Raw genomic sequence first — 64,822 nt, forward strand, 5'->3', positions numbered from 1 at the left:
GTGCTGCAGAAACGTCTTAAACGACGGCTGTCTCAGGCTTGTCACGTATTAAGCCGGTTGCTTCATTAGGAGGAAAACACTCGTGCTAAAAATATTCAACGCGCGTAGCGTAACAAGCGAAAGTTTTAAGCACTCTGTCTTTCTGTAGCTTACATGCAATGCATTAAAGAAGGCCGTTGACGCAAGCACAGATAGCCAGACGAGGTAGCCTCGGAGACCACACCAACTTTGTATCACGCCGCGGCATGCACTTTCTTGCATTATTCTCGGGATTTCCGCTTTGAGTGAGCCTCGAAAAACATTAGCGTTATCTTTAAACACAGATATGAGCGGCGTAGTTAACTACTGATCAAAATCCAGACTGTCGTCACGCGAGAAGGCACTACTTTCTCCCGCGCATGACGCCTAGTATGTGCATGTCTCTGACTGGGATTTGCCTGCATGCGGTTAAGGCTAATTCAAGCACCGACTTTGAGTGGGTTTCCCGCGGAAGCTTCGCGCGGCATCTCGTGAGAGTGTGTCCAGTGAGCACCCATTGCGTTAAGGGGGACCATTATACGTTTTTCGCGCCACCCCAGGAATATACTTTGGTATATAGCAACGCGTGCCGATTTACCTAAATTGGCTACGTCTTCTGCAATGGGCACCATCTTTCCAGCTATCGCACTGACACTAATAGGTGAGTGACAAGATATCGTTTTATTCTAAGTATGCGAAATGTGTCGTACTTGGCACTAAAGTGGGCTTTTGTTTGGGTACATTGATCGTAAAATATCTTCTTATTTTGCTTGTTCCTAAGCTATGCCTATTGAACTGAACAAGTAAAGAATACTGATAAGTTGTCGATGCTGGTGTATTTGAGTTGCTTCGCTGTACGAGAACTTGATTAAATTTTCGAAGCCACTCACGTTTTACAACACGCTTTCGGAACAGTTTTGGAATGTGCGTTTTCAGCAATTTCATTTTTTTTTCTTCCTATCACTCCTTAACCTGTCTCACATAATCACGTTTTCAGTATTGCCTTAGCAATACTTCTACTTCACTGCACTGCAAAATGCAATGATGTCATACCGGTCTCGATGAACAACTAAAGAGACAATGAGCTCGAAATATCATTGTGTGAAACATGTGCCTTATTAACATAAATGAAGGAAAGAAGCCAACAGTCGGCGAGGCCAAGGAAAGCATTGGGGATTGTACTTTATTTCCTTTTTTTTTTAATTTTTACCTTGGTATCCACCTTCATTGGTAAAAAAAATCTGTTTAGGGGAAAAGATAATTAAATACAAAGTAGATGAAAAACAACGTAATGATTTAATTTTATATTGTTCATTTATTTGTTTATTTAATAAATTATTTGTTATTGATTTATTTATCTCTACCTTCAAGGCCCGCAAGTAAGGCGGTTACAAACTTGCGTGTTAGAAATGACCGCAAATGTGCAAGCTCACTATAAAGGAGTTATCAAAATGTGAAGAATGCAATGCAAAATATAATGTTATTTACTATAAATGAACACAGATTGTTTCAGAGTCATAAAACCAACCTAAAATAAACACACCAACCAAGAATACAGGCTTCAAAATACGTCAGCAATTTTTTGTTGATTGATCCTCGGTTTGCAATAGAAGCAAACTTTCTGAAAGAGCATTGAATATTTGGCACAAAACTTCAATTTTATCGAAAAAAATTCAGAAGATCAGTATTACGAAGTCTCCTGGGCACATAAAGGTCTTTCGAGCGTCAACGGCTGTCGATTTCCCTTATGAGCATATTTATGAGAAACAGGGAAAAGGACTTCGGCGCGGAAGGTGCCTAAGTATTGAAATGAAATTTCTTACTTTATTTACATCATGTTAGAAGTTACTCTGTTTATTCGGCCAATAATCCGATTAAGAGCCCTGTCTCGAGTCACTTCTAACAAGCAAATCAGGAAATTTTGATATGATGATCATACAGATGAAGGGTATCCTCGCTGCGGTGACTGAGTGTTAAATAAAATAATTTACTGAGGCCAGTTCTTTAATGCCATAAGTTTCATTCTAAGTGAAGCAAATTTTCTGAAGACTTGCAAAATGGCTGAAATTATCTTTGAAAACAAGTAGGCGAAGTCAAATGGGCTATGCTTTCAGGTGAACATAATCAATAAACCAACGTACAGTTTGATGGCTTGCGTTTCAAACACCAAGCACAGCACTATTTCTGCATTTACATGAAGCACACCCTGATGTACAAAGCGGTGACCAGTGTTACTGATTTTGTGCTAGGAATTTCTATCATCATAAGGTAAGCTGAAATGTGACAAAGTGGAATGTGACGGAAATACAATATACACCTGGAAAAGTAGGGGTTCAAAAATACGCGATGAAGCATAAACTGATAATGAGTAATGTTGAGATTTGTGCGAGTTGGTATGCATTCAACATCGGTAAACAGCGCAAAGTCGATGGGCCATAGACACGCAAAGGCTGTCTTAATATTTAGTATCTATGCATCTTTGTCGTTGCGCTGTTCTGCAATGGATGAGGACTATGTTTTCCATTTTTCGATTAGCTTTATTGGCAGTTCATATCGTTCAAATGTCGTTTACAAATTTATGGGTGGAGTGTCTAACATATTCGTGACACTGATACAGAGTCAGACCGGAACAATATTATTTTAGTAATTAACCCATTGTACTTAGCACGGTTTAATGGTGGAAAAATCTTGAACTTCCAGTCTACGTAGAATATAATTCATATTAGTTTCCATGGAATTATTGAATTCAAAGAGCTGTGCGTTGCCACGGCAACTTCTTCCAGATTGCCAACGATTAAAAACAAATTCCTAGATTCAAGCTGTCGGTGGGCTTATTGTTCGATAGTATAGTTTGCAGCACATACGAATTAGAGAAATTGGTGTATTGTTGAAAAGCAACTGTTTATAAGTAGATTTAAATACCTTAACCACATTAGGAGGGGGGGGGGGGGGGGGGTGTTCTATTCAGCAGACATTTAGCCAATTGACAATGGTGGTTGGAAAGTAGCAAAATGTTTGCTAAGTTGGAATTCATGTTAATCTATATATCTGGAGAAGCTGACGTTTGAGGTCAGAGGTAAGCTCCTCTACAGAATCTGCAGGGATGATTTTTAGTTCTGCGAACTGTTAACCTATGTTAATCTATATATCTGGAGAAGCTGCCGTTTGAGGTCAGAGGTAAGCTCCTCTACAGAATCTGCAGGGATGATTTTTAGTTCTGCGAGCTGCTAACCTTGCTCTCTCACAATGGAAACGCTGGAATGATTATCTTGGAAGGAAACTGGCCGAAATAACGCACTAAAGGCAGGCGACCATTCTACGTTGTTAAGATGAAATTCGGGGTAGCAATACAATCGCAGCTGATTCGAGGCATATGACTTTGAAAAGTGACCAGCCTGAACGTCTTCGTGGTATATTTAAGAGTATAATGACCGTGCTCGAGGCATTTAGCTTCTACAACCCTCATTCGGTAACAGTCTTGAAATGCTTTGCTTGAAATGATGCTTTGCTGTTTTGTATAGCTGTTTATTTCTTTTCTGCGTATTGTATGAAGCAACTTTGTGCGCAATGGATCAGTACCATCTTATGGGCAGTCATTAGGAACGGGCATATCGACACGTTTCACCATCATGTGCATAAAGTGTAACTGTGGCGTTACGGTCTAGAAAACGTAACAAAATAATGACGAGAAAGTTTTAAGAAATTATCTGTTGAGTTCTGTTCTTATGGAGTTAAAAATTATCTCTATTATAATCGCTCCTTTATCATGGTAACGCTAAACGGCAAGAGAACGTAATGAGCAAATGTAGATGCTTGGGATCCCTCGAAACATCAACGCTAGAAATGGGGTCTGTAGTAGCAGGGACAAACTTTATTTAAAGTACTAAACTAGTAGGGACGTGTCGGAGGAGTTAGGATATACTAGCATTAAGTGGTCGACATTTATTAAAATCCTTACCCCGAAATAATGCATATTGTGAACGCTTTCCTGTCAAATGTTTACGCTACAAAAGAAGAGACATCTGGGCGAGTTGGTATGGTGACATGATAGAAAAACAGCGCAAAAGACGTGCACGGAGGTGAAGAACAGACAGGACGGGCGCTGACTCACAACTGAAGTTTATTGGAGAAAACACACAGATATATAACCCAGCCAAGCAACACCAAACCGCACATTAAACAAGTGAATCATGATAACCCCCCACACACACCACGTTCAAGAAACTCAACCTCATTATCTGTTAAAGCGATTGACGGTTCACTAACGCAATTTGCACCCAATCGAATGATATGCCTGGCCTCAATGATTTCCCGGTTAATCTGTGCCGGATGGGAATCCAAAATAACTGTCTGTGTTTACGCTACAGTGAGCATATTTTCTTTGCCTCCAAATAACATCAGTTTTGCAATTGCCGCTTTTACTCAATGCACTACGTCGCAACATAAGCATATTCTCAAATGTCAGCTTGCAAAGCTGATGCCCTGCTCTTGGTGCGGAATTTACCTGACTGTCATGTGCAGGTTGAATTGACGTTCCATGCATCAAACGCGCTTGCAGTCTGACAGTTGACTGCAAATGAAGTAATGTTTGTTGTTTACTGTTGCGTTTTTGCATTCACTTGGAGCGATTAAATTGCCTGCTACCCATGCTATGAACTACATTACGCGATTTTTTTTTTCAGCCTTCGTTTCACCTGGAAGCTCTGCAAACAGCACTGATCTATGCATGAAGGTAAATACCACCAGCATGCAATGAATTTGTACAATGTGCGGGAATTTTTATTGTCAAAGGGACAGAACACAGCACCTTAAGCGTTCATTTTTTTCAGCACAATTCAAAACGTTTTGTTTTGAGAGCGTGATTCAGCAGTGGTTTTGTTAGAAACGCTGTAGAAAAAAAATACGAGAATTTTTCGATCAGTGAATGCGTCCGATTTATGTAGACCGATGCAGGAAACCACCAGCAGCGACCGTGATGACGATTTGGCGTCGAGAAAGGTGCTGGACCAAAATCTCATATATTATCCACCAGAGGCGTAGACAAAAGTCATGGACTGAAAACGTATATAAATCTCCCCCGCCGGTTAGTAATTATAATTTTAGTGCACAATAGCGTTTATTTTAGCTCCCACACTGAAGATTGTTACGGCACACGAAAGTACTCCTCATCAACAAAAGTTTTAGTGCGGAGTAGTTTCTGCTGCATCCAATGAATTCAAAACACTGTGGCGCCATGTATAGTGACAAACGCTAAAAGGACATCATAGATGATGCGAAATGAGAGTTCTTTTTACTGAAGAGTGCACCGAAGAGACTACAAAGTATAATAAAACAAGTGAACAACTCTGCAGAGAATAAAGAACAAGCTTTAAAGTGCACCTAGTTGGTTGCTCAGCGTCCTTCGCGCTGTTTATTACATATAAAGAACACTTCGCAGTTAAGACAGCACATATTCCTAAAAGGTTGTCACGTAGGGTATCACAGTGATCATGACAGCGTTTCGTCGCAAGAAGTCATTTCAGACGTGTTTTTTGTTTTCTACTTTCAGTGCCAAATTAAAATTATAAATCCTCCTTTCTTGGATATTATAGTGCTCTATCTGTACTGTACAAGGGGAGATCTTTTCATCTTAATCATAATCTCATTACACGTTCGGTCAGTGTTCTGTCATTTTAAGATCGGAGCATGAATTTGAACAGTGCGAGTGAGGAGTCTCAATACAATGATGTGGTTCATGCGATTTAGAACAGCGACTGCTCTGGAGGTAGAGTGTGCGTCCCTCACCACAACTACACTTCAGGCTCCAGCTGTCAAACGCAAAGCTATTGTGAGTACCGGTCAATGTTTCTCGCCGCATTTCATTATTTTCGTGTAACGTACTTACTTGAATCTAGGCATGCCTTGATACTAAGGCGACACCAGCCAGTTGAAGGCCAGAAGAAAAGAACTATTCCCTCGCATGTAAGCCGACCGAAAAAAAAAATCGAAAATCCTTGAATAAGACATTCATTAGTAAAAGTTAGAGGTCCTGGTTGTTTGCCTCACATCAAATTGGCACGTCTTGGGCCGGCCTCATTCATTATTGTCTTCAGTGCTCGATCCTTCTTTATCACGCTCTTCATCCTACATAGCGCTGATCTAAGTGACAAACAGCGCATTTGAAAATATTTGCGGCGGATACTTGTTTCGTCCACCCGCTTTGTTTTCGCCATCGCATCACGAGGAGGTCCCAATTGGCGAGCCCGTTGAGCATCCAAACAAGCCGCTACCAGAAATGGTATTGTCATGCTGCTCGCAGGCCCATTGAACGCTGGTGCTAATCACCAAAATTATAGTAACATGACACATGCATTACGAAGGTGCTACGGGCGCTGCATGCGCACAGCATGAAAGCGCAATGGCAATTGCAAAGCCTCATCCTCGACTGTAACCGACACCTCGGCTCGCATTCGGAATTGCAGGGAAAATCATTTGTTTAGAATCTATCCGATTTATTAGAAGCGGTTCTGAATTAATCAAGCTCAATCTAACACCATCCATTCTAGAAATCTGAAACGGAAAACGCGAGCAAATTGAACTAAAAAAACGCCACAAATTTAATCGAATGTTCTACAGTCTGGGAGAAGTCTAAGAGTTAATGAAGGGCGGTGAGCTGTTGAGTAGGAATGGAGCACAAAGGGAAGGGCTAACGAAAACGCTTGAAATCAAGTTGAAGACTGCACAGTGGAGTGTGGAAAACTTGATTGGGGTAAGGTTTAAACACAGCGAGTGGGCAGAGTAGATCTGGGAACAAATGGGAGTTAATAATAAGCTAGCTCAGATCTTGAAGATGAAATGGCCTTAATCCGAGCATGTAAAACTCGAGAAGTCATGCAGATGACAAGAATGCGAAATTTACGGAGATAAATCTGCAGCAACTGGCGCGGTACGGTGTTAATTGCCAATTGGTGAGAGTAGTATTTGCCTTGAACAGCACATACTTGAGGAGAAGAACATTTATAACGTCTTCGATTGACTTCAAATTAATATTTGTGTGTGTGTGTGTGTGTGTGTGTGTGTGTGTGTGTGTGTGTGTGTGTGTGTGTGTGTGTGTGTGTGTGTGTGTGTGTGTGTGTGTGTGTGTGTGTGTGTGTGTGTGTGTGTGTGTGTGTGTGTGTGTGTGTGTGTGTGTGTGTGTGTGTGTGTGTGTGTGTGTGTGTGTGTGTGTGTGTGTGTGTGTGTGTGTGTGTGTGTGTGCGTGTGTGTGTGTGTGTGTGTGTGTGTGTGTGTGTGTGTGTGTGTGTGTGTGTGTGTGTGTGTGTGTGTGTGTGTGTGTGTGTGTGTGTGTGTGTGTGTGTGTGTGTGTGTGTGTGTGTGTGTGTGTGTGTGTGTGTGTGTGTGTGTGTGTGTGTGTGCGTGCGTGCGTGCGTGCGTGCGTGCGCGCTGATGATGAGGATATATGTCAAGAACTGCTTGACTGCAACTTTGCAGACTAATTTCATCTTAATGGGCCATCTTTTAGTCAATCTCAATTTCTATATCATTTAATCTCGCAAGACGTCCTGTATTTGTATTTCCCTTGTACGTTAAAAAATAAAGCGCGAAATCTTTCCAGAACGACAAACCTCTGCACAAGGTGGAGCTGTTTGGTTTATGTTGCTAGTTTGACTATAGGTCTTTGTCTTTCGAATACACCTGAAACAATCAGGCTGTTTAAGATGAAGCGATGGCTTAAAATCATACCTGCCTGCTTTCGTCTCTAAACACGTCTGGAATATAGGAATTCCTTCATTAAGCTGTCATTGCAACAGCTTAGACTAAATTCAGAAGATCACCGTTCCGCCGACTAGTAACTATTTTCACGAGATTTCTGCTCAACTACAACTTAGTAAAAATTGGAAGGAAGTCAGTCGATGCTGTTGACAGCAGAGCTTCCTTGCAGGGTATCTGCCGCCTTTTACTTGAGTTATATCCGACTATAGCTATCACCATAATCAGCAGAGTGATACTAATATAACTTCCATTCCACTTACATTCACAGGTATCAACGTCGGTGGTCAGACCTGCTCGGTACGTGTTTGAAACACTTTTATCACCCCTTGTTTAACAATACCTGAGACATATGTGGTCCACGTTGTCAACTTTCGAGAGTACCCGCCAAGAAAATGGAATAGGAATAACAATAATTTGCCGTTCATACTGAAGCAGTCTCTGATTGAGTAACTGAACCGGGCAGATATGTCCAGCGCTCTTGCTACTTTCCGTTACGCATCCTTTAATGGCATCGAATTTGTTGCTCATATCGTCTCCGTCTAAGAGTTGCGACGTTCAAAATATGGTCCTCGACTTAGTGCAGAGTGGTTAACACAATATTTTTCTCTTTTCCAGTGCCGAGATGGTTACACCTGTCGCCAGAAAGACTGCCCGAAATCTCCTTTCGAGTGTAAGAAAATGTTATTCGGTGCTTTTTTTTTACATTACCATCCTTCTATAACAAAGTACGACGCCACCAAAATTTTCTGAGCTACTCTAAGATGGCAGCACTGACTACAGTTGCCAGTAGTATCTACAGTTAATTTTTGTAGCGTAAAGCTACACTATGCGTGTCAGAGCAGATTTTCGCGTGAGTGTGCGCCGCCCGTTATGCGCATGCGCGAAAGCAGTCCCACTTCGTCATCCCTTCCTTGTCCTTTCCGCGAGGCAAGGGAAGGAAACACTTCGTCGTCGTCTTCTCATAATAGTATTAACGCCCCTTTATCAAAAATGTCTGCGCCCGGATGTCCCGTTTTATAGCGTAAACCCCCACAACTCAGTTCAGAGTCGAGTTTCGCCTGAGTGTACGCATGCGCAACATTCGCGTGAAGTTATATTGTCTACGAACGTTTGCGTTCTGCCCGTGTTTTTATTTATCCGTTTCTGTTAGTTGCTATTATGAATTGATCATTGTCACCCGAACCAATGAACCATCCCTTCCCTATTTCTCTTATGGCTTATTATCTCGCGCTCCAAGTATAAGGTAACCGATTGAATTGTCCTTCTGGTATCCTACCTGCCTTTCCTCTACCCCACCCCTGTTCTCAGTAATTTACATGATGTCATTTGTTTTGTTTTCCTACTTCAGGCATCATCCTAGAAAACCACGACACAAGATGCGGCGGTGAACGAGTGAGTACCTCTCGTCTGCAAGCCCATGAAATTTATGTTTTCCGGTTCTGCCGTCTCAACAGTGCGCAGAAAATAGTAGGAGAACAAATTCAGTCAGTAAATGTGCTTTGAAACTAGTACGAATTAGTACAAATAATTCTGAGCTAGTACAAAAAAGGCTTTCCTAAGTTTTGCAGGATATATGCCGAGGGAACCGATAGAACATGCAAACGTTTATTGAGTGTCATCATTTCACAGTGCGATATTTATTGCGCAACGCACTGTAGTATACGTTCGAGCCTCTGCTAAAGAATAAAAAACAAACTTCTTCACCTATGTAATAAACTTCAGCTGGGTTTATTACAAAGGTGCGTCGCATTTATACAGTCATCACAACCACACAGTAACCTAGCATACATCCATCAAAGAACACTGGCACGCCGGCCTGATAGGGACAGCATTCTTTGAAAATATAAAAACTCTTTACCGGGTAAGCTGACAGAGATGTTGCTGACACAAGAGCCAGATTCCTTCTTTATACAGTAGGCTTCGTACACTTCGCTACTTAGTTAAGACTGTAGTTTCCCTGAACCGAGGCGTGCAATAATGGCAGCAGTGACAATGCTCGAGCACATCCCACCGCACGTCCACGTGCCTACTCCTTCATGAAGCTCCTGACGTCTGACGTTTATGCAACACCCAGCTTGTCCAATGAAGCTTTTTCCACAAGGCAGGGGTATCCAGTAACGGCCACACGCTTGCACAGGACGGGGCTGTCTACGTACTTGACACTGGATTAAGAAAGCGCCTTCCTGGCACCTTATTGCGCAGGCCAGCCAGCGTTCCTCTTTATGTTGCAGGAGGGAGGGGGGGGGGGGGGGGGTGCAATAAAGTCCACCGGAACGTCACCTTTCTGAGCAACCTTTTTAGGCGATGCAAGGTTTGATAGGAATGTGTCCGGCACCTTGCGCTTCTGTACCCCCCTAGCTTCCTTCGCAAGGGTCTCCAACACAGAGGGGATCACCTCAGAGGAAAAGCCTGCGATGGTCTTTGCAGCTGGACACCCACGCGATGTAGCATTTCATGAGCTGTTGTAAGATGCACTCTAATACTAATCCCAAACTAAGCCACCTTTCTCTGCTATATGGCTCCAATAGCCAGTTGGGAACTCGGCAGATGAATTAATTCGCTCATACGTCACCTAATGAGCGAGTGCTGTCCTTAGCCCCGGACGTATATATGCGAAGCTATACTCCGTCTCATAAGCTGTTTCCATCCCTACAAAAAGCAGCGATGGCTCGGCCCAATCAGGATGACGCGTAGTACATAAGTGTGTTCCAATACGTCTGTCGCACTACTCACTTTTAGATTGTCGTGGCCGCTGCTTGGAAACACGATTATGTAGTGCGCATTGTTGTGATTGGCACAGGCTGCCATTACCATTTGTAGTGCTGCAAACGGCTTGTGAGAAGAAGTAGTAATGCCTCGGAGGGGTTGACGAGCTTGTGGAATCTATAAGTCTGTGCATCTAACGCTCAATCCTTGGGTGATATGTGTCGCAACTGTGCACAGTAGGACGTGATGTGTTCGGTGTAACCTCCCTCACCTCGCCATATTATGTCTTCTGTGCCGCACGAAGCTAATGTTGACTGAGCAAAGCCCCTCCCCGCCCTCCTCCCGCCCCCTCTACATGTTAAAAGGATATCTGTCACTGCTTTTTTTTTCTCCGGAGAGAGTGTTCAGATATTTTAGAGCCCCGTTTAATACGAAGGTGCATCATCAAGTAGTAGCAAATTCTATACTAAAGCCTGTAACTGAGCGGCTTGTTTCCCATTAGATGATATATGTTTTGAAAGAGCCTTACGATGTATCAAAACAGAATACAGGCTCAATATTTTATCAAGACGGTACAAGGCTCGTCATGTGCATCCCTCCCGTTCGTCCACATCTTTCGAGCTGTTTTCACAATCGGTGCAACGACACAATATGTCTACGAAACTTTCGTTAGGGGTAGTGCACTAAGCAGCAGTATTTGTCTTGAAATTCATGTATTTAACCGGGTTTCAGATAAAGAAATGTCTTCAAATAATTTGAGTGCAGCCTTTAGTAGGCAACGGGACGGAGCTTTAGCCACCTCTAAAGTTTTTTTTTTATTATTGCATTAGCACAAACAAGCGCACCACAGAAAAAAAAAAGAATTATCGCGGTTCAAAATTTTTTGCCTCTAGCTAAAAAATGACAGCGTTGTTTTGAAGCATATCCTACCTGTCCAAAAAGCGATGTCGCGATTCTGAAGCTTTTGTCACTCGGAAGGTAAGAAGAGTGACCTGCCACATAACACGATTGGTACGCGGTAGGGTCACGTGCCACATGAAGAGAAGAAAATTTCTCCATTCTTTTTGCAAGGGGAGAGGCGTTAGTTGCGAGAGACCTGTACTGATAAACTTTATCACCCCTTAAATTCAATAACACGGAAAAGAAGGTTTATAGTGCTATGATGAATAGACACATTTTATGATCGCAAATTTCTTCCGCAGTCAGTCATCGCATTTTGTACAAACACCATGGCTATAACGCTTGCGTCATCGTATGAATTTGTACTCATCCCCTACGACTTTTTTTCCCACAGGCTCCCGTCTGCAAAGAAGGCGAGGTGTGCGTCTACGTCTTCCAGAATATATACTGCTACGAATGCCCCTGCTACCACACCCACGAAGTATCATGTTCGTCCTCGTCTTCCTCTATCCTTAATATTTCTTTAAATTAATAATTCCTGCAATTGAAAAATCTAAACAAAACGTTACATTTTGATTCACTACACGTGGCTGCTCTGGTAGAAGTGAAACCTTTGCATGTTTGATCTATATCAGTCTGAGTGCAGTTTTAACAAAAGCCACGGGCGACGGCGTGAAAATTGTTGCATTATATGGAAAAGGTCACTATCACGAGGACGGTGAAGTTCAAATAATTGGCTTTTGGATAATGATCCCCCTCGTGGGTACGTGCGATACAACAGAGGTAGAAACACAACACTGGAGTAGCCGTGACAAGAGGTCAATGCATTTCTCAAACTTTGGTTTCTTTCTGGCAAATTCCTAGGCTTCAAAGCTAGTAACAAGCGTTCATATTTTTGTTGGCTAAAAAATTCTAATAAAATATACCGGACACTTCAAATAAAAAAAGCCTTTGTGCAGGTACAAAAGTTAGCATACGCTCTCAGCAGCACATGGCAACCCGGGTCAATGAAGCCGTACCAAAAACACTTCTTAAGTCATAAGAGAGTATTCAACACCAGTTTGTTTTATTCGTGATGTTTATGTTCATGCCGTTCCATTCTGCGCAGGTGTCAAGATAACTAAGCAGCATCGAGCATGCGGTCCCAATGCCATCGCTGAAATGGGTGCCCATAGAAAGTATAGCTGCGATGGCTGCAGATCTGCCACCGCTGTTCTGACACCACCGACTTTCAGCCCCGGACCTTGAAGTACCACATCTTTCGCACTTTTTGTTATATACACCATATTTAGAAAAGGCAGCAAACGATGAAAGCGCTAAACATGCAGAAACAAATAAATATATTCCAATGAAAATGCGAGCGGAGGTTTTCTTTCATGCACATAGGTGCTGACGAGCAAGCCAAGAAGTTATTGCTAGAAATTTTTGACGCAAACATTTACAGTAGCAAAATGTTTTTAATGTCGCTGCCATAAAAAGAGGAACAAAAGGCTTAAGGAAAGCCTCCTTCTCTGACCATAAGTCCCAACAGCGATCGTCTTAGTCTTGGTGTATGCAGACGAACCTTCTAGTCGAAACGCTGATCAGCAGAATAAAGCTTTGCTTCATCCCCTTGTTCAAGTCCGTGCTGTCATGAATTTTATCATCTCTGATTTCTACCCACTGGGAATCAACATAGTTCCAGTACAATGTATATCTTCCACATAAAATTCGCCAAATAATTAGTTATTGCTACCGCTATCAAAACACGGAAAGGATTTTTTTTTTTTCAAATGTAGATTTCAAAAGCGTTGAAAAACGAATCCACAAGTGTTCGGTGCATGCAAGAACTTCGTGAATGCAAAAAAGAAACGCACCAATATTCTACGCCGGTTCCTTAAGGAAAACACGTGTGTTCCTTCGCTAGAGATTCTGTGAAAAGAAACACGACATCGGCACGCCACTGTGCAACACGAGCACGTTGGCGTGGCTAGCGATGTCTGCGGCCGCTCAGTTTCTACTGGTTCCCAAAGCATCGCGCGTCGTTGTTGGTGACAGAGATGCTACGTTAAATGTAATCAACACACACCCATCCGTAGCACACCTCTAATATGGCGTCTCTCCTACGCGGGTCAGAGCAGTTAACAGCAGCGAGCACTACAGCGCGGGCCGGAGAGGGCAAAATCACGTGGCAGATATGTCAAAAAGTGACGTGCGGTGACTGACATCGCTTCGTAGCGCGCACTTGTCAAAAAGGGAGCACTGGAAGAACTTCATTGTTGCGTTTAACCACAGCGCCGAGGGGAATCGAGTCTCTGAAACTATAAAAATATAAAAAAACGATATGGCTAATATTAACGGCCGCCTACCTTAAGGACTTATCGCATTCAAGTAAGCAAGTGGTAAACTATCAGAATTATTAACCGGCTTACTAGTTAACACGATTCATTAATTTTATGATGCAAGCCAAAATTTGTACCTCGACATCAAAAGACCGATAAACCATCTGGATATCCAAAAAAGCTATCTTTAGAGCGTAAAACTGCATTCATTCGATAGTTTCGCGTTATTCCGTGTTATTCCTGCCCCTAGTAAGTCATGAGTTCATATATGACACCACGTAGTGATACGCTGCATACGGTTATCGTTGTAGTGTTCAGGAATGATACCACGATAGGGACAATAGGGCAAATCCTCCCCGGCAAAACTGCCCCGCTCTAGATGAAGGGGATTTGCCCGGCTATTCAAAGGCAAAGAGAATCGAAGAAGCGAGAATGTGGGGTGAAACATAGAGACCCATTTGTTGGATGCAAGACTGGTGTTGTGTACAGGCTTCCACTCTGTTGTGGAGCATATTAAATAGGCCAGACAGGACACTGTATAAACAAGAGACCACTGGAACACCGGAACAACTTGGAAAGTGGCAAGGACAAAACATTTCTAGTCTCACATTGCCATTCATGTGAAACAGTGAAGAAGGAGAAGAAGAAGTGTACTCCTAGGTTTGACCAGGTTAGGATTTTGTATCGCCACAAAGAATAGTTTACGAGAGAGATAGTTGAATCATATTTTATTTCAATGGACAATAAGTGTGTCAGCAAGACTTCTTCGCTCTTTCAAGCAAAGAGATGTCTTTTTTTGTGTGACTTTTGTACAGCAGGTGAACCCAGGGGTCGTTTCACGTGATTGTTTCGTTTTCGTCATATTTCTTTTTATCTAGGCCTTAGAGTAAAGGCTTAGGCATAGTTGTGAGTCGGCGCTTGTACTGTGGCTTCCTTTTATCTTGTCCTTTGTCTTCTTGTTCGCGCTGTTTGAATTAATAATGAATGTGTACCAACTCGCTCAACAAAGTATCTTGGTAAAACACAGAAGGCAAAAAAACGAAGCATCTGTCCTTTGTCTTTTGGCTACTTTATTTTTCAATAATGTGTACAAACTGAACCAGATTTAAATTCTGGTCCTTCTTCCTTCTGCACTGAGATTGTTGCCTTCCAAGACGCGCTTCTCCCTGTAGCCGACGTTATCTTGCTGCCTGCAGCCAAAACAGCCATCCGCACCGACGCCCTTCAAGCAACAGGCCTACTGTTACGCGTAGCCCGCAGCCCACGAGTCTGCCAGTACAAAGACTGGTGGCTCGCATGCTGCAAATCATTGGAATTGTATGGGTACCACGTGACTTTCTCAGTTCATAAAGCTATATGCAGATCCTGCAATCCGCGTGGCGACGCTACCATCATCAATATGCTTCTGTATCGGCATGGATAATGATACCCTCCTTCTCACAAGAGGGGAATATCTCACAAGTCACACACGGGCTATCTTCTCTCGGAGTGCGGTAACCCTCCTTGCGGTTTTACCTATGCAGAGGAGGTTAAGCACTGGAGGTCCCGGATAAGGGCTGCTCTCACTCCTATCTTCACTTGGGAGTGGCCTCATCCCTACATTTATATCCGCATCCTGGCTGTCCTGTCTGAAACGCTCAGAACACTGAAGCAGATATTGACCTCTTGTGGATTTGCCCGACGCTGAAACCAATAAGAACTCGTCATCTGGCAGCAGCGAGTGTCCCTTCGAACAATGCGTTCGCATATTGCGTTGGCGTAGGAGCCCACTGCTACCTACTGGGCTTCATAAGAACAGCCAACCTTTTTATTCTTTTAATATTATCCTTCTTTTTCCTGAACATATTTCTTATTCCCAGCGGCAATAGAGAACTTTATGAAAAATAAGGCATCCCCTTGCCCAAATTATATTCAAGGCGGCGTCTTACAACCGCGCCAGCTCGTGTAGGGAAGCTTAGTAAAACCATGCTTCTTAGCGAGGGCAGAAATTGAATATTTAAACGTGGCGTAATTTTTCCAATAGCACCCTGACCATTTTCATCAGCGGCTAGAGAGCTATTAAAGTCCAGCGACGTTAATCGTGCCACAGTTTATTTCAATTGGAAAAAGGAGTTTTCATTATGAAAACAAATGAAGCTATAAAGAACTGTTTAGAATAGCGTCATACTTTCCAAGTAGCAGCAAAGTTTTTATGCTTCTCATTACTAAGCTTTTCAGTACGTTTATTCCGGGAACCACATAAACCACATCCATCCGGTAACCCTGTATCCTGTTGTATCAATCGAGCACAGAATTTTTGCTTCCTTCAATATTGCAGCGTGAACCAGCAATCAATGCTTTACTTTTAAAGTAGAGTCACTTCACTTGCAATGTGAAGGCACGTGTGCAAAATTTTACGCTGCCTTCAAAAATATGGCCGGCTACAACTTACAACAACGGCAAAGAAGAAACGCGTGCACACATAAAATGTTTGAAAATATTACACATAAAAGCATATATATAAAAAATGCTATTGGAAATCAAAAGCACACATCTACTGATAGGCAAGGACTATACACGTGTGCCCAGGTTATCAACTACAGCATCATGAGATTCAAAGAAAAGCATTAGCACACCCTTGCCACGTGTCAGTTTGTTTTCTTCTTACTCAAGTAGCGATTGACCTATTGCCAGCGCTGCAGCAACTAAATATCCTGAGCGCGCACGGACGTACAGTTGTATATTTAAACCCGACCGCCCTGCTTCCAGCAGTTGCTTCCCCAACAGCGGCAGTGGTTCAGTTTGCTTTTTGCTTCGAGAGAGCCTCTTGTTCCCCGTGTCGCCATGGCTTTGAATTTCTCTGCCTGTACCACGACCTGCCTTACCGCCGCTTTGGGTATGTCATCAACACGTATTTCTGCTTTTATGATGCCGAACGTATTTGTGTTTTGCTGGGCGCGTATGTAAATACGGTGCAATACAATACTCTCAAGATATCCCCCGCAGATGTGGTTATACAGGCACCTATCCTTAAGAAAAAAATTGCCGTTAATGAGCACACGCCCACCAAGATCGTTACTACCAAAGTAAATATGCTCGGAGCTTTCAGATGCACGTTTAGTTTTTTCAAGTAGCCCAGTTGGCTTATATATTGTCGTTTCTAAATGCCATGCACTTAGATATTTATTAGACGGACACTCTAGAAGCACTGCTCGGCGGAATCTTTTAGGGCCTGCACGTAGATCTTTTTGTTGTTGTTTTCCAGTTATCTTTCACTAGCACACAAAGCTTAGGTATAAAGAAAGTCGGTGAGCAAAGTTACGGCAGAAATCATTGGCGTAACGTACTTATCTATATGGCGTTCACGTCGCACACGCCATGGCACAGGTTACTGCAAAATGTTTCGGAGTGGTAATGCCGATTTTCTGGGCCGTCTTTGCACTGTGCATTTTACTTCCATTCCAAAATTTATAGAGGCGACGTTACAACGCAACTCTGCTTGTGCATGTCGGCTTGGGTCCATTCTGCCCTTGTTGCCTCCTATGCTGGAACTTCGTTTTATCAGCCACGTAACTGCGGCATATTCTATGGCGAAACATGTCAGGTAGTTCAGTTAAGGCAAAGCAGCAGTCTTTGATAGTAGGTTGTGTGTTTTATACATTTAAATCATGCTGCTTTAGGAGTCATGTCAACTGTGCTTTTTTTAGTCATGTCAACTGGCATGTCAACTGTGCTTTGTACAGGAAATGTGGTACAGTAAACAGTTCGTAAACAGAGTGCTATGGAACTAAAAATGGTAGGGCCGGGTAACATTAAGAGATGGGAAGCGTGCAGAGTGGGTCAGAGAAATAACTCGTTACTGACCTTCTAGTGGAAATTAAGAATAAATGGGCATGGGCAGGACCTATAGTGCAAAGAGAGGATAACCGATGGTCGCTTAGAACAAACTGGATTTTAAGGGAAGGAAAGCGTAACTGGGGGCGGCAGAAAGTTAGGTGGGCGGATGAGGTTAAGATGTTCACAGGTATCAAGTAGATGCAGCTAGCACAGGACCAGGTTAATTAAAGGAATATGGGAGAGGCCTTCGCCCTGCAGCGGGTATAGTCAGGCTGATGATGAAACAGTTTATGCGTATTTAGCTTAAGGGACCACAGCAGTAATGTGCACAAAACCACTAAGCATGGAAACGTATAGCCTACCATTGCGCACATTACAAAGCCGCATCTCGCTTTGAAGAAGCTTTGTTCGAAATCGTGCGTGAAACATAAGGTGAATAGAATTGAAGGTTTTCAGAAATCAAAGGCTGATGAAGACAATCGCATAAGCACCGTCTTCGTCATGCGAACAGTTAGGAAATAAAAGCAATAAAGAAGCGACGATAGCGCATGGATGTGACACAGCTGGCGTTAAAGGGTTTTCTTAAATAATTAGATCTAAGTATGCGAATGAACTCTTCATTCTGCACCATTTTTGTGTGCACTATATGCAGATTTCAGTCCGCCTTTGTCCTACGTACTCTGTATTGTCTCTCATAATTTCCTGCGAGGCACGTTAAATCCCTCGTAGTTCAGCTGCACACTCTGTGCCGAGAAAAAACAACAGCACACTCACGCCGTGTCGCGTTGATAATTTAACGAAGCTAAGAAAATATTTGGCCTGATTATTTTAACAGCGCACCTTGAACGTTTCATTTGGAATAACTTTGCTTGTAACGTTTCGCAACAATTTGTGGGCTCTTAATTCAGTGTGGCAATCTGCCTGTTTCGCCTCTGTTTCATGTATCACCGCTAATATAGCTAGCTGCGGATAAAAATATCGCTACATTTATCTTCGATGCAAACAGGCTGGACATAATAGCAGTCATACAAACGTCCAGCACTACCCAGCTAGGCAATCTTGTCAGTGGTATATCTTGAAAGAATTCAAAAATGAACCGGTAGATTCCGCTTAAACGAGGCTGCCAACCCGATGGCTTAAATTGATTTCATTACTTCGCGTTTAAGGTGCTGCTGGTAATCCCCGTCGAGTAACCTGAATAAAGGTTAACCTAGCGTGTCTTTGGATTAGCTGACAACAGGTCGACGCCACTGGCAACTTTTGAGAAAAATATATCCTTCTTCATTGTATTCGTCTATAGTATCTTCGTATGCCTTGATACACACATTAGCATTCTTTTCTGGCCAGCTTGAGCAGTTTACCATTTTTTCCTGTTGACATTTACAGAGCTTGTGTTCTATGAGGCAAGGAGGTGTAAACGTTAGTTAGATGATTGCACACTGGTTAACAAAATGCGATTTCTTATTTTGACCCCCACTCATTTCTGCCCACATTTGGTGTTTTCAGTGGCACTGCTGCACTGCTGTGCTGCCAGTGGCAACCCAACTCTCCAAACCTGCACTTCAGTGAGTAGCTTTATTTCCAAACCCTAACACTCTTACGCTCGCCATTCGAGCAGTTCCTTGATACTCTCTTTCCGAGTCAGTCCAGCGCTCCTCCTCTTTTCGTCCTCTAAGTAATGAGCATTTTAAGCTGAGATGACCAGGATGTGAAATGGCAAGATAACGCGTGCTACTTGCCGTGACGATGCGGGAATTTTCGCCCCCAGGACTCTGACTGTTCCGGAGGCCAGCGATGTGTCATGCACTACAACTTCTCGATAATTTCCAACTGCGAGACCTACAACTACTGTAAGCACGTGTTAATTATTGTTACTTACTTACTGGCGCCGCCATATGGTCGAGCTCGGGGGTCTGGCACGCACGCGCTCGTCTTCTAGGCTCGGAGAGCCCGCTCGCTAGTCTGTCAGCCACTTTTGCCTTCTTTCGCTGGTGCTTGTGTTTTGGTGCATGTAAACCTGCCTACATAGTTCTACCGGCTTCAGTTAAATTTTCAGTGGAGGTTTGGGATGGAGGTGCACCATGAGGTCGACCGCGTGCCAGTCTCCCGAGCTCGACCGCATGGTGACGCCAGTATTTAAAATTGCGGCAATATGAACCTTCGTTCCGTGTTCTCGATTGCATAGAATCTATAGCGACGTCGATCATGATTCCAAGCCTTCTGTTGAGAGAGCAGATCTGGAGCAAGCGATTCCTATTCGAAATTTAGTCATTTGTAAATAACTCTACGGTTAATTGTCTTAGTACCAAGATTGGCCAATAAAGGTGCATCCAAGTAAAACGCCTGATACGAAAGTAAATGCAGATATATTTATGGCGATTCTCACCTTGTTTCACCACAAAAATCCAAAACAGACAGTCTCTTGCAGCTGTTTTCTTAATAGTATGTGGTTGTTTTATTATATATCTAAAAGGAAGGAAAATATGTTTGCCAACTCCGGTATCGTCTTATCTCTACATCTTTGTTCCCTCCAATTATCTTGAATCCAGTATGGTTGAAAACTGAGTTGATCCACTAAAATGCCAACTTGGGCATATTATTGTGAAAAAAGGTGATGCACTACATTGATTAGGTTCAGTTATCGCACAGCTTGCGATTTGATCAGTTTTTCAGAAAGTATGAAAGCTGCTAAAGACTGGGCAAACGTATTCGTTTCTGAAACGTTTCAATTGTTTCAGGTTTCTGAGACTGAGGTTCTTCTGACTTTTGAGCGCAACCACTATAAGAAGACTCTGCACATTACGATGATCACAAAGCGCGACTATTTTACTAATGCGCACGTATTTGTTTTTTTTTTTATTTTTTAGGCATCGACGTTTCTGAGACTTCCTGCTCTGTAAGTAACCCACTCAGTTCATTTTCTTCTCCACGACGTTCCACCTCTTTAGTGCGCGCATAGTAATACGCGCATACAAAAATAAATGAGCGCTTCTGTTGAATTATTGCTGGCAGACTTGCGATATTGCAATTCGAGGCAGTTCTTGTTCCGAAGTTGGTTGCACGGCTACCACAGCCGCGGCACATGCCACTTGTGTTCGCTTCAGTATTAAGTGTAAGCTGGCGGCATTCAATGGAACGGGAGGTAGAGGTCAATAGTATTGAGATAGAAAAGGAGGTTCAGAAAAGTTCGTAGCCTTTTAATTTTAATTTGTGCCCTATTCTCTTACGCTTATCATTCTCTCCCAGTCTTATTATTGAGTGAGATGATCATTGACATTTTGCTTGTCTTTTTGCGCAGTGCTCGTCTGGCTACACCTGCCGTCTCAAGGACTGCCCAAGCTCTCCCTATGAGTGTGAGTATGCCATACGCTGTCCATTTTGTCGTGTTTTCGGTAAAATATGAGGTGTGATTCCCAACGGGAAACAATTTCCATCATCTAAAGGTTCGTTGTACTTTTTTGCAATAGTTAAATAGGTAAATATTTTGCTACTTCTCAGAAATCGAGTTACGTTAATTACATCTGGTTTGGAGAGGGTGACAAACTTCCACTCTGTTAATAATAATAAATCTTGTGAAAGACAAATCCTTAGATTTCACTTTAAGAACAGAACTGACCTTTGATCTTATCCTTTCTTCCCCGGTTTTTAAGCGAGCTCAGCAACTCCAAGACTGCCGAGAATAAGTCAGTATCGCGCTCGAAGTTTGACGAGTGCTGCTCGTGACTGTTGCATTGATAGTTTCTTCTCAGTTCGCACCCTTACACTGATTGTTGTAAACGTTTATTTCCACCTGCTTTTTCTCTGCCCTCAAAATCTAAAACAGCATATTTTTTGTTGTCCCGCAGGTCTCATCGTTGAAGACACCAAACACAGATGTGGGGCAGTAAACGTAAGTATATAGTCCTGTGATCTTTCTTTTAATAGACCACGCTGCATATCTGCAAGGGTGCTTATTAGTAAATGCGACAGTTGTTGCTTTCCACTTAGGATAATGTACTAGGTTCCAAAACTTCGCTCTAGGGTGGGGTGGTGGGGTACAGCAGAGAGACAGCAATCGTGCGTGGGTAGAAGCAGTTGTGGTGTTACAGTTAACTTAAAAATTCACGTATGATACAATAAACGTTACCACGGGCATTAGGATAAAGATTTTTGTGCATTAACTGATCTGAACGCCCATTGCTCAGTTTACCATAACCCCTTTCTTCCGCTCCTGGTTAAACTTATACCCTTTACCGCAGGCTCCTGTGTGTGCGGCGGACGAGACCTGCACGTACGTCTTCCACAACCTCTACTGCTACAAGTGTCCCTGCTACGGGCAGTTCAACGTTATGTGTAAGAGCATTTTCACTTCTATGTTTCCATATAACCATAAAATGATTCCTGCGGTCAACGTACAGGATCTTATAGCGCCAAATAAATACGTGCTTAAGCATCCTCCCCTTCTTGGTGAACAATATATTCCCCTTGCGACCTAAAATTCTAAACGATTACATTTTCCAGGTCTCAAGAGTGACCAGTATCCCACGTGCGGAGCCAACAGCATCGCCTTCATCTTCAAAGGCAAGTACAGCTGCGATGGCTGCGTATCCGGGAGCGCTGTTCTTACGACACACAACTGATTTCCGGGCCTGCAGAAGAGGCCTTCATTGTGACCCACTGACAAGCTCTACCTACATCCAAAGCACATTAAATATGGGGTGCCAACAATCTGTTTCATATGTCGCGCACTTTCAATAAAAGAGGTAGCTTGAGCAAGAGTGGTCATTATGTACTGTGGTTTTGTCTTTGTATGAACCGGCTCGCGTAGCCCTTCACTCGTTGAAGACAAAGACAATCGAGATATGATTAGAAGACAGTGAGCTGACTTCGCACTTGTCGACAACCAAAATTAATTGGTTTGGTTTGGTTTAAATGTCTTTGTGGAGTTTAAGGTTTCGAAGCGACTCTGGCTAAAAGGAGAACGGTGACAGAGGGCTGTAGAAACTTCGACCACTTGAGGTTTTATAACGTGCACTGATGTCTCACAGTACATGAATGCCTTGCTTTCCACCCACCGAGAAGCGGCCGCCACAGCCTGGATTTAACCCCACTTGCTTGAGTTCAGCAGTTGAACGCCCTAAACACTGAGCGACCACGGTCAAGCACAACAAAAGGGGTAGAGAAAATACGTTAGGGCATTCTTGTGTATCATAAAATATTCCTCGACAGTCCCTGTCTTGAGAAAGGGACAAGCAAAACGTTGCCGCAACTGCAATTGCCAAGACTATATCTGATGGGGTTGAAATCTACGTCTACGAAGTCACTGATGGATTGTATCGATTGATGAGACCGGGACGCCTGCTTCCCCAATTCAACTGGGCAGAGATAGCAAGTCCAAGCTGCACCAAGCGGCAGGCAACAGCGACCCAAATACTGGGTAATAATGTGACCTTAAAAAATAACCTTAACTGGCGTCAATGAACGAATTATCGCACTTTAAATACAACACAGTTACGTACGCTGACAATACGCCTTTCACAAGCTTTTAAAGAGAATGGGAGGAAAGGCAGGCATTCTCAACAACTGCCATTATTTCAGGCTCACTGCATCGATGTTCAGACCGTTTATTTGCTGACATCTATTCTTATTTGCGGAGCCTAGTCTTCAGTATCATCCGCTGCCAAATGGTAACCACAGAGCGCCTTTCGGTACTGACGTCCCTACTTTGTAATAATGCTATAGCATTAAAGGTCTTGTTCTGCCAAAATTCCTGCATTGTCGGCATTGGGAACGAAACATCATTGGCGTGGCTCTGGCCGGTGGTATTTTGCACGTGACAATAAGGCTGAGCACAGATTCTGTAACGGGTTGCATTGCGTAATGTGATATCACAATGTTTGGAAGAATTGCTTAGTTCAGTTGCTCATTTGAGATGAGGAAGATGAAATAGAAGGCAGCTTTCAAAGGCGTTTGCATGCCAAGTCATGCACGCTGCCCCTAAGCCACGCAGGCACATTTGTAATGCTTGGTTACAACCGGAACATTTGTATTCATACCAGGTGGTCACTTACGGCCGGTAGTTTAACAAAGTGAGAGCTCAGGACTGTACGCTGTGTGTGAGGTATTAGAAGCATTAATTAAATGGTTGGTAATTAAGCGAGTAGATCCATACTGCATGCGCGCAAACGAGGAACTGCAAATGAGTCCACAGACGGGAACCTCTACCGCGTTATAGATCGCGTTATAGACTTACAGGCGTAGTTTAAGTGTCCACCATAACTTTTCGGTAGCACGAAATGTTCCATCGTTAAATAATAATCTCGAAGCAATAAATACATTCTTCTCCTGGCGAAAAACCATCACCTTAGTCCAAAAATCAAATGAGCCCAAAGAACACTTTGTGGCTGGATATCTGTCCTTGCCCCTTGTGGCAGTGTCCCTTTGGCAAGCTTGATGGTGTAAACCATCGCATGTCAAGGATTCGGAATGACCACCTAACTCATAGCGATGAATTCTGCAGGGCTGTAATGAGCAAATGGAAACGTAGGTTTTATAGAAACTGGGGCTAGTCAGCCGGACACCTTCCCTAGTGCAATTTCCTCAATCGAGATTAAGGGATTTGAAGGTAATCTTAAGGGCTCTCTTCTCATGCATTTAGATACGTGGATGATCATCTGGTGTTTGTGGACAGGCTGCTGTCATGTTTCTTGCCGAGTAAGGCAATTTATAAACGCCTACGAAGACCTCCGGCGCTGTATGGTTATACACGAAAAAACAATACGCACACAAGAGAATTGAACCAGGACGTTAACACAGATGAAGCGCCGGAGGTCTTCGGAGTCGTATAGCCAACTAGACCGCTCGCAAGTACTACTGAATAAACGCCTACCTGCCCGCTAAAGTGCTTGGCGAAGCTTCGCCTACGTTCCACAGGCAGCAAACCTTATTTATTGGACTGCTTTCCAAGGTCTGGCTATCTTGAACGTCATCTTTAATTGTGAAGCAACTATGACATAATGTAAGAACATGCATGCATAAAGATGTAGGTGGTTGCAATTCGTACCAAACTCTTTCGCTTAAAATGTTTGTGCAGTCGAACTCTGGAAGTAAGGCTGTCTCAGAAAGCCAGTTGGGCTCGTTCCGACACTATATAGCACAAACATTCAACAATTCTGAGAACAACTGTGCGGATATATTAGCTGCTACACTGCAGTCTTATGATACGCCAAACAAAATAGCGTTCAAAAATCGCATTCCTTTAAAACAATGTGCTTTCCTAGAATTTCTGGACGTGAGACAGAAAACTGCTATTCAGTAGCTTTTACTTTCGAATCTATATGTTTTGAGAAAATATAAACAGCGGTATTGTACCTGCTTGTGAACTCCGCGCGTTCTTTTATGCCCTTTCCTGGTATAAATCACAAAACTCTCAAAAGGACACTCGTTATCCACAGTAGGAACACCACAAAATGATAGGCACCATAATATATTTATTTTCTGTACAAAGATCACAGCTTTTTACATGGCCTTAGGTTTTTGCACGGCTGGCTAACTCATAAGGCATCAGCCTGACGGCAATCATCGCATTTCACTATTCGCTTATGCACAGGGCGTGGAAGGAAACTTGAAACGCATGGCAAGGCACGCTCATTGTCTGCGGCACAGAACAATAAGGCGAATACCTCGACTATGAAAGTTGAATCACCGATAGATTGGACAGCGGCCATAATGTGGAGACTAAGCATTGTGAAAAAACATTAAGCACAGTTTGTGATATGTGATAATCACAATGTCAACGTCAACAATAAAAGACGTTCTACCGTAGATATCTTGTCATTCTGATCAACGGGCCGTCCCATTTCCTGCCGTCCCATGCACTCAAAACAATCCTAGCTCTAGCCGACATTCACACATCAACAGTGCCTTTCGCGTTCATCAGCCAAGGGCGGCGGCAACCGTGATAAGGGGCGTCAAGACGGCGCGAATGTTCTTGTCACCGGGCTGAGAGTCGAAAACGATGCTCTTGCACTTTTCGCCCGAACGGTAGGTGGTGCATACTGTGCCCAGCAGCTCGCCAGCGTACTTATCGAGCAGGCCTTTGGTGAACTCAACCGCTTCGTTACTGCATTTTTCTTCGACGGCCCTGAGCACGCAAGCCTCGAACACATTGAACTTGCTGCGAGAAGGACAAAAAAGAAAGAAAGCAATTTAGGCTTGTACAATAATCTAGAAAGAGAGAGAGAAGTGAATGCACAAATAAATAATGCAACTAGACGAAGAAATGAGGCGAGAAGTACGAATAGATCATATTATGGTGAAAACAAAGACAGACTTTTCTAGGGCACCTTTTAACTGTGAGGCGATCGTGGGAAATTTTAGGATACTTATATACCACATGTCGATTGGAGTGGTCCTACCTTCCGATACATAGGATTTTTTTTTTTTTAATTTTGCCTTGCACTCGTAACGAGTAATTAAGACCGACATCGAAAACCAAAGGAGTCGGTCCTCTTTGAAAATAAATAGCAAAACCTATAAGCCTGTTAACAAAACCTCGGCGGATATAATATATATATATATATATATATATATATATATATATATATATATAGAATATGTGAAAAACAATTAAACACTGCTTTCCAGAATCCGTCTAAAATTGTGGTTATGAGAAGCGAAATAAAAATATCATTATCGGGAAAATTTTAAAACTTGAAAAATAATTGCAGACAAAAAGAAATCAAAATAAAAAGTCGCTGCTGTAGGAAGTAGACTCCCAAAGAAATTTTGCTTCAGTTCTAAGTCGTCTGCAACGTTGACTGTATAACATGTTCATACTGTCTTCCAGATATTATTTATGCACTTAACGGTCCATTGTAAATATTGATGTAGCAGCAATTTCCTACAAAAGACGTCCGTTTTTCTCGTTCAACTACGGCAGAGAAATCTGAAAAAAAAAAAAAGTTTCTAATTCTCACTAAGAATCGTTTAAGGCTGACCCATCCTTCTTTGCTACAAACGCAATTAGGTTAACATAATATATGTATATCCTTATCTCAGAATGCTGAGATCTGGACTGCACGCTTACCAGCAAGCTCCTCCGATCCTCTGCTTTGTGGGCAGCCTGGAGGCCACGTCCATATCAGTGTTCACGTTTTGGAAACATCTGTGGACGGAAGCCCCAGCCTTGTTCAGACAGGGGGCGTGCTTGAAAAAGTCTGCAAATAGGGAACAATACGTCACCTCGTTAGCGGATTCTTCGGCCTCAGTTGCGATGGCATGCCTACCACGGCCGGTGATTACCTCTACAAATAAAAAACAGTAAAACATATTCTTAAGGTCTCCTCTAATCAGGGCTCCTTCCAAATAAGTGGACTATAAAACAATATTTTTACAAATCAGTGCCTAGTAGATTGACTACTGCAACGTTAACATTTCCAAACATATTTGCTTCCCCGTCGTTATCGGTGCCTCAATTCAGCTAAGTACGACTCAAAAGTAACAGTGCAAATTTGACCCTAAGAAGGAAATATTGCAACCTCAAATGCGAGCTGAGATTCCCTTTTCTTTAAGGGTGAAGCAACGATAAATATTCCTTTTATAGAAGTCTAGCATTGTGCATGGATGTTGAGAACTATCAAAGGCACCCAGTTCGGTCTCACCGTTCTGGTAGGTAGAACCCTTGCTGCATCGTTCCTCGATCTCGGCCTTGACATCGTCGAGAAATATGCTGGCGATGCCCTGGACGACGCTGTCCGTGCAGCGCTTCACGTAGTCCCGGGCGCACGCTTCGGATTTCAGCTGTTTGCTGCGCATATTCGGGTGAAAGAGTTGAAAATTGCAAAACACTATACAGAGGAGTGGAAAGGTATACTGAGGAGCTCAATGGTAAAATGTAGACAATGATCCAAGCAAATCTAGGGATAGTGGAGCTGTATATTCGGAAGGTTCAAAAGTAGGCGGCATACAAGTAAGGATGTGATCACGGAAATCAAAGAGGCACCCTAAATAATCAAACTGCAGTATCCACTTGATTGTGACCAGTGACTTTATATAGATGCGCACAAAAATTCACAATGTCTACTTTCGCGTTCTGCCAGTGTGACGTTGTATTGCCGACATTGATGCAACATAGGGCGCCAACAGGTTTGTTAGATTGGCAATCTTGCCTTAAACAAGACATGCAGTGTAAAGAAAGAAGAAAAAAATGGCGTCTGAACCTCTGCTTGATGCAACCATTTGCACATTTTAAGTACTTATGATGACTCCCTGATCAATTTATGAGTAATAGAAGGGCGTATGATATACCTAAGAAAAATCAATGAACATCTTGCAAGCAATAACAGGATCTGGGTTCAAACCAAAATAATCGAAAGTATACTGAAATTTCTTTTAATGAAGAATTAAACCAGTTCCATTTTATTCCTGTTTCTATTTTTTCATTTCTATTATTCGATTCCCTTATTTTTCTCATGACACTTGTGGGAAGAGAAAACGAAATTCCTTTTCTTTTTCATTTATCGTGGACATTGGTTGCCACCATCATCGAACAATATTTGAACCTGACCTCAGAACAAAACAACATTGCGTTCCCTGTAACAACCCATGGCTTGCCTCGGCGTCTCGTTGGCAGACTCAGACCGCGTGAAAGTTTTCAACCGTATCCACTGCGGTTATCGCTGATTTCTTTAAAAGACACTGCGGTAGCCATGCCTAAGGATGACAAAGGAGAGCAGAACTGTCATACTCACGCGCAATACGGCTTATGCTCGGCAGCGGTGGTGGGGACCTTATTCGCGGTTGCGAACACGAAAATGTCAGCTGCACAGGCATCGAGCTTCTTGATGTCGCAATCACCCTTGGGGGCGGCACAAGCAAAGCCGAAGAAGCCTAAAGAGAGCAAATATGCGAGATGCACTTCAATTGTTCAGGCCGAAAAAAAAATTAAATCAGCGAAATTTACAAGGTCAAAGGTTGTAATCATATTTGTTCCTAAAACAACCTTACCATGGTGTCAAGGTTAATTTTCTGCAATATCTACCGTAAAGATAAGACTGGAAGTTTTTGCACAATTACAAGAAAACTCAGTGCTCATATAAATTCTGCGATGCGTAATTTTATCGGTGAATAAGACTTGACGTGCCAAAGAGGCCGGCACTGTGCTACCTTTTAATGCCGGGCTCTAGATTAATTTCGATCATCTGGGGTTCTTTAAGTGTACTGACACCACACTTGACCAGGGCGCTTCGCATTTTGTCTTCATCAAGAAGGGCCCACTGCACGCCTAGCTGCTTGCGACTGCAGCTCGGCAATGTTTTGATGAATTCGAAGCCTTCTTAAAATAAACACAGGCCGATTGAGTGGATACCAAGCATGCCTTCCTCAAGCTAAGTGACAACTGAAGGGAACGTGGCATGTAATCCTCGAAGGGAATTCATTTTTCAGCGCGGTGCTAATGTATATCATCTCGCGATGCATGTCTTATCTGGAAAGAGCGACAGTCCTCATCTAATAAATCTCAATCGAATAACCCCCTGGTCTCATGCTTTATAGTACGTGTTAAAAGTCATGTAGCGATGGCCCGCCGGGTAACATGTAAACAGGAAATCAAGCAGATTGATCCATCTGTAATTTCGCGTAATTCATATATTCCCATTTTCTATCACTTTCAGTTTTTCACACTGACTGAGTGGTAAAAAGTCCAAATTACGCTTCATCGTTTCTCATTGATGAAAGCATAAAACCGCAATATTTACGCTGCTGCCACAGCGTTTCTTGTTTTTAATACCCGATAGCTCATTGCGAACATATTTTCGTGTTTAACAAACTATACATCCTACGATGGCATTTGAACAAGCGGACATGGCAACAAAAAGCACCGTTCAAAAGAAGGAATATCACAGGGTGCAACTCTGTACAATATACTTGAACGAAATGGCTGCAGTGAAAATTCTATTCACTTAACACGACGAAACACTTAGAACTGCAGCCAGCCCATTTAATACCGTGACGTAGAAGTACTTTAAAAAGTAATATATTTTGGAGAACGAACCCACATTGCGCAGCTCCAGGACATTCGAGCCCTCATGAAATACAGTACAACACCATACATTTCAATACTAAACCATACCGCGCTACTGACCTTGGCGGATTATTTTCTGGTCAGAAGAGGATACGCAGCCGAAGAGGAGCACTTATTTCATGTTTTCAGTTACATTTATCACCCCAACTTCTAATTTTGCGATTTCGGTAAGATCGTGAAACATATTATTGCGAGAAGGCGCTCGCATGGGATCGCCGAATGTTATACCGAGCGCTGTACATCAAAACGAAACTTATAGTTGTGCGTAAAAGAATACGTAAACAAAATGCATTGCAAGGCTGAGCTGTCAGCTCCGAGTCAATGGCTTCTCACTTCATAAATTAACAAATTCTGCACTCCGTTGAACCACTGAGGGCAACCGTCAACGCTCTTAGTGCTGACATGTCGAGCTTCGGATCCCTAAACTACAGTAAAAGGTTCGCACTGAAAACTCGGCAGGTGTTTTCGCTCGCGTGGCGCACCATACTAACAAGAATTACTTGAATCGCTGATTGAAACAAAAACTAATTAACTTCTTCACGGGATCGAGTCAGGGGCTTTTTTTCCTGAATTTATCATATTGGCCTGAGGCAGCGCTCAAGTACATAGGTCTGAAGCGTGATTCTTGTCTTTATTGCGCAACAAGCACATCACAAACGACCTACTTATGCCTAAAGTGGTACTTAAGCGCGTCTCTATAAAACTGAGCTGCGCGAGACGCGGAATCGTGGTCAAGAGAAATTTGGGCATTCGTAAGAAACTCTCAGCCTTATGTGTTGAAACAATTTATCGCGCTCTTTTGTATTACCCCAGCGATAAAGATGACGAAATTTGCTGCCTCTCTTTGAGACACCCCTGAGCACTTTTGACTAGAACGGACGCCTGAGATCAGCATACCTGTCTCACTAATAGAAAGGCTGAAGTTATAAAATCAGGTCATTGTGATAACTTGTGGTTTCTAAGGTGATGCATAAGAAGATATGATACAGTGTGCAGCGGTTGCGTGCGCATATGAAAATAAGCTTGCCTGATTCGTCAGACTTTTCTTTCATAGCGCGGACTCAAGGCATGCAGGGTTTCTACTCTTGCATAAACACTTCCGCAATAAGAGAATACGAAAACCTATTAATAACAACTTTCTAACTCACTCCTGATAATTACGTATGAATAACTTTTCATATCCGACCTGTTTTACATGGTTCCACCTAACCATCATGTGTTGCCACTGGAATTCTCAAGATACGCACCAATAATCAGGAGAAAAAAGCCACTCCTAGTCATGGCTGTCCAATGGGCCCAAGCTGCGCTCTAAAGACGACGTGAAAGTGCCCAAAGTTGATATGAGATTCCAAGATCTCAATCGACTTCGGTTCCTTTTATACCCCCGCACGAGCAAGAGGAAAGGGCACCTCCACACTAGAGACTCTGCAGAGGAGGGCGGAGTCGAAGCGCGCGGACTCTGAGAGAGGAAGAGAGAGATCGACGATGAAAGCCATTGACACCTAAATATGTCCGCTCGCAGAGTAAATACCATTGCGTGCGCAGCCCACGCGAATAGATATGCCTCTCTCTCTGTCCTTTCGCGGCCGACAGAGTAAAAAAATGTTTGAGTTTCCTGCCCAAGAAATATACCCGAGATAAAACAGAAAGAAACTCTCGACCAAACAGTTTTCCCCGTAGCCTAATCATTCGCATTCATGACGAATATCTCTGCAATTACAGAGCATTATCGATGAGGCCAGTGGGCAACGCAAGGAACGCCAGTAAGAACGCATGTGGAGTGCTGGCGTAGCAGCTCTGGCGTCGGGCTGCTACGCCCAAGGTCATGGCATTGTATGGTGTATGTCTGGGATAGTTGGTAAAACATAGCGAAAAAAAGTGCTGAAGGTGAATTTTATTGTTGCCATTGCGATTTAAAAGGGGGGGGGGGGGGGGGGGGACGTGCTTCAGAGTTTGACAATGTTGTAGATGTGACAATGTGATGATGTTGCCCTGCCAAACCACGCTGCAAGGATAATTGCTTGAACAAGCTAGTTATTAGTATGCTTGCTCTACCTGGCAATAAATTATTGTTATTATTATTTATTATTATAATGCACCTCAGTGCAAGCAGCCTATTTCCTTCAATGTTGGAAAAAGTTGATGGCACGCTCTAATAAAGCATAACGACTGCTTTGTTTAATTTTAGCCTATTCGCCAAACAGCTGGAGCTTTTTTACATGTTTTTTTTTAATATTTGATTTTTTTTTTGGGGGGGGGAACCTGTGTAACTTACGCAAGAAAAAAATGGCTTCTATTAGTGATTAATTTTTCATTTCATTTTTTCATTTCATTTATTCATACTGTCAGCCCTGAGCGGGCTATTACAGGAGTGGATATCAAACTTGAAACAGAAAAAGAACAAATGAAACAAACACTGAGATCAACACTAAATTTCATACATAATTGCGTTTGCCACTTGAACAAAACAAAAATATTGTCATAGAAATCAAGCAGAACATAAAACATTGTGCAGTTTATCTAAAAATTCGCTAAGTGATTGTGACGTGACAACGGAGTTTGGTAACATATTCCATTCCTTAATGGCTCTCGGGAAAAAACTAAATTTAAAGCAATCATTTCTTACAGGCGGCATTGGGATGTACAAACTGTGACGATGGCGTGATGTTTCCCCTGTTTTAATTTCAAAGTATTTTGTTTGGTCGATTTTCAAGTAGTGGTTAGCGATCTGGCCTAGTGGTTAGAGCGCCCGTCTCGGCTGCGGGAGGTGGTTAGTTCGAAACCCACCTCCGGACACCCACCGGTAAAAATGGGTACAAGCGTCCCCCGGCCTGGCGCTCGGCTTCTCTAGGGGTGTGCGTTTGGGAGAAGCTCCGTAAACCCCGCTGCGCGCCCCTCCTCCGCAGTGGGCCCAAATCCAGTTTCGAACATCGCAGCCTGTAAAGGTGGTTCAGTTTGTCTTGCAAAGGTACTTCCTTTGAGCGTCACCTGAAGTGCTCCCTTTGAGCCTCAGCTGCAGCAGTCCTACAAAAAAAAAAAAAAAAGGCCAAATAATGGGGCGGACTTATTGTTGTCCGATGGCGGAACGAATCACTGCCACATCAGCGCAACTATTTGGGCCGTGACCCCTTTTCCCCAGCATTTCTCCCCAGAGGAGCCGAGCACCAGGCTGGGGGAAAGCTTGTACCCATTTAAAAACCGGTGGGTAACCGGCGACACCAGGGATCGAATCCGGTACCTCCCGAATGCGAGGCGGATGCTCTACCACATTATGTCCATTATGTGACCCTTTTCCCAAGCATTTCACCCCTGAAGAGCCAAGCACCAGGCCGGAGGAAAGCTTGTACCCATTGAAAAACCGGTGGGTAACCGGCGGCACCCACCGGTTGTTTCTTTATTCCTCAGTTATTAGAATGGGGACATGGGGAAGAAAAGAGTTATTGCTGTGAGCATAATATGAAGGATGCTTCTTACATAGTCTATATAGCAAAAGGCTGCACTTAAACAGAATCGAGATTGGTAATTAAATAATGAACGAGTAAAGTAACGCATGCAGATACAAAGAACACAAGGAAATGCTCTAAACGAATAACAGAGGCTTGCAGACACCCGTAAACACCGCGCCCTAAACAGGAAGGCTTTCACCAGTGTCCCCTCTTACTCACGGTAGCATGGAAGGGCCGTTCAGCAGAAAACTGGGCGTCGGCATCGACATAACCGTTGGCGCTCCTGTGTAGCGGAAATCAGGAATAGTCGGTAGGTCCATAACGTAACAGCTACGTGACCTTTCGCGGAAATTTTAAGTAACCTACAACGCTCACGTGAGACGTGGCCTTACGCGGGGAGTGAAAGCCTCTGAAACGGCATGGTAATGAGAAATAAATGTTGCCGCACGTCTCAAGTGATACACCTTAATAAATAATTGAGTTAGCAAAAGAAAACCTGTTTTCCTTAGTATGTATGTTTTAGGCAGGATTCCAACACACGACTCGGGGGTTGCGAGCCAAACACGCTATCAACTAGGCCGCGCAAAGCACGCTTCAACGTCTTCCCATCCAGCCGGTATTTATATTCACATTATGTGGTCCTTCCTGCGAAGTCTTAACTGGCCGCATGCTAAAGAGCATGTGAGTAATCACAGAAAGTAGCGCAGACTGCTCTCGCAGCATACCTACAAAATGCTACTTAAGAGTAACCGTACCTTCGGTCATAATTCGTCTCATCGTCTTCGGGGAAAATACACGGGCCGGTTAATTCACTCTTTAGTTTCGCTCCTTGTCATAAATAAATAAGATTGCAGGATATTTTCCCTAAATAAATCTGAGCAGGGGTCGTATTTATTGTAATGTTGACAAGCCATGTCTTGTTAACATTACATTACATTACATGCTCTCAAAGAAATAGAGTACACTGTTCCTGTCCGAAATGTTCCCCGCCAGTTGCTGATGTGGATATTAGCCACCGGCTGTTGATGCATCCAAAAACAAAATCCTCAACAGGCATAAGATTACAACTCTTGGCCTTCAAGGGAAGGACCTCTTCCAGCGGCTCAGAAATAACGAAAAGAGCTGGTACCTGTTTATGAGATAAAGAGCAAGACGCAAATCCGAGAACACCTCAGAAAGGTGTTCTGGTTGTATTCTGGATTAGAATAGCCTCTACGCATTTCTATAGCATATAGACAGCCTCGTAGCACTTATCAAGTCTCCTAAAGAAAAACGAAAGACTTGGATGTCTTTAATTCACCGATATCGACGATCATTATGCCTCGTCAAGGTGAGTGCTCTGTGCTGATCTGCATGGGTGGTTTCTCTCAATACTTTCGCTTCTTTGTTGGGATTGCGTGAAATCCTCCTTCGTCGTATTTTCGGCAAACTACGGGAACGATTCACCTTATACTGCGGAAACTGAGGCCGGACATCAAAGCAACTCTTTACAAAACAATTCGTCATTTTCCGTCCTAAATGTACCAGCCAGACAACAAAAAAACACTGTCTTCTGCACCACCCTCAAAACATATTCTACAGATCAAAACTATTTGCAAAGCAAATAGCTTTGATCTATAGAATATATATAGAATCTATAGATCTGTAGAATATAGAATATATATAGAAAATAGTATAATGAAATGTATAATATGTTTGGAAGATAACAAGTCAAAACAATTTACAAAGCAAATAAGTTTGAACGCCCTAAATAGAGAAACGCCCTAAACACTGAGCGACCACGGCAAGGCACAACAAAAGGAGTAGCGACAAATACGCAAAGGCATCCTTGTCAACGATAATTTTTAAAAATTCTTGTACATTTTTTTTCTTGGGAAGAAGAGGACAAGTGAAAAGGAGACAAGAAACGCTACCGCAACTGCACAATCTGCATCAAGTATGCTCAATCACTGACAATTGTTTCGAATGGTGAGACCGGGACTCCTGCCTGCCCAGTTTAACTGGGCAGAGCTAGCAGTGCAAGCGGCACCAACCGGCAGGCAACAGCGACCCAAAGACTTTGCGTATTAAAGTGACCCTAAAAGAAGCTTAACTGACGTCAATCAATGAATATACAACACAAATGCTTTCGCTGAAAATAGACCTGTCACAAACTTTAAAAGAGCATGAAAGAAAAGGCAGGCATTACCAACCAACTGCCGTTCTATCACGCTTACTGCATCGAAGTTCAGACCGTTTATTTGCAGAAATCTGTCCTTATTTGCGGAACCTAGGCTCCACTGTCGTCCGCTGCCGAATGGTGACCGCAGAGTGCCTTTCAGTACTCACCTCGCTAGTTTGTAATAATGCGATAGCATTAAGCGCCTTTTGCCAAAACTCCGGCGTTGTCGGCATTGGGTTGTATTGCGCGACGTGATATCACAAAGTCTGGAAGAACTGTTGAGTTGAGTTGCTAATATGAGGCGGGGAAGAAGGGATGGAAAGCAGCCTTCGAAGGCGGTTGCGTGCCAAGTCGTGCACGCTGCCCCTAAGTCACTCAGGCACTATTGTACAGCTTGGTTATAAGCGGGACACTGTATCCATACCAGGTGGTCGCTTACGACTGTTAGTTTGGCAAAGCGATAGCTTAGGACTGTACGGCTTTGGTTTGGTTTGTGGAGCTTGATGTCCCAAATCGACTCAGGCTATTAGAGATGAAGTAGTGGGGGGCTCCGGAAATTTCGACCCCCTGGGGATCTTTAACGTGCACTGACATCGCACAGCACACGGGCGTCTTGCTTTTCGCCTTCATCGAAAAGAGACCGCCGAGGTCGGGATTCGATACTGCATCCTTGGGAATAGTAGTTGAGCACCTCAACCCCTGCGCCACCCCGGCGGAGTCATATGACTATGCGCTCTGTGTGAAATATTAGGCGCACAAATTAAATTACTGATAATTAAGTGAGGAGATCCATACTGCATGTGCGCAAACGAGGAGCCGCAAAGGAATCCACAGGTGGGAATTGCTAACGCTCTCGCATTATATACTTAAAGACGGAGTTTAAGTGCCCCTCATAATTTTTTCAATGACACGAAATATTTCGTCTCTTAATAATATGTTCGAAGTAACAAATACGTTTTTTTTGGCGGAAAACCATCAACGTAGTCCAAAAATCAAAAGAGCCTAAAGAGCACTAGGTGGCTGGATATGCGTCTTTGCATGTATGGCAGTGTCCCTTCGGCAGGCTTGATGGTGCAAGCCATCGCATATGTGGGATCCGGAAGGACTGCCTAACTCGTAGCGATAAATTCTGCATTGCTGCAATGCGCCATTTAAAAAACAGGTTTTATAAAAGCTGGGCTAGTCGGCCGGACATCTTCCCCAGCGCAAGATCTTCCAGCGAGAATACCTGACGTGAGGATGAGCTTAACGGCCTCTCTTCTTGCGTATTTAGGTATGTGGGTGACTACCTGGTGTTTGCGAACACGCTGCAGTCATGTTGCTTGCCGAGTAAGTCGATACACACTTGTCTGCTTGCTCGCGTACTTAGCGAAGTCCGCCTACGTCCCACGAGCAACAAACATTCTTTTTTGGCCTGCTTTGCAAGGTCTGGCTATCTTGGGCATCACCTTAAGTTGTGAAGCAAATAAGGTATACTGTAAGAGAATGCTGTGAGCATAAAGACGCGGGAGGTTTCAATGCGTGCCAAAACTTCCTCTTAAAATGTTTCGTGTGATATAACTTTAGAAGTAAGTCTGTCTCAGAGGGCCAGTGGCGCTCGTTTTCGACACCATATAGCACAAAAATGCCAGCGTTGTGAAGAAACATGTGCGGATATATTGGCTGTTATTCTGCATTCTTATTATATGCGAAACAAGATAGTTAAAAAATATGCATTCCTTTACAAAATATGATTTTCTTCAATCTCCGGACATGAGAGAAAAAACTGATATTCAGCATCTTTTACTTTCACCTCTACATATAGGTATATATATGTATATATATATATATATATATATATATATATATATATATATATATATATATATATATATATATATATATATATATATATATATATAGAGAGAGAGAGAGAGAGAGAGAGAGAGAGAGATAGAGAGAAAATATCAAATCAGCTCTATTGTACCTATTTCAGGCTTGTTGAACTCCGCGCGTTCTTTTACGTCATTTCCTTGCCCATGTCACACTAATCTCTTACGCACACACGTATCTTCTGTAGGAACACCAGAAAATGATACGTAACATAAAATATTTATTTCCTGTACAAAGATCACAGTTCTTTACACGGCCTTAGGTCCTTGCATAGCCGACTTTCTCATCCGGTCTCTGCTTCACGACACTCATCACGTTTCACTATGCGCTTATGCACAGGGCATGAAAGGAGCGTGCACGCTCATTGCCTGCGGCACAGAACGATAGGGCGAAGATCTAGACTATAAAATTGAATCACTGATAGTTCGGACCGCGGCCGTAATGTGAAGGCTAAACACTGTGGGAAAAAAATGAAGCTCAGTTTATGATATGTAACAATCATATTGTCAACGTCAATAATTCAAGAGGTAATATTGTAGATAACTTGTCATTCTGATCAACGTGCCGTCACCTTTCTTGCCGTCCCTTGCACTCAAAACGACGATAGCTCTAGTCGGCATTCACACATCAACAATGAATGCATTTCGCGGTTCATCAGCCAAGGGCGGCGGCAACCTTGATGAGAGGCGTCAAGACTGAGTGAATGTTCTTGTCACCGGGCTGCGAGTCGAAAACGATGCTCTTGCACTTTTCGCCCGACCGGTATGTGGTGCATACTGTTCCCAGCAACTCGCCGGCGTACTTCTTGATCAGGCCTTTGGCGAACTCGACCGCTTCGTTATTGCATCTGTCTTCGGCGGCCCTGAGCACGCAAGCCTCGAACTCGTTGAACTTGCTGCGAGAAGGACAAAGAAAAAAGGAGTGAAGGCACAAATATTTGTGAAAATAAACGAGGAAAGAAGGCGAACAGTGAGAATGGAACATAATACGGTGGGAGCAAAGCGTTTCACCTTTCTAGGGCAACTTTTGATTCTGAGGCGACTGTGTGAAACCATAACACACTTTTATGCCACACGTCGATTGGAGTGGCCCAACCTTCCGACATGTGAGAAGAATTTGTTAATTTCGTCCTGCGCTCATAACGAGTACTAAAGACTGACACAGAAAACAAAAGGGGTCCTCTTTGAAAAGAAATAGCAAAACCTGCAAGCCTGTTAACGAAAAATCAGTAGGGTAGATATACAATATGCGAAAAAATTACTTATATATACTCTTTTCTAGAATACAAATCAAGATAAACAATTACTATTGTAGGAAGTACATATCCTAAAGAGTTCCGCTTCAGTTGTAAACCATTTGCAACGTTCACTGAATGAAGATGTTCATACTGTTGCCATTTAATATTTATGCACTTAAGGGCCTATTGCTGACATTAAAGTGGCAATGACTCACTAAAAAAGTTCCCTATATTTCTTGTTCAACTACAGCAATGAAATCTGTTCGTGATCCTTCAACGTGACTGGACGAATAAGTTTATCCAGGCAAACAAAAATTATGCTTCTTTCTTTGCCTCAGGATGCCGCTCACAATAATTTTCTGTCCCCTCTATCTCTCCAAACTTTGTGCAACTAGAAACTGCACTACACTATTTCGCGAGAAAAAAAAGTTTCTAATTTTAGCCAAGAATCGTTTAAAGCTACCCATTCTTCTTCGCTACAAATGCAATTAGGTCAACATAATTATTGTATATCCTTATCTCACATTGATGAGACACGAAGTGCGCGCTTACCAGCAAGCTCCTCCGATCCTCTGCTTGATGGGCAGCCTGGAGGCCACGTCCATACCAGCGTTCACGTTTTGGAAACATTTGTGAATAGAAGCTCCAGCCTTGTTCAGACAGGGGGCGTGCTTTAAGAAGTCTGTAAAAAAGGGAACAATCCGATACCCCGTTAGCGGATGTTTCCGCGTCAGTTGCAGTGGCACGCCTACCTCGGCCGCTGATTACCGCTACAAATACAGAGCAATAGAACAATGTTCATAAGCTCGCCTGTAATCACGGCTCCTTCCAAACAAATGCCCCATGATATTGTCACGTCTCGATTGAACGCCAAGGAGGACCCAAAGATAGGACGGGTTTAATAAATCAACCTGGACGAGTCTTGCGCTCCAACTTCCTTCTCTTCCAGGCTCGCGCTTGTGGGGCCCAGTCATCATCTTTGGCGTCGTCTTCTATGCGGCATTTGCCCCCCTCCTCAGGAAGCATCGTCCCGATGAGCATAAAAGGGAGTAGGGGGTCAAGGTCAGTCCGAGTTGTACGGCTTCATGCGTACAACGTGGACGACGTCGGCTTGTTGCTGGCGTCGCTTCGAGGTCGACACTCCGTCTGGCACCACCTCATAAGTGACGTCGGTTAAACGTCGCTGAACAACATATGGCCCGAAATATCGCCGCAATAGTTTTTCGGAGAGTCCACGGCGGCGAATAGGCGTCCAGACCCACACTTTGTCGCCAGGTTCGTACATGACATGTCGGCGTCTATGATTGTAGCGTCGTGCATCATGCTCTTGCTGATTCTTGATCCGCACACGCGCTAGTTGGCGGGCTTCCTCTGCACGCTGAGCGATTTCCTCGGCGTCCTGATCGAGATCGTCGGTGTCGGCATTCGGGAGCAACATTGCATCCAGCATAGTTGTTACTGGTCGCCCGTGAAGGAGGCTGAATGGTGTCATACGAGTGGTGTCTTGGCGTGCCGTATTGTAGGCGAACGTGACGTAGGGAAGAATTTCGTCCCAATTCTTGTGGTTCACGTCAACGTACATGCAAAGCATGTCTGCAATGGTTTTATTGAGGCGTTCCGTCAACCCATTGGTTTGGGGGTGATAGGCTGTAGTTTTACGGTGACTGGTACCACTGAGGCGGAGAACGGTCTCCAAAAGTTCGGCCGTAAATGCAGTTCCTCGGTCAGTTATAATGAGCGCCGGAGCGCCATGCCTCAGGACAATGTTCTCCACGAAGAACCGAGCTGCTTCGGCGGCGGTACCCCTTGGCAGAGCCTTGGTCTCCGCGTAGCGGGTTAGATAATCGGTGGCGACAATTATCCATTTATTTCCGGCTGTCGACGTCGGAAATGGTCCCAGGAGGTCCATGCCGATTTGCTTAAAAGGTGTTGTTGGCACTTGAAGAGGATGGAGTAGGCCAGCTGGTTTTACAGGGGGTGACTTACGGCGCTGGCAGTCTATGCACGTACGTACATAGTGTTTCACTGTCGCAGGCAGTTTTGGCCAGTAGTATCCGTGCTGGACTCTAGCCAACGTGCGGGTGTAGCCTAGGTGACCGGCGGTTGGCTCGTCGTGACACGCTTGCAGAACTTCACTGCGGAGAACAGATGGGACGACGAGTAGATGACTGTTTCCCCCAGGGCGGAAGTTCTTCTTGTAAAGCACGTTGTTGCGAATAAAGAATGAAGAGATTACTCGGGTGAAAATCTTAGGCACAACGGTAGTTCGTTTTTCCAAGAAATCAATAAGAGGGAGCAATTCCTGGTCTTCTCGCTGCTGTTGGGAAAGCGTTGCGTCATCTATGACACCTAAAAATGCAGTGTCTTCATCGGTCATAGTGAAAGGTTCGACCGGCGCTCGCGAAAGGCAGTCAGCATCCGCGTGCTTTTTTCCAGATTTGTAAATAACTGCCATGTCGAATTCTTGTAATCGAAGGCTCCAACGCGCGAGTCTCCCTGAAGGGTCCTTTAGATTCGTCAGCCAACAGAGCGAGTGATGGTCGCTAACGACTTGAAAGGGGCGAGCGTACAAATAAGGGCGGAACTTCATAACCGCCCATACCACTGCAAGGCATTCTTTTTCGGTTGCCGAGTAGTTCGCTTCTGCTTTAGATAGGGTCCTGCTGGCGTAAGCAATTACTTTTTCCACACCACCCTGGCGCTGCACCAGCACAGCACCTAAGCCCACGTTGCTGGCATCCGTATGAAGAAGTGTAGGGGCGTCGTCATCAAAGTGCGCCAGGACAGGTGGTGTCTGTAAACGTCTCCGCAGCTCATTAAACGCTTGTTCCTGTTCTTCACCCCAGTGAAAGACAGCATTGTCACGCATCAGCGAAGTTAATGGCCAGGCAATTCGTGAGAAACCAGCAATAAACCGGCGGTAATAGGCGCAAAGACCCAGGAAACGCCGCAATGTCTTTTTGTCCGTAGGTGTCGGGAACTTGGCGACTGCGGAGAGCTTTTCAGGATCAGGCCGGACACTTTCTTGGCTAACGACGTGACCTAAGAATTGCAGCTCCTCGTACCCGAAGTGGCACTTCTCGGGTTTTAGTGTGAGGCCCGCAGATCGTATGGCCTGAAATACAGCTAGCAGACGGCGTAGATGCTCTTCAAATGTGGCCGAAAACACAATCACGTCGTCAAGATACACCAGGCATGTTTGCCACTTAAGTCCCGAGAGCACAGTATCCATCAACCTCTGAAATGTTGCTGGTGCTGAGCATAAACCGAACGGAAGGACCTTAAACTCGTACAATCCATCGGGAGTGACGAATGCTGTCTTCTCCCGATCTCTCTCGTCTACTTCTATCTGCCAATATCCACTTTTCAAGTCCATTGATGAGAAGTAACGTGCATTTCGTAGGCGATCAAGGGAATCGTCGATGCGAGGAAGAGGGTACACGTCTTTTTTAGTTACTTGGTTGAGCTTGCGGTAATCTATGCAAAATCGTAAGCTGCCGTCCTTCTTTTTAACAAGTACCACGGGGGAAGCCCAGGGGCTCTGCGACGGCTGGATAACGTCGTCTCTAAGCATTTCGGCCACCTGGCGCTGAATGGCTGCACGTTCTTTCGGAGCTACACGGTAAGGATTTTGTCGAATCGGGCGAATCGAGTCATCCGTGATGATTCGATGTTTTGTCAAAGGCGTTTGGCCGATCCGCGATTCGGAAGCAAAGCAGTCTCGAAATTGATCTATGAGATCCAAAAGACGGTCCCGTTCTGAAGAAGACAAATTTTTACTCACATCGACGGTGGTTACGGGCGTCTTGCACATTGATCCTTCCTGTTGCAGTGAGAAGCAGTGCTGCGCCTTTGGGATGCTGTCGAAAAAGGCCACAGTTGTGCCTTTCGGAATTTGCTGACGCTCGTCGCTGAAGTTTGTCAGCAGCACTTCGGTCTGTCCATTGGTCAAGTTGACTAGCCCTCGAGCTATAGAAACACCTCGGCTTAGTACCAGGGCGACTGCCTTTTCGGCGATACCATCGCCGGTATGCGCCATGTCGCACTTCACTTCAACAAGAGAGCATGATCGCGGAGGTAATGTCACTGTCTCATTGGCGACGCGCAGAGGTGGGCAACCTCATGAGGTTTCGACCTCATGAGGTCGACCTCAACCTCAAAATGACCTCAACCTCACGGAGTGAGGTGAGGTTGAGGTGAGGTCGGTGACAGCTCGAAATGTTTTGAGTGAGGTCACGAAATTGGACCTCAACCTCACGCGTGAGTTTGAGGTTGAGTGAGGTCGTCATTGTGTGAGGTCGAAATTGCGAGGTCCAGGCTTTTTGCTGTTGCCGCGGCTTTCTTCGAAGAGCGCCCCTTTTGACGCGGAGCTCGAGCGTACTGCCGCGGTGTGCCCGCCGACTCTCGGTGTTTGGTTACCCCCCAATCGGACGACCAGATGCGGCAGCCCCTGCCCAGCTTTCGGCATTGCACCGTAATGTCCGCAGCCCGAGACCGCTTCCCTCTGGTCTACTTGGAAGGAGACATTTTTTTTTTTTACTTCACGAACTCCGCCAGCCACCCCCGTTTCCTCTGACTTGTTTGTGCCGATGCTTGCGGCAGGCTAAAACACCCAGGAGCGCGCAAAGCACATAACTCACGTTGACCTGCGGTGCTTTTGTCGGAGGCCGCAAAGAAAGCAGCAAGCTAAAAAACGAAGCAAATTGTCTTTGCGTAGACGGCGCGGAGCAGAACTGTGTCTTGTGCATGCCCATTTCCAGGCGCTATAACGGTTGCTGCCTTACATTCGATAAAGGACCCTGCTGTACATTACACGGAAACTTAACAGAAAATGATGCAGCGAAAGTGTTAGGGGACGTGATACTGACAGATAAAAAAAAAACATGAACAAACCAGAAAAACCGGCACAATACCATCTGGGCATTTTATCGAAGTCCTCCCTTTCGAATTGTACGTCATCGTTCTATATTTCGGTCCTGTAAATTTATATTCTTGTATTTTCGAGAACAACCTCTTTTTGGTCTTGTGCTGCTTGTTTCTTATACAGATTCACAGGTGGCCCCGAACAACTGCAATGGGATGAAATGGACGGCACATCTTATAAGACGCAACTGGTATACAGGAAAACGCATGCGCATGTTAACCATTTGCCGAGATAGAACATGCAAAAAAGTATATGGGGCTTGTATGCTGTCAAGCGCAATGAAAAAAAAAATGATTTCGCTCCGCTAAGGCCCTTTATTTCTCTCTCAAATTTTATTGAAATCAAGCAATGCAGGAGGAAGGAGGAGAGTAAGGGATTCTTAACTTCATAATATCAGGTTTTTATTGAAATCTCTTGTTCAGGCGCAGAAAAAAAAAAAAAGAACAGCATTCTCCTACATGTTTTTATGAGCTAGAAAGTATTGAGATGGTTTCCGACTGAACATTTTGGTGTCTAGACGGACGAATTGGTGTGGCGAACTGAACGTGTCTGTTTTGTGCTCCCGTCTGCTCGAGACGGACAAATCAATCGGATGAAAATTTTTGTGGCCAGATGTCGGAATAATTTTTTCAGATATTTGTTTTTTTCTTTAAAAATCAATTTTAATGTACGTGATGTGAAGCCAATTACATGCTAGCACTGAGGAATGCCGTATTAAGTCGATGTCTCAAACCTTCTATAAGCTCTGGGAAGCACAGTTCTCTTCTGTTTTTAGTGTGCGATATTTGTTATTACTTTCGTCAACATGGTATTTATTTATATATATTTTCTTGTATGTCGTACACTGTCGAAAAGAGAACAGGCTTCTTCCCTCACATTAGGCTCTTTTTCAGAGGCCCATAGCCCAACCCTCCTTTCCACTTACCCGCGCGGTCATTTAGTTTTTTTTTTCTTTTTCTTTTGCAAGTATTGGAAAGCGCGATCTAGTCTCTGAAAGCGGAGCTGGCACACATACGCCATTGCCGTTTGGTGTGTATTGGTGACAGTTAGGCATTCACCGCATGAGCAAAACCAGATGCCTACAGACCATGCATGGCAAAATTACTTTTGAAAATGAATTAAATTACATTACTAACTACTTTGCTGAAAATCTAAGAAAAGTAATTAAATTACATTACTCATTACTGCTCCTAAAAAGTAATGAAATTACATTACGATTACTTCTACTGAGAAATTAAATTACTTTCTAGTTTCCATCCATGCAAAAACTAATCAAAGCTAATAAACAAAACAAAAGCTTGTTCTTCGGACGCGAAGGACACACATTCTTTCGTCTTCCCGTCAAATTCTGTCCCAGAGAGCTATTCCTTCCCTCTCTCCTACAGCACGGGCCATTACAAAAAAAAAAAAAAGAAAACCACGTGGTCGAACAGTCGTGAAATGACCGGCGAACCCAGCGTCTTGCTGGCACGGAGCTGTCTCCGCCATTTGAAGGGCCCGAAGAAGCTAGGTTATTTATTGCTTCCGCAGTCCCAAGAATCGACGTCGGCACATTTGTGCTCACTGCTCAGTAATGCTCAAGCCACGGTGCCTCACGTCATGGACCCTTCCGCCCATCTCCCTCAGCCCCAATCCTCCCTTGCATCGTGGTGTTGAGTGTAACCAGGCACCACTGTGCACTAGCCGACGCAGCAGGGAGTGCCGCTGCGCCGCGCTCGCAACTAGTTTTCAGCTCCAGCCATTTTGCACCATTTCTCCCTTCGGGATTCCCATGACGCCTTGTATCCTGCTACTTGGAGAATGGTTGCCCCTGCTACACACGAGGTCTCAGACGTACTGTTCTGCACAACTCTGTCCCCCTTTGCCGATCCGTTACGCTGGCTTCGCTTGCCGCACGTCGTTCTTGCTTTCGCGGCACTCTACTTTGTTGACTATTGAAGGAGTAGTGGCGCACTTTAGTCAAAGTAATTTCGAAAGGAATCAATTACTTTTGCTGCGAAATTACTGCCAAAAAGTGATTCATTACATTACTAAATTACCAACCCGAGAAACGAATTCATTACATTACAAATTACCGCGAAAAGTAATTCAATTTCTTTACTATAATTCAATTATTGCCATGTCTGCTACAGACGGACGGCGAAGGGAGGAGCGCGTGCACAGCGGGGGGCGCGGTCCCTCCGGGCTGCTTGCTCGCCTCATTTCTGTTGTTCTTGCCTTTATTTTACGTTTATGTGCTGTAACTATACGACAGTAACGGGGAAACGGTTTCTCTAGATTGACCTACGGTGCATGCGGCGAAGCAGCTTCGGAGACACCACCGTGCAATTGATTAGTTCATTCTTCAAAGGAAAACAAGTGAATACCACAAAGAAGCTCGTCAAGGAATTGTTGGCGAAATGGCATCCAGTATTCGGTTCGGACGTACAAGTATTTATATCGTGTGCGTGTGCGTGCGTGCGTGCGTGCGTGCGTGTGTGCGTGTGCGTGTGTGTGTGTGTGTGTGTGTGTGTGTGTGTGTGTGTGTGTGTGTGTGTGTGTGTGTGTGTGTGTGTGTGTGTGTGTGTGTGTGTGTGTGTGTGTGTGTGTGTGTGTGTGTGTGTGTGTGTGTGTGTGTGTGTGTGTGTGTGTGTGTGTGTGTGTGTGTGTGTGTGTGTGTGTGTGTGTGTGTGTGTGTGTGTGTGTGTGTGTGTGTGTGTGTGTGTGTGTGTGTGTGTGTGTGTGTGTGTGTGTGTTTTAGGCGGGTGGGAGTAGGACATTTTGCTCCGGCGAAATTTGACGGGCGAGCCGATGTTCGCGACAGCAAAGTGGTTCCCGTTTACCCTTTTTCCTAGCAGTTCCGACCCTTGTAATTTTTGATGTAAGCGTGGTGTTCGAAGAAGCAATTTCGCCAATTCTTGCAATACGCCACGGGATCACAGAATTATAAACTAACGCCCAGAATTGGCCGGTTGGGACCTCATAAGATGAACAGCATTCCTCTTCGAAATTTTCTGAAGGTTTATGCGGCGTTGGCCGAGTTTTATGATTAATTGTTTTTTTTTTTTTTGCTGTCTTTTCCTCTTTTGTTTGTTTTGTTGGGGATTTAGTCTTCACAAGTCGTTTCATGAGTGGCTTTTACGGAAAATTTGTGCCCCGTTAATATGACATCCGTTAATATGGAGGACCCGAATTATGGACAGTTTTTCTAGGGGCGAAGATTTTTCAATGTATTTATGTCTCGTTAATATAGAAACTCGCTCTCTGAACTATTGAGATGGGATGAATGCACACAGCCTATTCGGCCCATGTATTTGTGTCTCGTTAATATGGACATCGTTTGAAAAAAGCAGAAGAGTCCGAACGCAAGTTAAAGAAGGGTGCGCAAGCCGGGAACCTATGCGACAGCCGATACGGTCGGATGCCTGAACGAGTTCTGTGGAGTTGGAAAGAACCAAAGCGGGCGTGTCGTTGTTTTAGGAGGGAAGGGGGGGGGGGGGGGCGCAAGAGCGGGAAGGAAGGGAGGAGGAGGAGAAAAGGAGGGCGGATGACAGGGATCGTACACAGCAAACCGAGGGTCAGCTAACTAAGAAAGACCCCAAAAGGAGGGAACCGGGAGATTTCTGGGTGCAGCGGCAGCGCCGCAACTAGAGGCCGCAGTCGGGAAAACAGCAACATGTGGTCGCAGAGCAGAAGAGAGGCCGGTAAAAGCGTAAGAGAGAAACAATAAGAAGAAAGACAAGCACCAAAATTGGGGGTGGGGACTGAAGTTTTTCTATCCCAGAACACAAAGTGTGTTCCATGAAGCCGTTAACGCTTTTCGGTCAGGGTTAAGACACACTCACGAAGTAGAGCGACAAAAGAAACGCGACGACCACGCAACCAGGGCCGGGCGTCCCGCCCTGGACGCCCTTCCTTCTCATGCTCCTGGTTTTCGTCACTGTAGCGCTGCCGAACTACCACATTTTGCACCACAGCGATCCGCATGTCGGCTTTGCCTTGAGTCAACGATGCGGCCTTGACAAGGTCTGAGCTCTTCGTAGTCGGCTAGCTGTCGTTCTAAACTGTATCTTCAGCTTGCAGTGTTTGTTTCATAGGAACACATACAAGCGGCACAGGAAAGGGCTGTTTGATAGCCCTCTGTATAGTAGCCTGCCAACTTGACTCCCTCGATTCCTTACAAAAACAGTACAAGGCAAGAAAGAGAATCAGAAGAACGGAAAGTCAGGGAGGGTAACTAGGGAAAAAGAGTGCAAAGAAGCAGGAGCTTGCAATTCTCAACTTTAGTCTGACTTTTGGCATGGTGGGAGTTAAACGCAAAAGAATGGAGCTGAACTTAGGCGCGAAGCGGGAAATCTGTGAATACAAGCGGCAAAAGAAATCTCCGTCAATCCAAGCCGTGAAAGACTGGACCCAAGTTCAACTAGGCCTCAGCCTTGTCAGGTCGACGATATACGATCTATATATACTACCGGACTCCGATAAATGGCTCAACGTCGGCATCACAGCGTAAGCTACAGTCCGACAGCGCCCAGCACAGTTCGAAGAAATGGAGTCAGCCTTGTTAATGTGGTTCGGGAATGTGCTCGCGAATGGTGCTGTCGTGAGCGACGAAATGCTTCAAGAGAAGGCTCGCTGCCTCGGCAACATTATGGGTGCTTCTTCTCCTCCGTCTTGATAGGTTTTACCTGTGATGACTTACGGAATTTTTGTTCAGTAAAACAGGGAGATGCTTACTGAGAAATATTATTCTACGCTCTGTCATAGGCATTACTGACTTCAGCTACTCAAGAGGATGGCTGACAAGGTTAAGAACAGACATGACGTTTCGCGTCGACGGATTTTTGGATAAGAAGGTAGCATCGACATCTCGGCGGTGTTTATATACCCAAATTAATTAAAACAGCAGCCATTAATTATAAATTTTTTTCTCAATTATATACTTTTCGTTTTTATTCATGACTCGTTATTATGGATGACTCGCTTTATGGACAGTTTTGGTCGGAAACCAAAGCGTTCATACTAACGAGGCACGACTGTATTCCTATTTTTTTCTTAATTTAATGTATTCTGTCGCAAAACAATGTACAGTGTATTAAAAAAAAAGCTCGGCAATCATCATTTTTTTTTTTCGGATTAAGAAAACAGCAAGGATGAAAGCTTGGGCGCGTTGGTGTCGGTTTTCTTGCCTCATAGCGCTAAACAGACAGGGACACAGCCAGACATACGGGATGGGCGAAAAAAATGTGCCTGTCCCGTGTGTCTCGCTGTGTCCCAGTCTGTTTAGCGCTATGTGGCAAGAAAAGAAAAAGAGCATATCGTCATTGTTGTCGTCGTCACTAGGGTCAACAGCATTTGTCTTTTCAGTTTATAGTAAGAACTGGCTTGTTTTATTTCTAATACGAATCTTATTCACGTGGGTCAGATGGGATAAACTCTTTGTATTGCATCATCATCATCATCATCAGCCTGATTATACCCACTGCAGGGCGAAGGCCTCTCCCATATCTCTCCACTTAACCCGGTTCTGTGCTAGCTGCATCCACTTGACCCCTGCGAACTTCTTAATCTCATCCGCCCACCTAACTTTCTGCCGCCCCCTGCATTATGGGCCTATGCATTGCATTATGGGCCTATGCGTAGTAACGTGGTACCCATGTAGGCCTGAGACTGAAACCGACCACAAAAGGGTAGGCGAGGAGGGGGAGAGGATTGCCACTTTAGTGCAGAGTTGGACATGTAGTGTCCAGAGTTTCTCTTATCCAGGATATTAATTGTAGTATAAAATTAGGAGTAAAATACAGCCTTCACACGACAAAATTCTGGCTAGCCTATATATACCCCAGGATTACAGAGAAATGTATATTTGCTTTAAGTTACGGTTTAATTTAATTATTCTTTTTTTTTTTTTTTTTGAGGTCGAGCGCCCGACCTCAACCTCACATTTTGAGTTTGAGGTGAGGTTGAGTGAGGTCGCCAATGGTCACCTGAAAAGTGAGGTGAGGTCGCCTGGGGGACCTCAACCTCAATTGATGAGGTTGAGGTTGAGTGAGGTCGCCAAATATTTTTTGAGTTTGAGGTGAGGTCGAGGCTTTTGAGGTCAAATGCCCACCTCTGGCGACGCGTAAGGGCATCAGTGGTACTTCCGCACAACCAAGGTCTTCATGATTGTTGGTGAAGGCAACGACGCTGTCACGAATGCTGATTGCAGCCCCATGAAGACGCAGAAAGTCCATGCCCAAGATGAGATCTTTGCAACAGTCAGGGAGAATAACGAAGCTGCCAACAAACACCGCGTTTCCTATTCCTATCCGGGCAGTGCACTTCCCTGTCGGTGCCAGTAGCTGGACCCCAGCACTTCTTATTACTGGCCCAGTCCATTCGGTTTTTACTTTGCGCAGCGTGTCAGCCAGTTTCTGGCTAATAATTGAAAAATCCGCCCCGGTATCCACCAGAGCATGTACCTCCAGCCCATCAATGGAAACGGCGAGGTCAGCGCTAACAACGTTATCTGGGTTGCTCGTCTCTTTCGGCATTTTCGGCGGAAGTGCGGCAAGGTCAGCGGTATCAGCTTCGTCGTCGGGGCTGCTCATCTGATGCGGCATTTTCGGTGGTAATGTAGGCGGCATTTTCGGCGGTAGTGCGGCAATGTCAATACTAACGGCAGCGTCAGAAGCACGGGCTGTCGGCTGTTGCGGCGGTGGTGAGGGTTTTGACACTTTTAGACTGTGTGCAACCTCCCCTCGTGAGGTTGCGGCTGTTAGTTTCCCCGGTGAGGGCTAGGGGACCGCCGTCCGCCAACGTCAGCATTGCCACGACGCATCGGCGGAGAATAACGCTGTGGCGATGGGGAGGAGCGGCGGCGGAAGCCCGGGGATTCGGTTTCCCTGCTGACCGGAAGGCCGTCGTCGATTTGGGCAGTGTCAGCGTCGAAGCGGCGGCGAGCAGAAGCAGACGGAAAGGCCTGCCCCTCTTCGCGGTAACGGCAGTACCGATATACGTGGCCAGGTTGTCCGCAGTAGAAACAGAGTGGCCGGCTGTCATAACTGCGCCACCTGTCCGTTCGGCGTAGTTGAGAGCACCTGGAAGGCGCCCACTCAGGCCCCTGGAAGAATCGCGTCTCCTGACGGCTTGGTGCGCTCGGTGAGGCGTGGTCTGGAGGCGGGCGACGTAGGACCGCGGCGTAGCTCTCAGATTGCGGCTCGTGATAAGGTGCAGGAATGTTGGCCGGGTAGTTGACCGGTTGTGGAACGCGGTATGGTGGTTCGGAAATGACTGCCGCGTTGTCGACTGGATGAAACTCGTTGCACTGGGCGGACGGTGTTAGGGAGCACCGAATTTCATTCCTTACAGCCTGCACGAGGGCCTTTGACGACTGAGCTTTCGTAACCGAAATTCGCTGCAACTCCTCAAGGACAATTTCTCTAATCATGTCTCGAAGAGTGGTCTGATCTGTTGCAGTCAGCGCCGCCGCAGTCGTCGGGGCACAGCTGGCTGGTCGGTTGTACTGGCGGCACCGATCTTGGAGGGCTCGCTCTATAGCCGTAGCGTCCTTAATGAACTCACTCACGGTTTTAGGTGGGTTGCGTACTAAGCCGGCAAACACCTGTTCTTTGACACCGTGCATGAGGTGCCGTAACTTCTTTGGCTCACTCATATCAGGGTCGGCACGGCGAAAAAGGCGAGCCATGTCTTCCGCAAACATAGCCACGCTCTCATTCGGCTTCTGGACACGCACTTCAAGCAGGCGCAGCGCATTGTCGCGTCGACCAGTTCTCGCAAAGGTGTCTACAAGCTGGCGGCGGAAGTCGTTCCATGTGGATAAGCTGGCCTCGTGGTTTTCAAACCACGTTCTAGCATTATCCTGAAGGGCAAAATAAACATTGCAAAGCTTGTGATCTTCGCTCCACTGATTAATCTTGGCCACTCGCTCAAACTGGTCAAGCCAGTCCTCGACATCTTCAAACGCTTCCCCGCGAAAGCACTCTGGCACCTTGGTGTTCTGAAGAGTCACCGGCGTAGGGTTGGGATGTGCCATGGCTTTGGAGACCTGATGGACTTGGTCGTTTGAAGAGTAGCTTGGCAGATGGTTGTACTCCGGGGCTAGGCCTAGAAGGCAGCGGCTAGCGCGATGTACAGGCGTGTCGATGTCTGGGATTCGCTGTGGACTGCCTGAAGGAGTCTTATGCATACCCCAGCGCGCTCCACCAGTGTCACGTCTCGATTGAACGCCAAGGAGGACCCAAAGATAGGACGGGTTTAATAAATCAACCTGGACGAGTCTTGCGCTCCAACTTCCTTCTCTTCCAGGCTCGCGCTTGCGGGGCCCAGTCATCATCTTTGGCGTCGTCTTCTATGCGGCAATATGATATTTCTGCAAATCTGAGCATAGTTGCTTGACTGCTGCTGCATTAACATTTTCAAAAATATTTGTTGTCCCAACGTTATCGATGCATCAATGCCGCTAAGTATGACTACTAAATAACAGTGCTAATTTCATCTCTAAAAGGATGAAATCTTTTTTTCCTTATTCTTATCTTTATATTTTCCTTATCCCTTCGGATAAGGAAAAAACAGCCTTTGTCACGCCAGATGGCCTTTATGAGTTAAATGTTATGCCATTCGGGCTGTGCAAATTGCCTGCCATATTTGAACACCTTATGGACACAGTTATGCGCGGCTTAAAATAGGGCATTTGACTTTGCTATCTGGACGATGTCGTCATGTTTGGGAAGTCCTTCCAAGATCACAATGACCATCTAGTCCCCGTCTTGAACTGTCTGCACAACGACACCCTAATTCCCAATTCAAAAAAGTGCCGCTTCGGAGAGCGCCAAGCGCTGATGCTAGGACACCTTGGCGATGATAATGGTGTCATGCCGCTGTTGAGTCCTTCAAACCCCCGCAGACAGTGGAGTTTCGCAGTTTTCTTGGGCTGTTTCGTATTTTAGGCTCTTTATACATCGCTTTGCTGACGTTGCTTACCCATGACATGCCTTCTGAACAATAACTCCACTTTTGACTGGACACCAGAGCGCGACGCGTCATTCCGACAGCTGAATTTTCTTCTAAAATCGGAACCCATCCAACGCCACTTCGATCCTACTACAATAACAGAAGCTGACACGGACGGTAGTGAAATCGTTCTCGGTGCAGTGCTTGTCCACCGGCACGACGGACGAGAGCATGTTATTGCGTACGCAAGTCGTACTCTGAGCAAGCCAAAGCGAAACTATACAGTCACTGAACAGGAATGCGCGGCTGTCGTTTTCGCTGTACAGCGTTTCCGTTCATATTTGTACGGACGGTCGTTTACTATCGTAATTGACCATCATTCACTTTGTTGTCACGCTACTGACGACGATGAAGGATTGTGTGAAAGAAAAGGAGGAAGAGGCGTTAGTGCTTTGGGGGCTAGTAGGCTTCGATCACCTTGCACCGCCGCCACAGCACTGTAAATAAACCACCCGCTTTCTTATTTCACCATAAGTATCTCAGATCCTAGCTGGACTTCACTATTCTTGAAGCAGCGAAAAACATTTATTTATTTATAGAAGTCTTGCATCGGTGCATGGATCAATCAAAGGCACCCAGTTCGGTCTCACTCACCTCTCTGTAACGTAGAGCCCTGGTTGCAGCGTTCCTCGATCTCGGCCTTGACATCATCAAGAAAGATGCTGGCGATGCCCTGGACGACGCTGTCCGTGCAGCGCTTCACGTAGTCCCGGGCGCAGGCTTCGGATTTCAGCTGTTTGCTGCGCATATTCGGGTGAAAGTTGAAGATAGCAAGGCGCTACAGAGGGGTGGAAAGGTACTGGGGAGCTCAATGGTAAAATGCAGACAATGATCCAGGCAAATGTAGGGGTAGGGGAGTTAGATATTAGGAAGAGTTGAAACGGTAGGTGGCATAGAAGTAAGGATGTAGTGAAAATCAAAGAGGCACCCTAAATAATCAAACTGCCGTGTCCACTTGATTGTGTCCAGTTATTTCATACGGATGCGTACAGAAATGCACAGCGTCTACTATGGCGTTCTGCCAGTATGACGTTGTATTGCCGACATTCATAAAAAAATAGGTCGCCAACAGGTTTGCTGGGTTGGCGTTCTTGCCTTAAATTAGACATGCAGTGCAAATTAAACCGCGGAAGCAATAAACAAATTTGTCGTCCGAATTATTGGCGTGTGAACATATGCTTAATGCAACCATTTGCACATTTTAAGTACGTATGATGACGCCCTGATTAATGCAATTATATTTAAGAATAGCAGAAGGACGTATTAATAACAAAGACAAATTAATGAATCTCTTACAAACAATAACAGGATCAGGATTCAAGCCAAAATAATGTAAAGTATACTGGTTTTCTTTTTCTTTTTATGAAGCATTAAGGCAATAACTTTCCATTTCTGCTTCTAGTTTTCTATTCCTGCTGTTCGTTTCTCTTATTTTTCTCGTGACACTTGTGTGAAAAGAAAATGGAATGTCTTTTCTTTTTCATTTGTCGTGGGCAATGTTTACCACCAGAAACAAACAATATTTTAACCTGACCTCTCAGAGCAAAATAACATTGCTTTTCCTGTAACAATCGATGACTTGCATCGGCATCTTGACGGCTGACTCAGACCGGGTGAAAGTTGTCAACCTTATCCACTGCGGTAGCCACGCTTAGGGATTACAAAGGGAAACAGAACTGCCATACTCACGCACAATACGGCTTAAGCTCAGCGGCGGTGGTGGGGACCTTATCCGCGGTTGCGAACACGAAAATGTCGGCCGCGCAGGTATCGAGCTTCTTGACGTCACAATCCTCCTTGGGGGCGGCACAGGCAAAGCCGCAGAAGCCTAGAGAGAGCAAATATGCAAAACGCGCGTCAAACTTTCGGGCAAGAAAATAAATTCAATTAGCGAAATTTGCAAAATCCAAGGTTGTAATCAAACTTTTCCTAAAACAGCCTCCCCGTTGTCCCAAGACTCATTTTCTGCAATATCTACAGCAAAGATAAAACTGGATGTTTTTGTTTTTTTGCACGATTACAAGAAACCTATATGCCCATATAAACTATGCGATATATGATTTTAACTGTGAATAGGACTTGACGTGTAAAAAGGAGCCGGCACTGTGGCACCTCGTAATGCAAGGCTCTGGGTCGATTTCAATCATCTGGAGTTCTTTAACACGTACTGATATCACACTTGACATGGGCGCTTCACATTTCGCCTCCCTCGCTGCATGCCTAGCTGCATGTGACAGCAGCTAGGTAATGCTTGATGAATTCGAAGCCTTAAAGAAAACACAGGCTGATTGACTGTATACCAAGCATGCCTTCGTCAAGTTAAATGACAACTGAAGGGAACGCAATATCTCACTCTAGACGGGAATGCCATTCATCAGCGCGGCGCTAATGTACGAATACATCATTTCGCAATGCTGTCTTATCTAGCGCGGGCTACAGTCCCCACAGATAAGTCATGATCGAATAACCCCTGGTCTCATGCTTTCAACTGCGTGTTAATATCCTTGTAGCGGTGGCCCGGCGGGTAACATGTAAACAGGAGATTAAGCAGATTTATCCATTCGGAAGTTCAGAAAGTTCAAATCATCCCATTCTGTTATCGCTTTCAGTTTTTCACCCTAGCTGAGGGGTGAAAAGTTCAAATTTCCCCTTCGTCATTCATGATTGATGGAAGCATAAAACCGCAATATTTACGCTGCTGCCACATGGTTTCGTATCTTTAATACCCGAGAGCTTCTTGCGAACCTATTTTCGTGTTTAACAAACTACATCCTATGATGGCATTTGAACAAGCAGACATGGCAACAAAAAGCACCGTGCAAAAGAAGGAATATCACTAGCAGTGGAGCTCTGTACGATATACTTGAACGAAATGGCTGAGGTGGAATTTCTATTCACGTATCTCGACGAAACAATTAGAACTGCAGCCAGCCCATTTGATTTTGTGGGTAGACCATGACGTAGATGCCCTTCATAAAGTAAAGCATTTCGCAGAAGAAATGGAGAAAAGAGTGACGAAGGCACTACGTGTAACACAGAAGATTCATGCATTAATAAAGAAAACAAAGATACGCTTACCGACACACTGGACACAAGATAATGCTGAGAGCGCTGAGCAACATCAAATTCCAAACGCTAATACACCACCCACTAAGCTGCCTTTTGATGCCTGCTCGTGTCCGCGAAATCTGTTAGCACCCTTTCCAGCTTTTCGGTATTTTATTATTTATTTTTTTGCCAAAAATTAAAGTGCCGCTTGTTTGAGCTCTTAAGCTGGCTTTCTGCGTTTGACAGAACCTCCAGTGGTCGAAACTTACCCGGCTTCTTCTACAGCGGCCTCCTACATCACCCACATTGCGCAGCTCCAGGACATTCGAGCCCTTGTGCAATACAATACAACACCATATCTCTGAATACTAAATCATACCGCGCTACCGACCTCCGCGCATTACTTTCTGGTCAGCAGAGGACACATAGTCGAAGCGCAGCACGTTTTCCTTTTTTAAATTACAATCATCACTTCAACTTCTACTCCTGTGATTTCGGTGAGATCATGCAAGATTGTATTGCGAGGAGGGGCTCGCATGGGGCCTCCGAATGTTATACCGAGCATTACACGTCAAAACTAAAACAATTGTGTGTACGTCAGCAAAATGCACTACAAGGCTGAGCTGTTAGGGCCGAGCCAAACAGAGACTGCTTCTCACTTCTGCCCTCCATTGTAAGATTTAGGGCGACCGACAATGCTCTCAATGCTGATATGCCAAGCTGCGGATCCCTAGACTACAATTCAAGGTTCGCACTGAAACTTCAGCGGATGTTTTCGCTCGAGCGGTGCGCCATGCTGATAAGAATTACATAAATCGTTGATAGAAATGAAGATAATCAGTTTATTCACGGGATCGAGTCAGGCCTATCGCATGGCTTGCTTTTTTTCCTAGATTTATGATAGTCGCCTGAAGCAGTGCTAAAGTGCACTGGTCTTAAGCATGATTTCCTCGCAAGATGCACTTCACAAACGACCTACTTATGTCTGAAGTGACACTTAATCGCGTCTCTACCAAACTTTTGTTGCGCGAGATGGGGAAGAGTGGTCGAGAAACATTTAGCCATTCATAAGAAACTCTCAGCGTTATGGGTTGAAACAATTTATCGCGGACTTTTGTTTTACTCTAGCAATAAAGATAACCATGTTTGGCCCCCTCTTTGAGACACATCTGAACCGTTTTGACTAGAACGGACGCCTAAAATCAGTACACTCGTTTCACTAATCGAAAGGCTGAGGTTTGTCAATTCCATGTCACTGCTGTATAAAACCGGGTTCTTGAGATAATTCATGATTTGTGAATTATGTTATCATGATATCCTGTTATGAATTCATAATTCATGATAAGATATGATACAGAGTGTGACGGCTGCTTGTGCATATGAAACTAAGCCTGTCTAATTCATTAGACTTTCCCTTCATAGCGCGAACTCGAGGCATGTATGGTTTCTACTCTTGCATAAAAACTCCCACAAACATACTCATAGCAGCATTCGAACTCACTCTTGATAACTATGTATAAAAACTAATCATAAGCGACCCGTTTTACATTACTCCTCCTAACCATCATGTGCTATTAGTAGAATTATAAGATACGCACCAATTAGCACGAGACAAAGGCTATTCCTAGTCATGGCTGTCCAATCTGCTCAAGCTGCGCTCTACAGATGATATGAAAGCAGACTACGGTCATTCGATGCTTCAAGATTGCGATCAACTCCAATTCTTTTTATATGCCCCGCGCGAGTAAGGGGGCGAGTGCACATCCACACGAGAGACTCCGCAGAGGAGGGAAGAGCCGAAGCGTGAGGACTTTGAGAGAAGAAGAGAGAGATCGATGGCGAAATTCAGTTCCACTTAAATCAGCCCTCAAGCGGAGTAAGTACAATTGCGTGCGCGGCACATACGAACAGGTGTCGCCATAAGCGTCTTCAGCTCTCTTTTCGCGGCGAACAGAAAAAAAATGTTTGAGTTTCCTGCCCGACAAATCTCCCGAGATAAAGCAGAAAGGAACCCTCGACTAAACTTTTTCCCCTCGCTGCGCAATCATTCGCATTCATAGCGATTATCTCTGTAATTACAGAGCATTAAAGATTGGGCCAATGGACTACGCAAGAAGCGCCGGTATGAACCCGTGCCTTGAGAGCTGGCGTAACAGCTCTGACTTCGCGGTGCTACGCGCACAAGGTCATGATATTGTATGGTGCGGGTCTGAGATATTTGGTAAAACATTGAAAAAAAAATGTGCTGCAGTGTATTTCATTGTCGCGATTGCGACTTCAGGGGGGAGGGGGGGGGGGGGGGCTACTCTGCTCCAAAGTTTGACAATGTTGCCGATGTGACGATGTGATGATGTTGCCCTGCCAAACTACACTGCAGGTATGATTACACAATCAAGCCGGTTATTAGCATGCTTGTTCTACCTCGAAATAAATGTTATTATTATTTATTATTTTTATTAATGCACCTCAATGTGAACCGCTGATTTCCTTCAAAGTTGGAAAAAGTTAATGGAACGCTCTGATTAAGGATAACGTCTGCTTTGTTTAATTTTAGCATATCCGCCATGCAGCTGGAGCTTTCTGATATGTTTCCTTAAAATATTTTATCTTTTTTGGGTCACCTGTGTAACTTACGCAAGAAAAAAATCGCTTTATTTGTGATCTGCTTTGCATTTCTTTATTCCTTGGTTATTAGGAGGGAAGGGTAAGGAGGAGATTATTGCTGTGAGCGTGCCATAAGGGATGCTTCTTACATATTGTATATAGCAAAAGCTCACACTTGTACAGAATCAAGATCGGTAAATAAACAGTTAACTAGTAAAGAAACGCGCGCAGATACAATAAAAACAAGAAGATGCTCTAAATTGATAATAGAGGCTTGCAGACACTCGTAAACACCACGCCCTAACCACGAATGCTTCCACCAGTGAACATTTTTATGCACGATGACATGAAAGTACCACGCCGCAAAAAAACCTGGCGTCGACTTCGACGTTAGCGTTGCAGCTTCTGTGTCGCGGAAATCATGAATAGTCGGTAGGGCCATACCGTAACAGCTACGTGACCTTTCGTGGGAATTCGGAGTAACCTACAACGCTCACCTGAGACGTGGAATTACGCGTGGAGAGAGAGCGTTTGAAATTACGTGTAATGGGAAATAAATATTGCCGCAAGTCTCAAGTGATACACCTTCATAAGTAATTGGTTTGGCTAAAGAAAAAGTGTTTTCCTTTAGTATGTATGTTTTAGGCAGGATTCCAACACATGACTCGTGGGTTACGAAACAAACAAGCTACCAACTGGGCCGCGCAAAGCACACTTCTACTTATTTCGGTCCAGCCAGTATTTATACGCACGTGATGCGGTCCTTCTTGTGAAGTATTAATTGACTGTATGCAAATGAGCATGCGTGTAACTACACAGAGTAACGCAGGCTGCTCTCATGACTTACCCATAAAACGCATCTTAAAAGTCTCCGTGTCTTTGGTCACATGTTTTCTCAGTTTCTTCGGGGACAATACACGGGTTCGCGCTTTAGTTTCACCCCTTTGTCATAATTCGTTGAGATTGAAGGATTTGTCCCTTAGAAATATTCGAGCAAGGGTCGTCTTTAATGCAGTGCTGACAAGCCGATCGGGCTCTCAAAGAAAAAGAGCCCACTGCTTATGTCCGAAATGTTCCCTGCCAGTCGCTGATGTGGATGTTCGCCACCGGCTGTAGATGCGTCCAAGAACAAAGGCCTCAACCGGCGCAAGAATACAAGACATTCTTGGACCCAAAGAAGCCTTTTCCAGCGGCTCAGAAACAACGAAAAGAGTCGGTGCTTGTTTACGCTGCTAAAGGATAGCTAAAGATCAAGAGGCAAAACAAATGCACTCTCTCTAGTATCAAGAGTAGACGCCAGAATAAAATTCTGTGCACACCCTCAAAACATATTCTACCGATCAAAACTTTTTGCAAAGCAAATAGCTTTGATCTGTAGGCGTGGTAGCACGTAGTGACCAGTAGGCAGAAGGAAAGTTTGACCAAAGTTCGTTTTTGTTATCTTCCATGTTTTCCCCTTGGTTAGCCTCCATTCTGGCGTTAAGGTCACCCACGGGGCGCCGACTCCGAGAGCTAAAGGCATTTTATGCTTAAAATGTTAAGCATAGGACTAAGGGAGATTACAATGAGCACCAAAGTAGGCAGAACAGACTTAGAGCATGAGATCTATTGATCTCATGCCAAAGCTTAAGGTCATCTGGCTCCAAAAAATAAGACCTTGGACTCACGTGCTGGACATCAAACATCGTCTCTATCGACGGGTTCAATCATCGCCGCAGCTGATCACGCCTCGTGTAAACCTGCAACATGTCCTCGCGCTGTGCAGCAATCATCTTCATCAAGTTCCAACAGCAACACACTCGCACTGTGCAATGAACTTCATCTGCGTTGTTCCTTCGTTTACCTTAGGTAAACACACCTTACACATACGTCATCTGGGCTGTTATGGTCAAGGTCAGCGTGATCTACCAGACTTCGCGAGAAGAGGTGGCGTGGCGCACAGGAACCCACTCTCGCTTGAGACAGAGACCGCAGCCGTGCCAGAAAGGCTGCCGATGCCATCGAACAAAGAGAAGCCAGTCTATCATGTTATCGAAAAGCTTACCAAGCGCGGAAGCAAGAAAAGATCACAGCGGCAGCAAGCGACAAGAGTACTTGAACCTCCACAATTCTTTGAACTAGACGCTGTACTTGGTATATAGCGATTTGTAGCACTTTATTTATAATTGTTATATTCCCCCTGTTCCTGTTATACATTGATTAGCTAGCAGTCATCCTGGCCAAGCAGTGCCCCTGAAGGCGTCAATATATTTTATATCGTCCTCTCGGATGGTGAAAAGATGACCGAGGTGCTCTATAGAGTACCGAAGGTTTGAGAAGTGTTAAGAATCGCGCAAATAACTCCAAAAATCGCTGTGCCGGGCCTTACTGGCTGCCTAAGAAATAATTGGGCAGCCACAGTTTTAACTTGACTGGGACCGAGCACCGTTAATAGCCGAAATAGCGGTCGGTGTATCAACCACGAATAGAAAGACCACCGTAGGCTATAAAAGCAGATTGAGTAGTAGCGATGCAAATTCTTCGATACCATGTTGCAAGAGTTCGAGCTCTCACTTAAATTTGACTTTGGGCCTCCATATGTTTTAGATAAACACCAAAGCAAGGCACAAGCATGCCATGTTTTGTAGCATGAGTTACTGGCTTCACTGGAGCGTACCTGATTAGAGCGTTCAAAGTCACGGCTGAGAACGTGGCTGGTGAACGTATAGTGGGGAAGGGGTCGAATTATAAACTCGACATTTCCAAGAGTAGCCAAGTATAGCAGTAATTCACACTTATGTGTACATTCATATCACGCACATTTTGTTTCACACGTTAAAATAAAGTTTTCACCTGTGAAATAACCCTCGTATGTAGCCGCCGAATTAATTTCAGCACCTCATCCTCCCAGCCGCCTTGGACGCTTTTAAAAAGAACCAAAGTTTCGATAGCGATGCGCGTACACGTTGCCCATTTGAACAAGTTGAGACTACCAATAAAACAGCGGCCAACTCACGAATTCGTGTTCAGTACTAAAGCACCACATCCCGCTCCCTTCCCCTGACATTAAATGCGGATATAGTATTGGTTGTACCTAAGTTGATAGACAGTCTATGAGCAATCCTGTAAGAATAATGTGTCAACATTTACTGCGCGGTTTTCTACCGTAATGTAAAACTAGAATTTAGCTTACTTTGATTCTGCTGTTGAAGCAAATCGCGTAAAGCTACCTACCTGCATGTTTGAGATTACTGATGTCATTCATCGATGGTCCACAGAGATAACAATAAACGTATATGCATCAGATATATGAAACTGATTGTTATGCAGTGTTCATCTACCCACATGATCAAGTTGGGTTTTTTTGTTTGTTTTTTTGGTGAGAAGAAATAGTTCTTAATTCAAAGTTGCGCCATGTAGACTTTATAGCACTCAGCTGCATTTCCATGCATCTTTGCACTCCAGAGCAATTGCGACAAGCGCATGCTATCCTTGGATGGCCCTTGAACCAATGAGAAAGTGGATCGAGGCGCGGAGGATATCTTGGTGTACTAGGAGGAAAGAAAAAAAAAAGCTTTGGTGCTTTTCTGTTCATCATTTAGCGATGAAATCGATCACGTATACATTATCACATTGTAACCCATACCGCCCTCTGGTATATGGCACACGTGAGATGAGTCCTATACCGGCCAAAAAGGAACGTGCACTTTAAGGTGTGAATCATGTATAAAATCTGCTCACGTGTGATCGCTCTAAGCGATACTCTCCGATTTGGACTTCGTGACCGCATTAGTAAAACCCGCTGTTGTTGCGTTCCAGCCGATTAGGAATTCATTTCGCATACTTGCCGTATATTGACAACTATAATTCACGAACTGTCCATGTTTTGTTACTATGCGTATGGTGTAGACTATCTATGGACTGAAAGTCAGCGGTTCTACACCCGCCGTTTCTTTCCATGGAGCGCATATAAACGAAGAAAACGCGTATAGAAATATTAATTGGCCACTTAAATCTCGGTGCTTATAGGTAACTTTAAAAATGGGTGAAGGGCGCCGTCGTATTGCAAACTTTGCTCGTAGCATAGTAGACGTTGAGGATTAGGCTCGCCCACACCACAGCCGATCTACATTTTATCATTATCTAGCACGTGTGCCTGTCCTTGCTCCACTGTTATCTTATCACATGGACCTCCTCGAGTGTTAATATGTGACCGAGGCTGGAATTTTACGATAAAGTGCCTTTGGCTGTACACCGCATTTCCGTTACTCAACACCAAATTATCGTCAAAGGAATAGCTTGGCAGAGTGCCCGAACCGGACACTTACTAGCCTGATCTCTGTGTATATATTATCACCCCAAAATAGCGTGAACACCATTCTTCATTTTTCATTTTTGCCTTCAACACCAAAGCATCGCAACAATTGGTGATTACTTGTTTGTTTGGTTACGCATGCCACCTTTGTTTATTTATATTTATTTATGCATATTTTATGTATGCATATTTATCTTTTTCAGAGACGACAATCTCTGCATTGCGCCAACTCTATATGTGGCCAAGAAAGCTCCCTGGATCGCCCACCTGCGCAATCTCGCAATACAAAACCGGTTAAAGCGCCCTGCAACCAGTCGACATTATAGCAGTTTTTATCTATGCCCCCCCCCCCCCCCTTAGGCGTGGTTCACTCTCATGTTATTATTCTGTTTCCTTGTTTTTTCTCTCCCTTTGCGGAGAGCTTTTGAGAATTGTTGCTATGCAGATATATTCCTTATCAAGGTCCTTTGGAATGCTTGTCCCTTCTCAAGAAAGGCGTGTCTACACCAAACATTTGAAGTGCCGACTAATCATTCACCCCGAATTGTAGTTTTTCCTGGTACTGCCGCTTCTATTTCTTTTTCAGGCCACAGGATCACCGGTTCCAGGCTGAGAAATACATACTTAAGAAATATTTTTATTATCATTAGTTTTTCACTCCTTGACATACTTTCCCCTCTCCCAAGCTTTTCTTCTTCGGAAGCAAAAGCGTATTCAAACCTCCGCCAGTGATGATCGCTCTGCCAAAAGGAAGACAAGTCCACTTGTCGAAACGTTGACTCGACCTGCAAACTGAGGCTCCCCCCCCCCCCCCCCACACCTCTCTCTCTCCTTGTTCAGTGCTCTTTCATGCCGAAAGCTGTAGGGATATAAAGCTCCCGATATAGGCCTGGAGCGCAGGCGGCAGGCTTTGCACTTGCCACTTAAACGGCCCAAGCAGCATAAACCAATGACCCGACATTGGTAGTGTATTGGCAAATGTTGGCCCAACATAGGGCCAATAAGCTCCCAACATAGTACAAATATTGGTCAATGATTGTGTTGTCTGGGGACGTAGATCACTACAAAAAATTCTCGGAGCCATTTAAGACCACTCACGTATTAAAAGGCGAAAGCCTTTTTTGTGTATTTTTAAATTATATAATTTTTGTATTTCATTCACTTTTTATTTTTTATTTCTATATTATTTTCATTCTTTATTTTTTAATTATTAAAACTGCTTATATGATTCTTTACTATTTTATCATTACAATTTTATTATGTTTGAGTACAACCAGGGGATTCATATTGGCTTATGCGGCTACTGATTTAGATTGTGGACGTCTGGATTAGTTTATGGCTTGTGGCTATTAATTACTCAATGTTTAGATATTTCAACCAATTTAGGCAACGTTGGCTTGTTGTGTGTCTACTGTCGGATTAGCTATGGATCTGTCTCGTTTGACACATTCCTCCGGACGGTACTGTGAGCCAAGAAGATAGATAGTAAAATAAGCTTTAAATCCAACAGATAAAGCGATCTGACCACCCCCCGACACGCAGTTCGGGGGCTGACTGCCACCTCCTCACATGCAGGCTGGGAGTTCTTGGGTCCCAGCAGCCTCATCAGCCAGTTGGACGAGCAGGAGCTGGAGCTCAGAGTCCGAGCTGCTCAACAGGGTCTCCCAGGCGTCTCTACTGCTTATATTGTGCGTCCCCTCGGGAGAGTACAGGCATTCCCACATTATGTAGTCGAGGGTCTCTCTCGCCTCACGAAGATTACATTTATTGTTCCTGGCCTCAGGAAGCACCGGCTTTTGCCTTTAAAAGTCATTAGCGCTTGTGACACGACACGGGTACCCAAGCAGATCGGGTTACGGACTCAATATTTAGAAAGGTGCTGAAGGGCTGAAGAAACGATGAGGTTTAAGAAACCCTGCAGAGGGTGCCTAGAGGCTCAAAGGCGCTTACAGCAAGAGCGTTGCGCTGGATTGTGATTTCAATTGTCATTCCAATGAAGGCAATCCGAGCTTGCTGGCTTTGCTGAGAATGCATTGTCTGGTGCCTTAAACGACGAAGATAAAGTTCTTTAATCATTTGCACTGAAATCGATAGCGAGCGCGGTTTATTTAATTCATGATTATACACACAGAATGGCTGCATATTGTGGCACGAGCGAGGTCACGTGAGCTATGCGCTAAGGTAACAGCGCAAAATTCGTCCGTCACTGTGGTTTTAGCCATTTCGGACGTACTTCTGATTCCGAAAGCTAAATAAGCGCTAATTTAGTCGTAGAAAAACATTAACGATGGAATGCATCGCTGTATTATCAGAAGCTTTCTGTTAGGTTTCTCCCTGAGGATAATAAGTGGATGCATATGCCCCAAGAATAACCAGAGACCCAACTTCTGCGCAAGCACGTACAAGACTAAATTACATTACTGCTAAGGCTCGAAGGTATGAGCGTGATCTCTCACGACGACAATGGTACCTGTGGTGCGAGCAGTTCTCCACGCAGTCATCCAATGCTCATCTTTGGCGAACTTTCCATGCCATGGAGCCCGGTTGTCGTCGTCCTGATGCAGCGGCCACAGCATGCTTTCCGGCAAACTTGTCTCCGAATGATTTCGCAAGACAAGCAGCACGCAAGTTTTTCCTTAAGCACGACGTGTTGCCTGCACCAGTTACA

At 44.5% G+C, this 64,822-nt stretch overlaps 4 protein-coding genes across 4 annotated transcripts; 2 read left to right on the forward strand and 2 right to left on the reverse strand.

Annotated features, from left to right (window-relative positions):
* The first annotated feature begins 409 nt into the window (after positions 1-409).
* Positions 410-12,960, forward strand: LOC146175708 (uncharacterized). The gene is made up of 8 exons (XM_084582076.1): positions 410-679; positions 4,701-4,750; positions 5,764-5,845; positions 8,039-8,067; positions 8,386-8,440; positions 9,119-9,162; positions 11,771-11,864; positions 12,485-12,960. Exons 1-8 carry the CDS (start codon positions 640-642, stop codon positions 12,622-12,624), a joined length of 534 nt encoding a protein of 177 aa, XP_084438202.1. The 5' UTR covers positions 410-639; the 3' UTR covers positions 12,625-12,960.
* Positions 12,961-16,425: 3,465 nt separating this feature from the next.
* Positions 16,426-22,270, forward strand: LOC146175709 (uncharacterized). Its single transcript, XM_084580848.1, has 8 exons — positions 16,426-16,572; positions 19,020-19,078; positions 19,282-19,363; positions 20,381-20,409; positions 20,812-20,866; positions 21,359-21,402; positions 21,752-21,845; positions 22,014-22,270. Exons 1-8 carry the CDS (start codon positions 16,521-16,523, stop codon positions 22,130-22,132), a joined length of 534 nt encoding a protein of 177 aa, XP_084436974.1. The 5' UTR covers positions 16,426-16,520; the 3' UTR covers positions 22,133-22,270.
* A 3,157-nt stretch (positions 22,271-25,427) lies between these two features.
* LOC146175710 (uncharacterized) lies at positions 25,428-30,855 on the reverse strand. Its single transcript, XM_084580849.1, has 5 exons — positions 30,822-30,855; positions 28,244-28,382; positions 27,155-27,300; positions 26,581-26,710; positions 25,428-25,668 (listed from the first exon to the last, which is right to left on the reverse strand). Exons 1-5 carry the CDS (start codon positions 30,853-30,855, stop codon positions 25,428-25,430), a joined length of 690 nt encoding a protein of 229 aa, XP_084436975.1.
* Positions 30,856-37,351: 6,496 nt separating this feature from the next.
* On the reverse strand, positions 37,352-55,928 carry LOC146175711 (uncharacterized). The gene is made up of 5 exons (XM_084581192.1): positions 55,871-55,928; positions 53,898-54,036; positions 52,803-52,948; positions 38,843-38,972; positions 37,352-37,948 (listed from the first exon to the last, which is right to left on the reverse strand). Exons 1-5 carry the CDS (start codon positions 55,926-55,928, stop codon positions 37,708-37,710), a joined length of 714 nt encoding a protein of 237 aa, XP_084437318.1. The 3' UTR covers positions 37,352-37,707.
* Positions 55,929-64,822: the final 8,894 nt, after the last annotated feature.

This window comes from Amblyomma maculatum, chromosome 10, assembly GCF_055883805.1.
Source record: "Amblyomma maculatum isolate TAMU_Amacu chromosome 10, ASM5588380v1, whole genome shotgun sequence".
Taxonomy (NCBI): Eukaryota; Metazoa; Arthropoda; class Arachnida; order Ixodida; family Ixodidae; genus Amblyomma; species Amblyomma maculatum.

What these genes read in the sequence shown, in the direction of transcription:
- LOC146175708 (XM_084582076.1), top strand. Translation starts at nt 640, where the DNA reads ATGGGCACCATCTTTCCAGCTATCGCACTGACACTAATAG. An exon ending in CCCGAAATCTCCTTTCGAGT is followed by an intron (nt 8,441 to 9,118) that starts GTAAGAAAATGT and finishes TTCCTACTTCAG; the next exon opens with GCATCATCCTAGAAAACCAC. An exon ending in CAAGATGCGGCGGTGAACGA is followed by an intron (nt 9,163 to 11,770) that starts GTGAGTACCTCT and finishes TTTTTCCCACAG; the next exon opens with GCTCCCGTCTGCAAAGAAGG.
- LOC146175709 (XM_084580848.1), top strand. Translation starts at nt 16,521, where the DNA reads ATGGCTTTGAATTTCTCTGCCTGTACCACGACCTGCCTTACCGCCGCT. An exon ending in TTTCTGAGACTTCCTGCTCT is followed by an intron (nt 20,410 to 20,811) that starts GTAAGTAACCCA and finishes CTTTTTGCGCAG; the next exon opens with TGCTCGTCTGGCTACACCTG. An exon ending in CCCAAGCTCTCCCTATGAGT is followed by an intron (nt 20,867 to 21,358) that starts GTGAGTATGCCA and finishes GTTGTCCCGCAG; the next exon opens with GTCTCATCGTTGAAGACACC.
- LOC146175710 (XM_084580849.1), bottom strand. Translation starts at nt 30,855, where the DNA reads ATGACTAGGAGTGGCTTTTTTCTCCTGATTATTG. An exon ending in GGGTTCTACCTACCAGAACG is followed by an intron (nt 26,711 to 27,154) that starts GTGAGACCGAAC and finishes CCCTATTTGCAG; the next exon opens with ACTTTTTCAAGCACGCCCCC. An exon ending in AGGATCGGAGGAGCTTGCTG is followed by an intron (nt 25,669 to 26,580) that starts GTAAGCGTGCAG and finishes TCCTTCTCGCAG; the next exon opens with CAAGTTCAATGTGTTCGAGG.
- LOC146175711 (XM_084581192.1), bottom strand. Translation starts at nt 55,928, where the DNA reads ATGGAGGGCAGAAGTGAGAAGCAGTCTCTGTTTGGCTCGGCCCTAACA. An exon ending in GGCCCTAACAGCTCAGCCTT is followed by an intron (nt 54,037 to 55,870) that starts GTAGTGCATTTT and finishes TGCTCTCTCTAG; the next exon opens with GCTTCTGCGGCTTTGCCTGT. An exon ending in GAGCTTAAGCCGTATTGTGC is followed by an intron (nt 52,949 to 53,897) that starts GTGAGTATGGCA and finishes GAATATGCGCAG; the next exon opens with CAAACAGCTGAAATCCGAAG.